Here is a 64778-nt window from a genome sequence, read left to right as displayed (position 1 = left end):
CACTTCCTGACTCCAGGTTCTGCACTCTATCCACTGTGACACCTAGATGCCTAGGAAAGAACTTTGTGAACTTTAAAGAGTTATAGAAATATTAACTGGGATGAGACTAAATGACTACAATTCAAGGAATATCACAGTCTGCCAGGATTTTAATTGGGGAGCCACTCAAGAGAAGTTCACTGTGGGTGTGAGTCAACTACGACACTTAGTTAACCAAGAATTGTAAAAGAGTGGAGCTGCCAAGGATGGCACAAGAGGGAAGTGGTACCACAAAAGAAGGTAGATTAGAAATGTGGTAAGGATGAGGGATAACTAATAGGCAGGTTGTGTGCTTCATTGAAATCCATGCAATGTCGAGAAATCTAAAGACTAGCCTCCAAAAAGGTGAGTGGAATGCATGTGGATGATGTAAGTGTAGATATGAACAAGAGCCATACAGAATGAGATAGATTGTGATTTATACTCAACATTAACGTTGAGTAGTACATCATAGAATTACCAAAATAAGGATGGAAGCATAAATATCTTCAGCTATTATTCTCAAATGTCTTCTCTTTCTGAAGGTTTTGTAAAGATTCCTGCTTACTATTCAATTTAAATTTTTTTATTATTATCTTTTGCTTTTATATTGCTTTTATTTCTAAATATGTCTTTCTTTTTGGCCCTTTCCAGAGAACCATCCCTTATGACAAATTTAGCACTCTCTTGGCATTCTGGGAGACAAGCAATAGATCTTCTGGCTCCAGGAGGTTTGGGGTGCTCCACCTCACCCACTAAGGGACCCCTGGTTCTGGAGTCAGTCCTGGGGAAGCCTGTCCTCTAAATTAAGGAGTAGGACTTTTTCTCAAAATCTCTAACGTATCACGCCCCATACCTAGGATCTTGGGGAAAAATCACTTAAAGCTTAAGTTTTGTTCATGTTTGTGATCCTCCTCTAAGGGAACTAAAAGGTCCTCAATGTACAATATAGATCAGGTATAGGACAGCTACTTATTTCTCCCACCACAAAAAAGAAATGCTTAGATCACAAAGAATGTATAAGTGCATATTGACAAAGATTTAAAATGTGAAACATTAACCCATCAGGCTTATTAATACTCTTCGAGGAAGTTGAAACTTAAAACATTAAAACACAAGACATTCAGTGGAACTATTGAACAAGCATTTCTCCCTTCACCTTGACTCTGTTCTGTATGAATAAAGCCCTCAAAGTCCATGTGTTCTGGCAAGCCAAAGCAGGGTTTGGCCTCAACCTCCTGCCCAGTGGGTCATTTCTCCCTTTCAGAATGCTAACTGAAGGATCCAGGAGCTCTTGAACTCATGAGGTTGCCACTATTTGGTCACCTAAGGAAAGAAACACAAAGAAGAAGAATGAGCCAGAATCCTGACCCAGGTTCACTTAGACTAGCATATGCTCTGAGTGCTATGTGAGGGCAGCAGCCATAGATGCCAGAGAAAAGAGGAGGTCTCCTCTACCTCTGACAGGAAGTCTTAGAAAGTCTGATTCTATATTCTCTAGAGAGGAGAAAGAAGAGAGCAAGAATGGACTTTTCTCTCCCTTTAAAGTTCCCCCTCACTCAGTGGCCAGTTGTCCTACAGAAACAATTTTTGCCTCCTTCCTGCATAACCAGAAGTGGCTGAGGAAACCCACCCCACCTCTGTATATGCTCTAAGGAGGTGTGCTCTAGCCAGAGTAGTAGATAGGGGTGATTTGATTGTTGTGACATGGGATACACTGGCATAGGACCACCCACCACGGTGTACCCACATCGAAGAAAGTGTAGGGCTCTATGAACAAAGTAGAATTGCAGTAGTTCAAAGGAAATGTGAGATTTGCAAATTTAGAGCCATCTCCACTCTAAATGTTCATAGGGTGTGTGTGTGGGGGGGGGATGGTGGAGCCAAGATGGCAGCTGGAAAGCAGGGACTCGCTTAAGCTCTCCCCCAAATCCCTCCAAACACCTATAAAAATGGCTCTGAACAAATTCTAGAGCTGCGGAACCCATGAAATAGCAGAGGGAAGCAGGTCTCCAGCTCAGGACAGCCTGGATGGTGGCTGGGAAGGGTCTATTGCATGGTGCTGGGAGCAGAACACAGCCCAGCATGGGCCACATCAGGTCAGACCAGGCACTGAGGAGATCCGGCAAGGCTGGCCTGAGAGCCATGAATCACTGAGCTATAGCAGTTTCCAGACTTCTCAACCCACAAATGCCAAAGACAATGGAGCAGGTTAGTGGGAAAACTGCTGGAATCAGGGAAAGAGAAGTCCAGGTCCAGCTCCAGCCCCAGCACAGTGGAGGTGAAGAGGCTGCCGCTGCAGCAGCAGGAAGCTCTTGCTGCTGCTGCCAGAGCTCCAGCTGTGGTTGCTTCTGGCCCCAGGCTCACCCAGTGGGAAGCATCAAACTGTGGATCAGAGTGGGAGTGTAGGGAGTGCTTTGCTGGTACAGAGGCAGGGTTCTCTTTCTTTGCTCTGCTTGGATCTGGGTCACAGTCCTGGTTAGCAGATCTTGGGGAAGAAGGAACACTGGTGTGGCAGAGCTTGCAGTGACAGTGGAGTACAAATAGCTCTGAAAACAGCAGCACAGCTCCTCAAGCTTGGGACAAAGTACTCTCTACAAGCAGTCATACCCTGACAAAAAGCTCAAGGGTCAAGTAGTGGTCTGGGAACAAGAACAGGCAGCAAGAAAGGACTCAGACTCACACTATAGAATCTTTTTTTTTTGGTGACAAAGAAGAGTAAAACATACAGCCAGAAGAAGTCAACAAAGTCAAAGAGCCTCCAAGAAAAATATGAATTGGTCTCAGGCCATGGAAGAGCTCAAAAAGGATTTGGAAAAGCAAGTAAGAGAAGTAGAGGGAAAATTGGGAAGAGAAATGAGAGTGATGCAAGAAAATCATGAAAAACAAGTCAACAACTTGCTAAAGGAGACCCCCAAAAATACTGCAAAATACACTGAAGAAAACAACACCTTAAAAAACAGACTAACTCAAATGGCAAAAGAGCTCCAAAAAGCCAATGAGGAGAAGAACGCCTTGAAAGGCAGAATTAGCTAAATGGAAAAGGAGGTCCAATGGACCACTGAAGAAAATACTACCTTAAAAATTAGATTGGAGCAAGTAGAAGCTAGTGACTTTAACAGAAATCAAGAAATTATAAAACAAAACCAAAGGAATGAAAAAATGGAAGACAATGTGAAATATCTCATTGGGAAAACCACTGACCTGGAGAATAGATCCAGGTGAGATAATTGATAAATTATTGGACTACCTGAAAGCCATGATCAAAAAAAGAGCCTAGACATCATCTTTCAAGAAATTATCAAGGAAAACTGCCCTGATATTCTAGAACCAGAGGGTAAAATAGAAATTGAAAGAAGCCACCAACTGCCTCCTGAAAAAGATCCCAAAAAGAAAACTCCTAGGAATATTGTTCCCAAATTCCAGAGTTCCCAGGTCAAGGAGAAAATATTGCAAGCAGCCAGAAAGAAACAATTTGAGTATTGTGGAAACACAATCAGGATAATACAAGATGTAGCAGCTTCTTACATTAAAGGATCGAAGGGCTTGGAATATAATATTCTAGAGGTCAAAGGAGTTAGGATTAAAACCAAGAATCACTTACCCAGCAAAACTGAGTATAATGCTCCAAGGCAAAATATGGATTTTCAATAAATAGAGGACTTTCAAGCTTTCTTGATGAAAAGACCAGAGCTGAATAGAAAATTTGACTTTCAAGTGAAGCATGAAAAGGTAAACAAGAAAGAGAAATCATAAGGGAATTACTAAAGTTGATCTGTTTTGTTTACATTACTACATGGAAAGCTGACGCTTGTAATTCATGAGACCTTTCTCAGTATTAGGGTAGTTAAAGGAATACACACACACACACATATACATGCATGCATATATATATATATATATATATATATATATATATAGACAGAGGGCACAGGGTGAGTTGAATATGAAAGGATATCTAAAAAATAAAATAAAGTTAAGGGGTGAGAGAGGAATATATTGAGAGAGGGAGAAAGGGAGAGAGAGAATGGGGGTAAATTATCTCACATAAAAGTGACCAGAAAAAGCAGTTCTGTTGGAAGGGAAGAGGGGGCAGGTAAGGGGGAATGAGTGAATCTTGCTCTCATCAACTTGACTTGAGGAGGGAATAACATACACACTCAATTGGGTATCTTACCCCACAGGAAAGTAGGGGGAAGGGTATAAGAAAGGGGGGAAGAAAGAAGGAAGGGCAGATTGGGGGAGGAGGTAATCAAAAGCAAACACTTTTGAAAGGAACAGTGTCAAGGGAGAAAATTGAATAAAGGGGGACAGGATAGGATGGAGGGAAATATAATTAGTCTTTCACAACATGATTATTGTGGAAGTGTTTTGCCTAATGATACATATGTGGCCTATGTTGAATTCCTTGCCTTCTTAGGGAGGTGGGTGGGGAGGGAAGGAGGGAGAGAATTTGGAACTCAAAGTTCTAAAAGCAGATGCTCAAAGAAAAAGTTGTTTTTGCATGCTACTAGGAAATAAGATATACAGGCAATGGGGTATAGAAATCTATCTTGCCCTACAAGAAAGTAAGGGGAAAGGGGGTGCGAGGGGGGAGGGGGGTGACAGAAGGGAGAACTGACTGGGGAAATGGGGCAATCAGAATATGTGCCATCTTGGAGTGGGGGGAGGATAGAAATGGGGAGAAAATTTGTAACTCAAAATCTTGTGGAAATCAATGTTGAAAACTAAAAATATTAAATAATAAAATACAAAGAATTTTAAAAAATGTTCCTAACCTACCAAAAAATTATTTTACTGAGCTGGACAAAATAATAACAAAATTCATCTGGAAAAACAAGAGATCTAGAATATCTAGGGTATTAATGAAAAGAAATGCTAGAGAAGGTGGCCTAGCCGTACCAGATATTAAACTGTACTACAGAGCAGCAGTCATCAAAACTGCCTGGTACTGGTTAAGAGACAGGGGTGTGGATCAGTGGAATAGGATAGATACACAAGTAGGAGAAATCAACAAGTTTAGCAATCTACTCTTTGATAAACCCAAAGAGGCCAGCTTCTGGGCTAATAATTCACTATTTCACAAAAACTGTTGGGAAAATTGGAAAATGGTAGGGCAGAAACTGGGCATAGACCAATATCTTACACCATATACCAAAATAAAGTCAAAATGGGTTCATGATTTAGGAGTAAAATCTGATACTATAAGTAATTTGGGAAAGCAAGGAATAGTTTACTTATCAGATTTATGGAAAAGTAAAGAATTCATGACCCAACAAGAGATAGAGAGCATTACAAAATGGATAATTTTGATTATGCCAAATTGAAATGTTTTTGTACAAAAAAAGCCAATGCAACAAAAATTAGGAGGGAAGCAGAAAATTGGGAGAAAATCTTTGCAACTTGTATCTCTGATAAAGGCCTCATTTCTAAAATATACAGGGAACTGAGCCAAATATATAGGAATACAAGCCATTCCCCAATTGAGAAATGGTCAAAGGATATGAACAGGCAGTTTTCAGAGGAAGAAATTAAAGCTATCTATAGGCATATGAAAAAATGCTCTGGATCACTACTGATTAGAGAAATGCAAATCAAAACAACTCTCAGATACCACATCTTTCCTGTAAGATTGGCTAAAATAACAAAGCAGGAGGATGACAAATGCTGGAGAGGATGTGGGAAAATTGGAACATTGTTACATTGCTGGTGGAGTTGTGAGCCGATCCAGCTATTTTGGAGAGTAATTTGGAACTATGCCCAAAGGGCTATAGAAATGTTCATACCCTTTGACCCAGCAATACCACTTCTAGGGTTGTATCCCAAAGAAATCACACAAGCGGGAAAAGGACCCATATGTACAAGAATATTTATAGTGGTTCTTTTTGTGGTAGCCAAGAATTGGAAATCAAAGGGATGCCCATCAATTGGGGAATGGCTGAACAAGCTGTGGTATATGAAGGTAATGGAATACTGTTGTGCCATAAGAAATGGGGATGATACGGACTTCGTAACAATCTGGAAAAACCTACACGACATAATGCTGAGTGAGTGGAGCAGAGCCAGGAGAACATTGTACACAACCACAGATATATGGATTCCGTGAGGACCAACCCTGACATACTTCGCTCTTCTCAGCAACGTAAGGTGCAAGGACAACTCCAGGGGACTCACGATGCAGAATGCTATCTTCATCCAGAGAAAGAAATGTGAAGTTTGAATGCAGATTGAGGCGCACTACATGCTCGCCTTTTTTCTTCTCTTTTGTTTTTGTTTTTGGGTTTTTTTTTTTGGTTCTGTCTCTTCTTTCTCATGATTCACTCCATTGGTCATAATTCTTCTCCACAACTTGACTAGTCTATAAATTAATTCAATGCGAAGTTATACATGGTAGTTATATGAGATTCCATGCCGTCTTGGGGAGGGAGGGGGGAGGGAGGGGAGAAAATCTGGATCTTAAAATTATGTAGAACCGTGTGTTGTAAACTAAAAATAAAAAAAAAAATAAATAAAAATGTTCCTAACCTTTGGTAGAGCTTGTATTGGTCTGATCAGCCACAATTGGACACACTGTGCCTTGACCATGACATAGTGATGTCATTTTAGTACTCTTGAGAACAAAGGACAACAGCCACCAAGATAAGGGTGTGTATGATTCACCCCACTACACCAGGAATTTTTAAAAGCAGTTCAGCTGACACATCAAGCGAGACTGATGTTAATGAAATGCTCCAATAGTCCCCTGCCTCTGTAGGTAGAGAGTTGAGTCTTTTCTTATCTTTGGGGGCTAGCTGGGTCATTCTAAATATACAATATTAGTTCATAGAGTTTGTTCTTCTTTCCATTTACGTTGTTTTAGTCATTGTCTATTGTTTTTCTGGTTCTGTAACCACCCCCCCCCCCCAGTATCAGTTCCTATGTCTTCTTAGGCTTCTCTGAGTTCTTCATAATTTATTACAGCACCATAATATTCCCTTATGTTCACGTAATCACAATTTTTTTCAACTATTACAAACTCATTGGGAATCTACTTCATTTCTTTGCTACTACAAAAGTGCTTCTATAAATATTTTAGTGTATATAGGAACTTTATTACTTTTTTCGACCCCTTTGGGATATCTACCTAACAGTGGGATATCTTGGTCAGAGAGGATGGTCATTCTATCACTTTCTTAGCAGAGTTCCAAATTCCTTTTCAGAATGGTTGAACCAATCCCCACCTCTACTGTCTATTCCTTTCTATATCCCCTCAAATATTGACTATTTCCACCTTTCGCTATCTTTGCCAATACACCAGGGGGCAGTAGGATGGGGAGATGAAACCTTAGAGTTGATTTGATTTGCAGTTCTCTTATTATTAATGACTTGGAGAAATCTCAGATATAGTTGCTAATACTTCGTCATTCTTTTGAGGGGAACTATTTATACACAATCCATGGCTTCCTTCCAAATTTTGCCTAAACAACATCAATGTGAAAATTTTCCTGGTTTCTCCCAGATACTATTGCCCTCCCCTTCTCACCAAAATTAACTTATCTTTATCACATATTTTGTGTTCTATTTATGTACATGTTGTTTCCCCTGATAGAATGTAAGCTTCTTGAAGGCAGGGGCATTTTCATTTTTGTCATTGTATATATAGTGCCTGACACATAACAGGTGCTTAATAAATGCTTGCTGATTGATTGATTAACGATCTCCTTTGATCCTTTTTCTCATTATCTAATATTTTAAAGGTTCTTGAGTGGTTCTATAGGAAAAGCCACATGAAAAGAATAGCTAAATCTTGGAATTTTAGAATTGAATGAGGCCTTTTTGAAAATTCTCTGATTCAACTCCATCACTTTGAAGATGCAAAGAAGGCATGAGATTCCCACATAATCTTTTTTTATCCAGTCAAACTAGCCTAGTTCATGTTTTCTGTCCATGGCTTTCCATCCCCTGACTTCTTTCCTGCCTTTCTTTGCACATTCCTGGAATGTACTCTTCTCACTTCTGTTCCTCATCCCTAACTTCCCCTTGAGGCTCACGTCAAGTACCGTCTCCTACAAGAGTCCTTTTTTGATTCTTCCTATTTTTAATGTTCCCCACATTATCCACAACATTATTTATTTAATTTTCTGTATATTTTATTTATCTATATGCAGATTGTGTGTGTCCTCCCTCCTTCTTTTATGTCCCTGCCTCCCTGGGGGCAAGGACTCTTTCATTTTTGTCTTCATATCTCACAAAGCACATAGTAGGTGCTTAATAATACTCATTGAAATGAATTTCATTTATTCTATTGAGATCCCGATGTGTTTTGTGTGTCTGAGGGCAGGTGGTCTGTTAGGAATCATTCACACTTCATTTTCTGCTTATGTGAGCAGCTTGGGTAGGGACTCTCACCTCCACTGATTCCCCCTTCTAATTACCTCTCTGGCTTATACCATGACTACAGACTATTCCTCCAGATTCAGCCAGCTATAGCACAGATGTGCCTTCAGGTCATGAGAAAGATCAGAAAAGAAAATGTCCACGGCTCAATAGAGCACATTCCCACTGAGGGGGAAGCAACTTAAATGACATTTGTTCAATTATTTATTCATTCATTCACTCATTATTCAATAAATTCCTCAAGCACTTATTATAATAATAATTCACACTTCTTTGGTAAATACTCTAAGGTTTACTTCTAATACATCTGCCATTTAGTTTCTTTGACTTCCTTCAAGATAGCTCCAATCCTTTTGCTCCTTCTGTACCTCCTTCTCCTACAGGAAGCCTTTTCAGATCTTTTCTTCAGCTAGTGCCTGCCCTCTCTGTCTCCCATTTACCCTGTATGTATCTTGTACGTGCCTAGTTCTTTATTTGTTGTCTTTCTCCATTAGACTGTAAGCTTCTTGAGGGCAGGCACTTTTTTGCCTTCTATCTCCAACACTGAGCACAGCAGCTGGCACATAGAAAGTGACTAACAAATGCTTGTTGACTAGGTATTGAAAATATCATTATCCCTATTTTTGAGGAAATAGGCTCAGAGAGGTTAGATAACTTGTTCAAGATCACATAACTAGTTGGTGCAAGGCACTGTGTGTGTCTGCCCTATCTACATTAGACATCTCATGGTTTTATCCATAACTCAGATTCAATGGCAACAGCTTTGCTATTCCCAGGGAGGGGTGCTTAGGTCCCTTTATCTCCTACAGAAATGTTACCACTGTTCTGCATCTGATTTTCACCAGCAAGGAAAAACTGTTTGCTGAAATGGATGAGATCTTTGACTAATCCATCTCAGCTACTGTCATAATAAGAAGCTATTTAGCCTGAACTACAACCTGGATTGGGTGAAAGCAGGTATCAGAGGGTTCAGAGGAAGAAGAAGTAGGATCCCATTTCCTGAAGTTCTACAAGGGAAGTCAGTCCAGGAGAGATACGAATCTTTCAAAAATGAAGTCCCAAAGACATCAAGGGATACAATTCTGATGAAGAGGAAATTGGAGCTGTCCAAAAAAGACCAATGTGGATGCATAGGGAACTCATCAATGTAGATTTTTAAAAGACATGTATGATCAGTCAGTGGGTCAGTCAATAAACATTTATTAAGCACCTGCTATCTGCCAAGCACTATTTAAGCCCTGGAGATATTAAAAAATAAAAGGTAAAAGGCAGTCCCTGCCGTCAAGGAGCTCACAATCTTATCAGGGAGACAACATACAAGTAACCATATCTGAACAAGCTAGACATAGGATGACTTTGAAAACTCGTGTGGAAGATGAAATCAAGGGCAGGCAATGGAGAGTCAACCCAAATGTTTTGGCATAGTCCTGTAACAACAGTGTCAGGAATGCTAAAGCTCAGAATGAATGGAGGCTGGCAAGGGGATCAAAAGAGAACAAGGACAAAGTGGGGTTATTATTATTTTTAGCTTTATTGGGGGGTGGTGGGAGTAACAAAGAAAGTCTTGAGCTAAACTAACTCCTTTTTTTGACACAATTACTAACTAGTAGATCATGAGATCTACTATAGTTTATGTAAATTTTAGCTAAGTACATGGTAAAGCATCTTGGGGTATTCTTGTGGAAAAGATTGTCATGTATAAAAAATTTGAGAGACATGGTTTCTGTATAGTCATTTTATTAACCATGATAGAAAAAAATTTAATAAAAGATGTCAATGGCACTCTTGAATGCCAAAGACACTTCATAGAACCCAATCAACACTTTTATGCCCTTGGAACAGTGGGTATTCCTGAGGGTGATGATTGACTCTGGTTGGTTAACAAGTAATGAGAGAACGAGTATTATAATGAGAGGTGGATCTATTCTAATAAGGGGCTGGGGGATATCACTGATTTTGTGATTCATGGACAACGAGAGACTATATCTAGCCAAACTGCCCCCAGCCTTGGGCAAGCTAGCCAGTCTGCGTGGAACACAGTGGTCTAGAATTCACCTTACATTAAATTCTTTGTAAGGTTCTCTACTTGAATGGGGTAACAATTTCAAGATTTCATCTCATCATCTACCCTGCCCTTCAGAGACTAAACTTTGACGTAATCTCCAAATGAGAAAGGGAAAAATTCCTTGATCTCTCCCCAGTATTAACAATTGGTGATTTAATAATCATTTCTCTCGAGATGGAGACATGTTGGGTACATTCATAATTGGTTGACTGTCCAGGCCTAAAGAGTATCAATTAATGTTTTAATGTCAACTTCGAAAGAGATCTCAAGTGGAGTTCTCCAGGGATCTTTGAAGGAGGTCTGCAGTGGAGTTCCCTAATGATCTGCATTTTTCCTGTGTGTTTATTTCACCTTTTAATCAGTGACTTGGATAAAACTATACATGGTAATACTTAGCAGGTCTGCAAAATACATAAAACTCAAGGGGATAGCTAGCACACTACATAACATAATTTTCAAAAATCTCAACAGGTAGGCCATTGAATTGAATCACATAAGAAGAAGTATAAGATGGATTAATGTAAAGTCATACCCCCTTGGATTCAGAAAATCAATTTCATAACTACAATAAGGGGGGAATGTGGCTAAGCAGCAGTTTAAAAAAGATCTGGGATCTTAGTGGGCTACCAGCTCAATGTGTGTCAGTATTATCAGAAGGCAGCCAGGAAAGGTAATGTGGCCAGAGGGTGCATCAGGAGGTAGCAGAGCATCTAGTGACACTATATTCTTTTCTGTTCAGACTATATTTCTAGAGTATTTCATTTGGTTCCAGCTATCTTTTTTTTTTTTTGGAAGGACATTGGTAAGATTGAGGAAACCTGTAGAAAACAACTAAGTGGACATGACCACTCTCTTTAAGCATTTGAAGGGTTGCCACTTGAAAGAGGGATTAGTTAAAAACAAAACAAAAAACCGATGGTTGGAAATGGCAAGAAAAGAAAAGCATTTTAATAATTAGAATTGTGCAAAAGTGGATTGGGATGGTCAGGGAGAGAGAAAGAGAGACAGAGACAGAGACACACTAGAAAGACAGAGACAGACAGAGAGTGAGAAAGATGGAGAGAGACAGGGAGAAAGAAAAAAAGAGAAGAGAGATGGAGAGAGACAGAGAGAGAAAATGAGAAAGATGGAGAGAGGGAAATGGAGAAATGGACAGAGACAGGAAAAGAGTAAGAGAGAAAACGCAAAAGAAAGAAGAAAGATGGAGAAGTGGAGAGAATGAGAGAGAGAAAGGAAGAGAACATTTGTTGCAGATTCATTATATTTTGGTCACTATGCTAAGTGCTGGAGTTACCCCTACTAGCAAACAAAACCATCACTGTCCCCTCCTGAGAATCTTAAATACTATTGCGGAAGAGAGCACACACAGGGGAGCTGGGAAAGGGGGAGGGGGTGCATGTCTTGTCGGGAACTGAATGACCACCTACCGAGTATCTCGAGGATGAGATTCTCTGTCAAAGGTGTACTTGGCTTTAGTGACGGCTGGGGTTTCTTCTGACTCCAAGTATCTGTTCTCTTCTCTGTGAGGTCACCATTGATCTTAAAAAAAAATTGATAAATAAAAGAGACCATGCTTCTGCTTAGTTAAATGTTACTATATTAAGCTCTCAAAATGCTGCCTGAGGACATGGAGAACCCTTCTAGCTCTGAGATTCTGTGATTCTGAGGAACAGGAATAAAGGACAGAGTGTTTCCTCCCTAGCTTCAGCTCAGCACTCCCAGGAAATTATCTACTCTCACAATTATCCACACTTTCACACACTTTCTCTCCCCCTAGTTTTCCTCCATCAGTCTCTCCTGCATTAAGACTACAGCATTCTCAGCATAGGCAATACACACACACAATACACACATGATGTACACATGCTTAGAGACATAGATACATGCACCAAACACGGAAGACGCATATGTAGGAGGGTAGTTGGTCTCTGACCAACTGATGCTGTCACAGAAAGCAAAGATAACAGTCAATGAAGCATTAAATGTTGCCTGTATCCACTTTAAAAATTAATTAAATTTGAACAGAAGCTTGGGATTGGAAGCCGGAAACTTGGTCAGTGTTGAAGGTGACTGATGCAGTTTGAGAGCTCCAGAGAGTCCAAACTCAGAATGGCTTTGTGGAATGTGACCCTGCCATTTATACCAGATGCCAATGTTGTAGGTGGGTGGGAAAGGGAAAGGCTTTCTTTCTCCCCCTTCCTCCTAGGTCACTGTTTCAACAATTTGGCTAGCAGATGCGGGGGGTGGGGGGGGGTGGGGGTGTAAAATCAACAACAACCAGCTCACAGAACACTGCCAAAGCCCAGGTTCTTTTGATCTGCTTTACTAAGGAAAGCAACTGTTAAGGGGTTCACAGGCTTACTTTAATTCAGCATGCCATTCAAATACCATTCACTTAGTTCAGAGAAAAAAGCCAGCGCCCTGAACTTCACAGCAAATACAAATTACAAACATCGACAGACAGGCCAAATACAATTCATAGTTACCAACATCTAAGTTCAGCCCTGGAGCTCATAACAAGGGCTGGCCCAGGGTCACGCAAGACACTGAAGAGGGTTTGGGGTGAGGGGTGCTTGACACCCCAAAGTATGGACACACCGGGTCCTGCCGAAAGAATTTGACTCAAGCTTTCTCAGCCAAGGGAAAAGATAAAGTTTATTAGGAGTTAGCCAATAGGCCTGCCCCAAGAGATCCCACCCCTTGTGACTCCTGTAAGGAAAGTGGGCCAGATCAATCTGAGCTAGATTGGATCTGACCCACTTCATGGAGGCAAAATGGAGGTTATATACACAAAGATTGTGGGAGGGATTGAGGGGTGGTCTAGGGTGATGGAAATGACAGACAATAAAGGGCTAGGGTAACAGAGGTAGGGTATAGATATTTTGATCAGGATTAAGGATGGGAAACAGGATTAAGGGTGGGAAACAGCTGGACAATAGAGGACTGGGCAAGGTAGGCATTTGGGCCTAATGGTTATAGCCTCAGGCCAAGGCCAGGTTGAGTGGGAGGATCAAAGTAGGCATTTGGGCCTAATGGTTATAGCCTCAGGCCAAGGCCAGATCAAGTGGGAAGATTCAAGGAGAGTTCAAGGGTTCAAGGGGTTCCCAGAGACTGTGCCCTCATCACCACCACTGCTTGTGGGTCAGAGCTCCAAAAAGGAGAAACCCAACCCCTGGTTTTATATCTTTTTCAGGGTCAAGGGTGAGTCACACATGCAACTCACCCATGTGACCTAAAATCATCACAAAGAGGCAACTTAAACCCACGTGGTCTAAAAGCTTCTGAGGTCCCAAACATGTCACTCAAACCCATGTAAACTAGTCCCTCCCCTGAGGCAAGGAGGTCACCAAGGGCTTCCAATCTAACCAAGGAAACAAAGGCCAAACTCTTCAAGGGCACTTGGTTGAACTGAGTGCTAAGAGCCTGTTTTGTTGGCCAACATAGTCATATTGGGCAGATGCTACGTAGATTCATAATTAGTTGACTGTCTAGCCCCAAAGAGCATCTACTAATGATTTACTGTCAGCTTTTAAAGATGTCTAAAGTGGAGTTCCCCAGGGATCTTTGAAGGAGTTCTCCAGTGGAGGTACCACTTTGAAATGGAGTCCAACCAATTGGAGACACTATCTAGCAGAATTCTCTAGTCATTCATGGACATAAAGGCAGATGCTCAAGCAGGTTATTTATTTATTTTTATTTTTAAGGAAGCCCCAGGAGGTGGGGGAAGGAAGGGAGAAAAAAGAACAAAGTAAAAAGTACACAGCAAAGAACAAAAGAAAACTTACAAGGAAGCAAAGAAAAGATGGATAGCTCTCATCACATAGGCTTCCTTGAAATGGAAATTTATTGCTTTATATTTTGGATCCTCTCTTACATTCTTCTGTGTATATGACAGGTTTTTTTTTCTTTTCTAATTTTGTATTTAAGTTTTAATATCTAAGTTTAAAATATGTTTCTTTTTCTTTTCTTATTGTGTATTTAAGTTTTAGAAAAATAAAAAAAATTTTTTTAAAAAGCCTGACCCCTGGCAGCAGAGTAGTGTCAACTATAGATTCAAGGGACCACTAGTGATTCCAGTCATGACTTGAGCTGGAGAGAGTGGCAGACTCAGGAAACCCTGTTGCACCCAGGGGGTGGACAAAGAAAGAAAGGATGCTCTTTCTCCCCCTTTGCAGCCCCATTCTCAATGAGTTCTTCCAGAAGCCATAGGATAGTAGAACTAGGCTCGAAGAGACACAAGGCATACAAAAACATACACACAGATCAACACAACTTGAGATACATATATATACACATACATACATATATATAAATATATATATATATATATATATATATATTGATCTATCTATAAGAAAGAGAGGAAAGACACATAAGCCCAACACACACCTAGACAAACACTCATTGGCATGCACATAGATATAATACACATAGACACAACAGAGACAGACACCGATAGGTTATGGGATGTTAAAGGGCTAGGAATTTTTCATTTTTGTCTTTGTAACCCCAGAGCCTAACGGTGCTTAATAACCGGCTGTGGACTGATTGACTGGCCAACCCACCTAAATACAATATCCACACAGACACAGACACAGACAAATCACACATCACACATCACACAAATCTTCGAGGCTCCTTTCCCAGCTTTGGCTTCAGGCAGTGAGCCTTTGGCAATACTGATTGAGTCCAGGCAAGGAGCTGGGAGTATTTTTCCCCTGAATAAATAAGCAATGACTTTATTGGCTCGTCAATAATTTAAGAGGGTACAACCATCAATTTCATTTTCACGGGGCATGCATGATGTCCAACAGATCACTGGCAAATCCCCAATCAGTTTTCTAGGGCTGGCCTGAGACAGAAACAACCCGGTTTGCCCCCAACCTCTTCCCTGCTGGATTCTCCCAGGCGCCTCGGGACGCTGCTCAGCCCAGTCGGCCAGCACCCCAGCTTGGTCAATTCCAGGAGCCCAGCCCCTTAGAAGCATTCCAGCAGTCCTGGACGCAGGGGCTGGACTTACAAGAGCTTCCCAGGATGAGAGCCCTCCCCCTCCTAGCTGAGCACCCCAGGCCATGCAGCCGCGTTCCTTCTCTCCTTTTCTCCCTCCTTGGATTGAAGAGTTTGGCTCCAGGCAGAGTGGGGAGGAGCCGAAGGAGGCGGCCAAGCTTGGCCCCAAGCTTCTTCCCCGTTTGCTCAGAAGTGCAGAGTCAGCGCTGGTCTCTGCTGTTCCCATTTCTTCAGCTAGCAGCCAGAGGGACAGCCCCCACCTCCTCCCCCTTCCTCCTCCCACTCCTCCTCCTCCGCCTTCTTTAATCCCAAGCTTCCACCCCACGCAGAAAAACCCAGCTGAACTACTGGCCTTGTCGGACGCCCCCACCAACTTCTGCCAAAGGCCAGAAACAGACGGACTTTTCATCCCAGACACATCTTGGCCCAGAGCTGGGGAGCTGGGAGACAGGTGGGGAGCTGCAGGTGAGAGTCGGGGGCAACACCTCTGCACCCAACACCTCTCCTAAGACCGAGAAGAACGCAAGGTTCCGTTGGGGGACTTCGTCTACCGGAGCAGCAGACCCATAGACCTTGAGACCTGCGACCCTAAGGTAAGGGACTGTGCCTGAGCTGGATGGAAGCTGTGGTCCCGGGGTGAGGGGAGAGCTTTCTCCAAGAGCCTTCCTGGGGAAAGTCAGCCCTCCAGCCTGGAGGAGCTTACCTTGGCCTGGGGCCCAGCTCTTCTGTTATCTCTGGGTCCCCAGCTGTGTATAGCCCCAGGGGAAAAAGTAAGATCCTCTTTGGGACCTGGGTCAGCCTCCGCTATAGTTCTGAGCTGTGGCCTGGCTCTTTTTAGCAAGAGATGAGGTACGGGAAGAGGAAGGGGACACACATTGAGTAATCAGACTCTACAAATATTATCCCCTTTGCTTCTGGAAACAACCCTAGAAAGTAGATTCTATTATCCCCATTTTAAAGGTGAGTAAACTGAGACCGACAGTGGTTAAGTGACTTGCCCCAGGGTCACACAGTTAGGAAATATCTGAGGGTAGATTTGAATTCAGGTATTTTTGACTCCAGGTTCAGCATTCTATCCATAGCACCATCTACCTAAGAGAGAAATGCCTTGACTACCCAGAGAGTTCAGACTCTAGAAATAAGTAGCCAGCTGGCGTTTCGGCCCAAATTACTACAATAAAAACCATAGCTAGCATTTACATAGCACTTTAAGGTTTGGGAATTGATTTATCTGTGTTAGCTCATGTGATCCCTGTGAGATAGGTGCCCCTTATTATCCCCATTCTACAAGTGAGAAAACAGAGGCAAACAAGTCTATTCAGGGTCGTACAGTTACTAAGCATCTGAGGCTGGATTCAGATCCTTCTGAATTCAAATCCAACATTTTGGCCAATGTACCACCCAGCTGCCCACTAACTAGGCTTTTCAGAGCTAGGAGAGACCGCCCCCTCCCCCCCCAGGCCATTTAGTCTGCTGGATACCAGAACTAGACATCTCTGGCAGAAATACACTGGCTACCTACCCTGGCATCAAAAGGGTCAAATCCTGGGCAGGGAGCAGGAACTTCCTAGCCCCCAGGCAGATCAGATCTTCCTTTCAGCCTGTTTGCTGATGGGGCCCAGGACCAAGAGATCCCCAGAACCTTCAAGGTTTCAGAATGTTATTGTTGTTTTCAGTAATGTCTAACTCTTTGCGACCCCATTTGGGGTTTTCTTGGCAAAGACACTGGAGTGTTTTGCCATTTGCTTCTCCAACTCATTTTACAGATGAGGAAACTGAGGCAAGCCAACCAAAGTGACTTCCCCAGGATCACACAGCTGGAAAGGGTCTGAGGATTTTGAACTCTGGTCTTCCTGACTCCAGGCCTGGCACGCTAACTACTGGGCCACCTAAATGCCCCAGGTGTATGGCCTCAGCTCAGTTCTGTTCTCCTTTCTCTGTGCTGCCTCCAGGGAGGCCAATGGCCATGGCCCCTGGATTGCTGGACTTTATTTGTGTTTCTACCCTCAAAGCCAAGTCTGTCTTCCCACCCAGGTCCAAAGCTGGAACTAAAACAGAAAGCCGTGCACCAAGTTCTTTGGGAATTCCATTCCCAGCTCCATGTTGGATCCTCCCATTTCTGGCCCTCACTGAGCTCTGGTCTGCCCTTTTCTGTTCTTAAGCTCTGAGATCTGCTGTGCCTTAAGGAGCTGCCTGAACTTTAGACCCAGACTTGTTGCAGTGCAGCTGAGCTTGATGGGGATCTTCCAGACCAGCTTTCTAGCCTCTTCTGCCCTCCCAAGACATACTAACACCATCCAGATTTTAGCACAAAATCTTTGGGTTCTCTGAAGATCTTTGCAATCTTAACTGAAAAAAATGGAGGTGAGGTCACCTTGGGCAGTCTTATCTCATCTCTAGGCCTACATTAGCCTCATCTATAAAATGGGCCTAAAATACTTTGTGCACAGCCTGCTTCACAGGGTTGTGGTGGGGAAAGTGTTTTGTCAATCTTATGTAAATGGAAGGTAGCAAATGCATCCCGGATTTGTGGTCTGGACCAAGTCGCTGTGCCCCTTAAATGATCGGTGTCACCTTGGATAAGTCTAATAAAGTCTCTGGGCCTCTCGTAGTAGTTATAATAACAACAATAATAGCTGGGGGGGGGGTTAGGGGACTGGGAGCTGGGGAAGGGTCTCCTAGCAAGCTTCTGCCGCAAAACCCCTCCCATTAGTACAGATTATGAAGCCCTCTCTCCTTGGCACAAGCCAATGGGCCCTGCTGTCTGCTCAAGCCCTATCATTTGTAAAATAGGAGAGTTGGGTCACAGGGATCTGTCTCCCCTGGGACTAAGGGTAAAGACCCTCTCTTAGGACAAGACAACTACTAAGGGTCCTAACTCCCCTTAGCCCTATGTGTCCTGATGAATAAGGAACGGTGTTATTTATCGAGAAAACTTGCCTCATGTCCAGGCTACCAAACTCTATCCACTTAATGTGGCCCAAAGCCCACTCCCCATTAGTTCAGGCTTATGGGTGCTCCTGCTGATCTGGTCTAAGGAAATGTCCACCCACCCCCAGACTGCCACATCTTCATTCTTGGGCCAGGTACAGGAGGCAATCCTAATTGGTACAACCTGTGTCTTCCACCCACCAGCTTAGGCTAACAATCAGTCACCCCTGTACCTCTCCCACCCCCACCACACACATACCTAGGGGAGGGAAATATTGCAGTGGGGGTGGGAAAAGGTTGGAGAGAAGTACTAAGCAGAACCAAGGACTGACTTTAGGATTGGAGGTAAACTCCTGGGGGAGGGAAGGGGAAGAGAACCGGAGGGATTGGAAGAAGATAGGAGAGGAAGAAAAGGGAGGGGAGGGGAGGAGAAGGGAGGGGAAGAAGAAAGGAGGAAGAGAAGGGAGGGAAGGAAAGATAGATAAGCTAGACCTAGATAAGCTAGGTCAGACCTTGGAAGGCCTGGAGATTTTGTATTTTACCCTAGAGACAATGGGGACCTAGTGGAGGTGTCTGAGCTTTGTTTAGATCTGTGCCTTGGGGAAGATCTTCCAGACAGAGGGCGGAAGATGCATCAGAGGGGGTAGAGATTGGCATCATTGGGTAGACCCATAACTACAAGACTATTGCAATAGTTCAGTAAAGAGCTAACAAGCGCTTGGACAAATAAGAGTAGAAAGAAGGGACATAATGTGGGGTGCCCTGAAAGTAGAACTGATAATACTTGGCACCTAATAGATTAATTGTATGGGGAGGGGTGAAGGAAAAGGAAGACTAGAGGTGGTGTTGGGAAGAATGGTTATCCCCTCGGTAAAAATAGGAAAGTTTGGAGGGGGGAAATCATTCAGTATTTTGAACATGTTAAATTTAAGATTGGTTGTACACATGGAAATGTCTAGCAGGCAATTAGGGATCTCAGGTCATCTGGTTCAACCAGATGGTTTTACAGATGGCACAGTGGAGAGCTAAAGAGGTAAACAGTGACTTGTCCAGGGTAATGTGGGTAGCGGCAGAGGCAGGTGTCAAACTCAGGCAAAACTGTTTCTTTCCATTGTAACGTGCTTCCTCTCCTCAGCTACTGAAAGGCCAAAGTGGAAGAAAATTACGCCGGACTAGCAGTTAAAAGATCGTTGGGAAAGAAGCAGAGTATAGTAGATAGAAAATACTAGACTACTGCTGGGTAGCTAGACGGTGCAGTGCATGTATAGACCCCTGGTCCTGGAGTCAGGAAGATCTGAGTTCAAATCCAGCTGCAGACACTTACTAGCTGTGTCAACCCGGACAAGTCACTTAACCCCATTTGCCTCAATTTCCTCATCTGTAAAATGCGCTGGAGAAGAAAATGGCAAACCACTCTTCTATCTCTGCCAAGAAAAGCCCAAAATGGGGTTGATGCGGGCACAGTCTCTGGTTATCTCCTCGGTAAAAATAGGAAAGTTTGGAGGGGGGAAATCATTCAGTATTTTGAAAACTGGCCTCAGAGTTATAGGTTCAAATTCTGTTTGACAAGTATTGGTTAAGTGACTCTGGGCAAGTCACTTGAGTAAATTTCTTAATGCCCAGGCAACTATTTAATAAATACTCTGCCGATGTGCCCATATAGTTACGAGGAGTTTCTATGATCAATTTAAATGACCAAGCATCAATTAAGTGCTTACTATGTGCCTGACACTTTATCTTCACAACAACTCTGGGAGGAAGGTGCTATTATGATCCTCGTTTTACAGATGAGGGAACTGAGGCAGACAGGTTAAGAGATTTTCCCAGAGTCACACAGCTAATAAGTGAGGCTGGATTTGAACTTCAGTTGTGAGTCCAAGTCCAGGGCTCTATTCACTAAACCACCATGCTGTCTCTATGTAGGACTCCCTATACCAATGAAATAATAGGTTGGGTGTACAAAAAAAATTAAACAAAAGAGAGAGAAAGAAATGGTAACTTATAAAAGCTGTTTCAGCAGAAAGATGGAGTAAAAACCCAGATTTCCTCTCCAGGCAAAGAAAAACTTGGCTAACAATTGGAGTTGTCTGACAGGATAATAAACTGAGGCAGAGATTCCCAAACTTTTTTTGGCTCACAGCAACCCCCTGAGTGTCTTAGTAAATTTTTCACAGTGCCCTGAGGCCAAAAGAAATACCCACTGATTCTGTTACCTAAGTGATAGTAGTTAGGTCCAAACAACTAGATTAAAATTTATGTCCTAATTACTTAGCTGCCATTTGAAAAAATGACACTTATTAGTTGAAAGAATTATTTCATTCTGTCACAATTACTAATGGAAGGTGTGGGCACTGTAAAGCTTCTTAAACCCCGGAATCAGAGGCCACTGCCACACGGGTTTTCTCGGTGTAGTTACCTCTTATCACTGAAGCTGTGAAAACCCAACTTTGCAAAGATAGGACATTAAAAACAAGAAAGTTTGAAAATTTATTGGCATAGCCAAAAAGTACAAGAAAATGAAAATATAATTACAACATGACATTGAGGATGTCATCCAAAGGAATGTATCTTGGTGTCCCATGGATGGTGACGACCACTTTCAGGTTGCAGGACCCCCTAATGCTAGTGCCTTCTCTGCAAGGTATCCTGTATATTTTGTTAGAGCGTAGCTATTTGCAGGGTGTCTCCCTCGTTAGAATATACATTCCTTGATAGTAGAACCATTTTTCATCTTTCTTTGAATCCCCAGGGCTTAGCTCTGTGCCTGTCACATAGTAAACACTTAATAAATCTTGGGACAGCTAGGTGGCACCATAGTGCACAGAGTGCCGGACTTGGAGTCAGGAAGACTCATCTTCCCGAGTTCAAATCTGGACTCAGACACTTAGTACCTGGGTGCCCCTGGGTAATTCACTTAGCCTCTGTTTGCCTCAATTTCCTCATCTGTAAAAATGAGCTGGAAAAGGAAATGGCAAACCGCTCCAGTATCTTTGCCAAGAACACCCCAAATGGGGTCATGAAGAGTCAACACAACTGAAAAATGGCTGAACAGCATAAGATGTTGACTTTCATTGTGCAGGATAAACTAGATGGCCTCTGTGGTCACGTCTAGCTTTGCGATTATGTGAGTGTGATGGAAAAGAGCAAACGAGATCAAAGAAACCAATTCCTCTCCTCAATGTCTGCACAGTAACAGATTCAGTTCTCCCTGGTTGGCCACTTTGTTATCTGCTTGATGGGAAATGGGAGGTTGCTTTGGCATGGAAGGAGACAAAACATCACAGGAAAAGAATGGGAATGTAGTAGGCAAATAATGGAGAATATTCCTCCCGGGGAGAAGGACTAAAACCTATATGTGGTCACAGTGGGGCTTTGATAATGCCCAGTGAATCCATCCTCTCAGTTATCCCTCCCACTTGGGAGATTTTTGCAAATTACGCTGGGTCGGTGCCTTTGGTTATCATGGCTAGGACTTGGACTCATCTCTGTAGAGCATCGCCCGACCAGCTGGCTCCCGGTGGTACTTAGTACAAGGGAGACCTTGAGGGTGTGTGAATGTACAAAGCATGTCTCTGCTGGACAAAAAGCTGCTGGTGGTTGTCAGAGGATATGATGTTGGAGTTAAGCTCCTTGAGGGCAGGGACTCTCTCTTTCTTTCTTTCTCTCTCTCTTTTGTCTTTCTTATCATTAGATTTTAAGCTCCTCCAGGGCAGGGACTGTTTCTTTTTTTTTTTTCTCTTTTTGCCTTTGTAGTAGTTCTGGTGCTTCTTTATGAAGTCCTTTTGATCAAAGATTAGTCAATTACTGATTAAGATCAGTGCTTGTTGACTTGATTAGCCCTCTGCTTTCCCACCCAATTCTTCCCCCTCTAGCAAGTCAACTCCATTCCTCCCTCTGTTTATTAGGCTCTTGCTATGGGCCCAGCTCTGTGCTAGGAACTGGGGATGTAGAAGGAAGCCGCCCCTGTCTACAGGGAGCCGATACTCTAGTGGGAGGATACCACGTGCACACAGCTAAGTAAACTTGTAGAATATTATACCAAGAAAACACAAAATCATTTAGAGGGAGGAGAGAGGGATGGCTGGGAGTGGCGGCAGGCCTTGAAACTGGGGGAGTATTAGGAAGGCCTAATGCACTGGGGGCGGGGGGGGGGGGGGGTGAAGGGAACGGAAGGGGCAGGAAGGCACGGAAGTTGAGCCTCTAGGAAGCAGTGACATCATGTCTTTGTTTCTGTGAAGGCACCAACTATTACCATGGAGGAATAAAAAAAGGTTTTCTCACCCATTCTGTCTTCTTGGAGGGCCCCTTGGGCGCCTTTGTATGATGCTAAGTTGGCCCTCCTTTGGCCTAGGACCCTGAAGAGCCCAGAGCTGAGCTGTTGGTATAATGTTTGAGGAGAAGATTCTCCCTGAACTACATAAGGTCAGGACTAGAAGGGACCTTAAGAGAGAGCCTAGGCCCAGGGCAATACCTCCACTTTACAGATGAGGAAACTTAGGCCCAGAGAGGACAAACAAAGGTTCCCCGATTATTTAGTGTCAGAGCTCAGGTCCTAACCGCAGTTCTCTTTGTTTCCTGGAGACAGAACAATGACTCTTGAGACCGTCTAGGCTCCAGGCTGTATTTACTTCCTAGAGATTAATTAGTTTACTGCGTACATGGTCTCTCCTATTAGAATGTAAGAGATGGAAGGCTGCCTGGCATAGTGAATCAATCTATAATACTATGTCTGTTTTTGGTCTTAAAAATGTCTCCCCCTCACCCCCCACGTAGTAAATGGTTGGTTAAATGAGGCACATGCTGCTTTCCTTTGTACTTTTTGTTGTTCGGTCATTTCAGTCTTGTCCCTTGTCCCTTTGTGACCCTGAAGAGGGTTTGGGGTGAGGGGTGCTTGACACCCCAAAGTACCAGGTCCTGCAGAAAGAATTCAACTCAAGCTTTCTCAGTTAAGGGAAAAGACAAAGTTTATTAAGAGTTAGCCAAACAGGCCTGCCCCAAGAGATCCCACCCCTTGTGACGCCTGTAAGGAAAGCAGGCCAGATCAATCTGAGCTAGATTGGATCTGACCATCTTCATGGAGGCAAGATGGAGATTATATACACAAAGATTGTGGGAGGGATTGAGGGGTGTTCTGGGGTGACCAGAGGAGGGGTTTTGGGAGGGACTTGAGGAGGAGTCCAAGGAGGAGCTTGAAGGGACTGGGATGAGGTCAGACTCCAGGGTGGGAAATAGCTGAAGGCTACATGGAAATGACAGACAATAGAGGGCTAGGGTAACAGAGCTAGGGTATAGATATTTTGATCAGGATTAAGGGTGGGAAACAGCTGGACAATAGAGGGCTGGGCAAGGTAGGCATTAGGGACTAATGGTTATAGCCTCATGCCAAGGCCAGATCAAGTGGGAAGATTCAAGGAGGGTTCAAGGGGTTCCCAGAGACTGTGCCCCCATCAACCCCATTTTGGGCTTTTCTTGGCAGAGATAGAAGAGTGGTTTGCCATTTTCTTCTCCAGCGCATTTTACAGATGAGGAAATTGAGGCAAATGGGGTTAAGTGACTTGTCCGGGTTGACACAGCTAGTAAGTGTCTGCAGCTGGATTTGAACTCAGATCTTCCTGACTCCAGCTCCAGGGGTCTATACATGCACTGCACCGTCTAGCTACCCAGCAGTAGTCTAGTATTTTTTTTTTTTTAGCATACTGCAAAGGCCCTCAATTCTCAACCTATTCCTTTCTTCTTTATTCCCTTCATCCCCCTGCCTCCATCCCCCAAACTCCAGTTTTTATAGAGCTTCACTGACTTCATGGAAAGAAGCCAGTGGAAAAAAAGACTCCCTATCTCTAAAGCAGTGCCCCAAAAGGATTATGCCAATTACCTGAGAAACAGTCTTAAGGAATCCCCGACTTGTGAGGGTGGGGGTTCATGCAGAGGTTGGGATTCTTATCCCTGCGGAACAGCATTATCTCACCACTCTTTATCTCCAAAGCCTTTTTAGTAATTGCAGAGATAGGGAAATGACCTTTGATTTCCTCCTTTATTAGGGTTTGTCAGGTGAGGAAGCCCCAGCTACCACCAGTCCCTTCCACCCTGTACAGACTTGCCTAGGGCATTGGTCCTTGGAGTGTGGTAGTACCCTGGGAGATTCCAAGACCGCATTTGTCAGGATCAAATGGGAAATATTTGTGCCTGGCACATAGGTTTGTTGTTATTCACTTGTGTCCGACTCTTCTGTGACCCCCCCCCCCCCAACAAATGGTGTTTTCTTGGCAGGGATACTGGAGTGGTTTTGATGAGGTTTGGGGTTAAGGGGTGCTTGAGACCCCAAAATACCGACACGCTGGGTCCTGCCGAATGAATTCAACTCAAGCCTTCTCAGCCAAGGAAAAAAACAAAGTTTATTAAAGATTCTCGCCATATTGGGTAGACCCTTAGGGAGCCTGAGCATTTGTGATGCTAATGCCAGCTGGCCAGATGAATCTGAGCAGAGCTAGATTGAATCTGAGCCCCTTCCTGGAGGCAAGATGGAGCTTATGTACTGAAAGATTGCGGGAGGGATCCAGGGGTGGTCAAGTAGTCTGGGATGACTAGAGGAGGGGTTTAGGGAGGAGTGGGGTGAGGTCAGACTCCAGGGTGGGAAATAGCTGAAGGCTACCTTGGACCCCAGAGGGCTTGGGGAACAGAGAGCTAGGGTATAGATATTTTGATCAGGATCAAGGGTGGGAAACAGCCAGAAGGCAATCCAGGGGTAGCCAGACCATGGAAAGCTAGGCTAGGCTATTTGGGCCTGAAAAGCCAGATCAAGTGGGAAGACTCAGGTTGGGGTTCAAGGGGGTTCCCACGGTCTAAACCCCATCAGTTTGCCATTTCCTTCTGCAGTGAATCCAGGCCAACAGGTTAAATGCCTTGTCTAGGGTCATACAGCCTAGTGAATGTGAGGCTGAATTTGAACTCAGATCTTCCTGACTCCAGACCCAGTGCTCAATCCACTGAGCCATCTAGCTGCCTTTGTCCCTGGCACATAGTAGGTGCTTAATAAATGCTTGTATCTTTTTCTTTCAGGGGGGTCATGAGGTCAAAAGTATTTTTATACTATTAAGATTTAACTTTTAATTACCAGTAGACATAATTCACACAAACAAATGCTCTTGGGGAAGGGAGTCTTCAATCCTTTTTAAGAGTGTAAAGAAGGGTATTGAAATAAAAAGTTTGAAAGCGGCTGGCCTGGAGTCCTGAGAGTTTAAGTGTATATCAGAAGTAGGGAGAACACCCAAGTGAAGCCGGGTGTTCCTGGCTGTGGGGCCTCTTTTCTGCTATGCCAGGATTCCTCTCTAATGAAAAGGTTACCGAGCAGTCAGAAGCAGCATCTTCCCTTAATTCTCACGGAAGGTGCTGTCATTCTAGCAAACAACCTGTGGGATTAGCTCTACCATTACTGTCATCCCTGTTTCGCCCACAAAGACACGGGGCCAAGGGAGCTAGTATCTGGTTCAGGATTTGAACCTGGATCTTCCTGGCTCATGGTCCAGTCCTCTCTCTGCTTCTAATAGCTGACGTTCCTAGAGCCGCATTGTAAGGTTTTCAAAACCCTCCTGCTCGTTGATTTGATCCTCACAATGACCCTGGGAGGTGGGTACTGTTAATAGCTCCATTTTACAGACAGGGAAACTGAGGCCAGAGGGGTTAGTAACCTGCGGAAATTTATGCAGCTAGCGTTTGAGGCAGGATTTGAACTCAGGGTTGTCTTGATTCCAAGTCTTGTGCCCCACAACATGGTGGTACCTCTATTGACAGCTTCCTTTCTTCTCCGTCTGCCCTGTGTGTCTGGGAAAAACAAATCCCAATTCCACATACATAATACCCTCTTGAACCTGCAGGGATTTCCCAGTTGGCTCCTCTCTGTGCAGTAAGTATTTTTTGCACTTCTGCTCCCAAAGGTCTCTCTCAAAGACCAACATTTTCTTGGTTTCTGGGTCCTAGACAATTCATTGTTTCCCTAGGATCCTGGTTTGGATACCAGCCCTTGGCATCCAGGTGGTTATGATGAGGGGCCCACTGGTAACGAAAGCAGGGATTGCTTAACTCCGGCCCCTCCTCCAGGTTTGCCGACTAACCCCAGGAAGAAATCTGCTCAAGGCAGACCCTGAGACCAAGGCCATAGGGAGAGATAAAGGCATGTCAGGTGTTTGGGGAGAAGATTACCATGGTAGGAACTAAGTAGTAAGAGGCACAAATCTCAGAGCTTCAGTCACTTATTCATTCAAGACATTGTTTTTGTCTGTTGTGAGCCTCCCATACTGCTAAGGGTTCATGGCATCCTGAGTGGGGTTCTGGACCCATATGCGGAATGACCTGGGTTCAAATTAGATCTCACTGACAAACAAGTCACTTCACTCAGTTTTCCCGTCTGTGAACTGAAGATGATGATGCCTCTTTGTGCCCACCTCATAGGATTGTTTGGAGGATCAAAGATAACGATGCCTCTTTGTGCCCACCTCATAGGATTGTTTGGGGGCTCAAAAGGCAATAACATTGGTACTAGGATTTCACCAACCTTACAAAATGCTCTACAAGAGTTATTTTGAAGAAGTAGCATGGAGTTCTGGAAAGACTTTAGAGGGAAAGGAAGGGAATGCTCATTTGTACAGCACCTGTTATGGGCCGGGCATTGTGCTAAGAGCTTGGTAAATATGGCCTCATTTGATCCTTGTAATAACCCTGTGAGATGATAGATGCTGCTTTTATTTCTATTTTAGAGTTAAGGAAACTGAGGCAGAGGTTAAGTGACTTGCCCAGGGTCACATTGCTAGTAAGTGTCTGAAGTTGGATTTGAACTCAGGTCTTCCTGACTCCAGGTGTGGTGCTCTGCCCCCTGCACCACCTAGTACTGGCCTCTAGAACCAGCAGGATTTCCTTTGCAGCGGATGGGTGGATGGATGAATGAATTTGCCTAGAGTCACCAAGTCTGATTCATCAGACATGGGACCCGTGCGCAGGTATTCCTCACTTCAAGGCTGACTCTCCAGCAACTCCACTAAGTTGCTTCTTTCAAATTGCCTTGGGATGGAGAGTATGTGAAGAAGAGCGGCATATGGCTTAATCAAACAAGCGGCATTTATTAAGCACCTACTGTCTGCTGGGTTCTAGAGATTTAAACTAAGACCAGGGGATAAGAGTGAAAAGCAGGTTGGAGTTGAATTGTGGGTGGCCTTAAGCGGGCAAGGTCAGGAATTTATCCTTCATCCCTAAAGCCAGTGTTGAGGCCAGGGGAAGAAGCAAAGCATGCCTAGACGCACACCATGCTGGTTGGCTGATGGGGCAGTTGCTTCCCAGCATCTAGGGGCCAGCTATCTGGGATGGAGAAGAGAGCATGTGGGCTATCTGCCCCTCAGAGGAAGGATGCTAGACACAAGAGGCGATGATGTAGTGGAGAAAGCCTTGCCCTAGGAGTTAGGGGTCTGGGATTGGAGTCCTAGCCTTGTTGCTAGCTTGCTATGTGACCTTGGATAAGTCACTTGCCCACCTTGTGCCTCAGTTTACCCCTCTGCTCAGTGATGAGGGAGGTAGAACAAGATGGTCTCTTCCAGCTGAGACATCCTGGGATTCTTTCAAAACTCAAGACATCTGACAGCCTTTTCCAACTGATGTCACTCAAGCAGCCAGAACAAAAACCTGCCCATTTTCTCAGCTCCTTCCTCCCCTTGGACTATGGTGATAATTCCCCTCTTGCCTCCCTGCTTCCTTCCTCTTTACCCCTTTCAGCCTGTGTCCTTGGTAAAAGAAAGTTGCTGAAGAATATTCCAGGGAGCTGCCCGAGAGTCTCCATCCCTCACTGCCTACGCGGTAAAGTCCAGACTCCTCAGGCAGAAGTCTACTTCCCCTTCCCCAGCCCTGGCCCATCCACCTTCCCAGCCTTGTCTCCTATAGCCCATTGCTATGGCCTTTTTCCCGGGGAAGCAGGCCAGGCAGATGCTACGTATAATGGGTGGGAGCTGCAGAGGGGCACACTGAGTTTTGGGGGAAAAACTCGCCTCCGCTTAGAACCAATCTAGGGTGAAATGAGCTGTCTGGGAGAGCTCAGTCTTAAGAATAGTCATAATAGCTAGCACTTCAAGGTATTTATTAGGCATCTGACTAAAAATATATACTTTAAATGTATAAATACAAAGGCACATATGTATAAATATTGTATAGCCGTGTATATAGATATTATGTATACACATATATGTGATCACCTCTATACATGTGATCACCAATATCACATGTGGTTACACACACACACACACACACACATACACACATGGATATACAGATGAATGGAAGTGCTGTCGTCATCACTATTGTTCAATCTTTCATTCCTGTCTGACTCTCCATGACCCCATTTGGGATTTTCTTGGCAGAGATACTGGAGCGGTTTGCCATTTCCTTCTCCAGCTCATTTTACAGATGAGGAAACAGGGTTAAGTGACTTGCCCAGGGTCATGCAGCTGGTAAGTGTCTGAGGTCAGATTTGAAATCAGGTCTTCCTGAGTCCAAGTCTGTCCTTCTACCCACTATCCCATCTCCTCTGGTTTGGCGTCTTCAAGTAGAGGTTGGATAATGGCTTGGTGGGTAGGTTACGGGTACAGGATAGACTCTTTTGGTCCCTTCCAGCCCTAGAGCTTCTGTGGCATCATTAGCGTCCCATCGTACAGATGGAAACTTGGGGGATGTGAAGGAATTTGCCCAGGATGACACTGCTGTGAAAGTAAGCATCAGAGGGAAGATGAGGCCCGGCTTTGCATCCTAGGTCACTACACCCCATGGCCTCTCAGTGTATTATGTCCACCCCCACCCCCAAAGTTACTTTTCTTCCAACAAAACTGGTCGACTCCTTATTCTGGTTTCTCACTCATTCCACCAGCCTTGGATTCCAATCTATCACTTAGGCCCTGTGTGACTGTGAGCAAGGCATTCTCCCCCCCCCTCCCCCCTCCCCCCCCCACCTTTCCCCCCCCACCTTCCCCCCCCCCACCTCAGTTTCCTCATCTGTAAAATGAGGTCTCTCCCAGCTCTGCCTCCTGGGATGCCTTCCCACGCTCTCCTGATGATCTCAGTTCTCTCGGTCCTTCAAAGTCAAGGTCAAGGAAGCCTTCCACATCTTCCAGGGAGCCTTCCTGAGCTGCTGGTGCTCAGTGATCTCTGCCTCTTCTGAGCTCCTCCTGTAGGGCCTTAGACTCTGTTGTTAGGTCAGTTAGTCAATCAGTGAGCATTTATTAAGCGCCTACTATGTGCCTGGCACTGTACTAAGTACTGTTTCCTCTATTGGACAGAAAGCCTCCTGAAGGCAGGGACTTAGTATCCCCTGTACCTGAACAGCCTGCATTTTATAATTCAATTCAGCAAATATCAGTTGAACACCCACTAAGAAAAGTGAGCTGTTAAGTGTTTGCTGACTGACTGATAGATTCATTCTCCTGTATTTTCTTTGCTGCCCTCTGGGATATCATGGTGAATGGATGATAGGGGGTGGAAAGAAAGAAGGGTCTTTGCCTTTAAATAGGAGGTGAGGAGGGGGATGTTGTGACCGACCTCTTCCCAGAACCCTAGGCCAATGGGATTGGCCAGTACCAGCCTCCACCTGGCATCCTGTACCTTTATTATATAATTCTGTGGTACATCCCGGGGGAGGCAGGCACAGCAGACTTATCAGGCAAGAATGTACTTATCGGGGGTTGGCAGCAGCCTTGCCCCTCCCGGGCTCTGGCGGCTTCCCCTGTGCCGGCTGACAATATTCCACTTTTCAGAGATTAGCACCAGCTTCTCCCAGGCCTGATAAGCCAGCCATGGACATGGGAGTGCTCAAGGGGGCCAGGGTGGGGAAAGGGAGAAGAGTTCATTCCAAAGGGCTTTGAGGCTTAAACTTTCCTAGAGTCTATGGGCTCTCTAAAGTTCCAGCCACCTTTGCTTTACTCAGATATTCCACTGAATCCTCAGTTTCGTCCAGGAGGGCATTCCTTCTATCCAGGCAGATCACCACCCATCCAAGCCAGCTCATTCTGGGTGACCCCTGGCCCTGGCTTCCCAGGAGCTCAATAAAGGAGTCCACATGTGCTGAGGGCCTTCTTTGATTGCTTCGTGGAGCACATCCATTGTGTATCCTCCACCCATCATCTTTTTCCTTTGTACATTTCTTTGTCTTTTAACCAAGGCTTTCTTGTTTTTAACGTAAAGCAAGGATATGATGGATGGATGAGGTCCATCCTCACTTTGTAGAAGGAAGAGAAAGGGAGAGGAAGGAGAGAAAGAGAAGGAAGAAAGGAAGAAAGCTTAGAATCAACCTTAGAAACTATTCCCTTGGTTGAATGTAAGATCCTTGAGGGCAGGGACTCTCATGTTTTGCCTTTGAATCCTTTTTGCCTGTTGTCTTGTGTGAAATAAGACTTTGATTAAGGCTTGATGAATAAGTTGCTAAAACATCTAATAAGCCCTTATTATTAGGACCTCACAGTGTTAGGATGGAAACAAGCATTTGTTAAGTACCTATATGTGTCAAAATTACTTTAATATTAATTCATTTGCTCCCCATAACAGTCCTGAGGGGTAGGTCCTCTTATTTATCCCCGTTTTATAGTTGAGGAAGTGTAGCTAGGTGGAGCAGTGGATAGAGCTCCTGAAGTCAGACTCACCTTTCTTGAGTTCAAATCTGACCTCAAATACTTGCTAGCTGTGTGACCCTAGGCAAGTCACTTAATTCTGTTTGCTTCTTCTGTAAAAATGAATTGGAGAAGGAAATGGCAAACCACTGAAGTATCTGTGCCAAGAAAATCTCTGATGGGGTCACAGAGTCAGACATCATTTAAAAACAACAGTTGAGGAAATTGAGGTAGACAAAGGACTTCCTCAGGGTCTTGGGGCCAGTAAGTATCTGAGGCTGGATTTGAATGCAGGTCTTCCTGACCCTAGGCTTCACTCTATTCATTGAGCTACTAGCTTCCTCTCTGTGATAGGATCTGAAAATACAAATATAGAAAAGCAAGGCAGTCTTAGCCTTGAGAATTTGCAGCCTTCACAACATAAAAAGGCTTAGAAATAGCTGGGATGTGACACAGAGGCCTGGTTCTGGGCTCCAGCCATTCCAAAGCTCATCTCTGGGTGTTCAAGGTCACATGCCTAATAAGTAACGAAGGCCAGCCTCCAGTCCAGCCCTAGTTCTAGTGTCCTGAGGTTCCCATGCAGTCAGCCCTCACCCCACCTCCCCCAGTGAGTGGCACCAACATTATCTCTGTCCTTTTCTGTTGTTCTGCAATAAAGAGACGATCTGATAGTGAATCACCAGGAAACAGTCCTTGGGTCTTGGTCCCTTTTAGGCCAAAAGCCCAGACTGTTTTTATGCCGAAAAGAAAGCAGCTTTATTTCAGTCCTCTGGTCTCTGTAAAGTAGGGATGTTATAACAACCTAGTCAGTCAATAGTAGTGCCTGGCACTGACGTTGCCCCTACTGTATGCCGGGCACCATGGTAAGTGCTTTCCAATTATCGTCTCATTTGGTCCACACAGCTCTCCTAGGAGGCAGTGCTATTATTATCCACACTTTACAGAGAAGGTAACTGAGGGAGACAGGTTAAATCACACAGCTATTAAGTGTCTAAGGGCAGATTTCTGACTCCCCAATGTCCATGTTGTCACCTGGCTGCTTCATAATAAAGATGAAATAGGAGAACTGACAGGAGATCATAGAATTTCAGAGGTGAAAGGGTTATCTGATTAAAGAGGAGAAAACAGGCTTAATTCATTGAATCATTAAGCATTTATTTAGAGCCTACTATGCGCCGGGCATCTTGTTGGGTAGTGAGAAAGCCTGTCCTCAAGGAGCTCACATTCCATCAGGAAGAGCAACATGCATCTATATAAGTGTGTAAAAAATAAAGATGAAGAAATTTGGGGAGGGGAGAGCCGAGGGGCTTCACAAAAGGCTTCCTATAGGAGGTGGCATTTGAACAAAGCTAATAAATGCCTGAGGGGCAGCTAGGTAGTAGGGTGGAAAGAGCACTGGGCCTGGAGTCAGGAAGATCTGTGTTCAAATGTGGCCTTAGACACTAGTTGTGTGACCCTAGGCAAGTCATTTAGGTTCCATCTGCCTCGGTTTCCTCAAATGTAAAATAGGATTCATAATAGCACCTACCTAAACAATTTGTAAAGTGCTCAGCACACAGTGCCTGGCACATAGTAGGAGCTATAGAAATGTTAGTTATTATCAAATAATAGCAGAATGCCTGGCACATAGTAGGTGCTATTTAAATGTTGGCTATTATTAGATGAGATAATAATTATAAAGTGCTTAGCTCACAGAGGCTGCACATAGTAGGCGCTATGTAAATGTTAATTATTAGATGAGATAGTAATTGTGAAATGCTCAGCAGAATGCCAGCACCTACTATTAAATGCGATAATAATTGTAAAATGCTTAGCACATAGTAGGTGCTATATAAATGTTAGCTGTTATTGCTGTTAATATTATTATCGTTAAGTGTCTGAATATACTCCAGATCAGAAGGAAGAAGCTGGGGGACGATGAAGGTACACAGTAAGGTGGAACAAACAAGAATCCACATCCTTGACTTCAGTTCCCACATTCTTTCATCTAGCTGGGTGCTGGCTTCTTGGCCAAGGAGAGGCACTGTAGCTAGTGGGGAGAACATGGCACTGGAAAGCTAAAGACCAGGTCTTCTGCTGTCTTTGTTTTTGGATCTGTGCCTAGAAGGTTATGTAACCCACCGACTGCTCCCTCTTCCAGGTCTCCCACTCCCACCTTTGAATGATGGAACCCCAGGAGAGCAGCGTCCAGTACAACAGATGGAACAACAGCCAGGATGAGGTCAGCATGAATGTGTCGGCTTCAGGAGGCATGGACTGTGAGCGGTAAGGAGCCCCAAGACTCTGCCAGGGTGGGCAGGGGGGGAAGGGGAGGCTCCCAACTTGGGACCAGTCTCCAAGGTAGCTCCCACCAGGCAAAAACAAGCAGTTGGACTGTATGCATGACTCCACATTGTCCAGCACTCCTGTGTGCCAGCAATTGTGTTGCCAGCTTCTTTCAAGACTTAGCTCAAGTCCCTCCTTTGTCAGGAGGCCCCCAGCTGCTAGCGCCCGTCTTCTGGATTTATTTTACATGAAGTTATTTACATCTTGTCCCTTCCATTCGAGTGAACTCCTTGAGGATGGAGACTTTTGTTTTTTGCCTTTCCTTGTATCCCTAGAGTGCCTAGCACATAGCAGGTACTTAATAAATGCTTATTGACTGATATGGTCCGTACCCTGTTCAGGATCCTGCGGTAGCGCCCAACCAACAGCGTTTCAGCTTGGCATTCATAATCCCAATCTCCCCTGCCCCCAGCCAGCTTTGGCTCATACCGCTGTCTTCATTTCAGCCAGCCTAGTCCCTGCCATCATCTTCCACACAAGCTTTATGACCATCACTCATGGTCTTTGCTTTCCTAAATGCCTTTCCTTTCCCTACCTTTGGCCCCCATCCAAACCCTGACCATCCTTCAAGGCTCAAATCAAGTTCCGTCTCCTTCATGAAGCCTCTCGTGCTGCCTTCTCCTGTCTGGTTTCCCTAGGACTCTGCCTTACATACTGATTATGTCTGTCCTGTCTTCCCAGTCCTAGGCTGGAAGCAAGCACACTCCTGGTGGGCAGGGAGCCGTATCTTGTAGTAGGTCTTCATTTCCCCAATGCCTAGCCCAGTAAGCGCTCATTAGAAACTAAAGGAAAATAACAATTTATTATGGACCTACTATGTGCTTGGCGCTAGACATATAAAGGCAACAATGAACCGTCTCTACCCTGGTGTGGGGTGCTTGGAGACCTAAGGACTTAAGCCTCATCTCAGCTCTTTTCGACGTTGAGCAAGTCACTTAAATTGCCTCAGTTTCCTCATCTGTAAAACGGACTAGAAGTTTACATTCTCCTGAATTGAGTCCACATTAGAAGTGGGCAGTTACTGAGAGCTATATAATTAGGGAAGCTTCTTTTCCTTTCTAAGCCTCAATTTCTCCATCTGCAAAGAGGGGATAATAATTTGGAAGGCTGGATTCACATTCTAGCTCTTTCACTTGGTTGACCTTTGGGCAAGTTCCAACCTCTCTGGGCCTTAGTTCCTTCATCTGTCAAGTGAGGACCTAGGATCCCATGATCTTTTTCTACCTGCTTCATAGGGTTGCACCTTCTAAACCTAAAGGATCATAGAGATAGGAACAGCAATCATAGATCCCAGAGAGTTGTGAGGAACCTTAGAGGTCATCTGGTTCATTCCCCTCATTTGACAGATGGGGAAAGTGAGGTCCAGAGAGGGGCTGCCATTCGCCAGCCCCTTCCCATTATCTCTGGGTCTAGCTCCTGCCCCCCAGTATCTCGTATCTTTGTTCCACTCTAGTAAGGTCCAGTCTGAGCAGCTACTATGAGCCACCGTGGGGATCAGTTTCCATCTGTGTCTCTCTGACTCAGTTGCCCTTTTGGGGGGCCGGGGGGGGGGCTTGTCTCCTCATACCAGGATCTGCACCAAACTATGCACTGGGAAGCTGGGCATCGCCATGAAGGTGGCAGGTGGAATCGTTCTGTTCTGGGTCGTCTTCATCATCGGCTACGTCACCGGCTACTACATCCACAAGTGCAAATAGTGCCTCTCTGAGCCTGCTGGACGGACACCTTTTTGAGGAGCCCTCCACCTACCCAGAGACCTCTTACTTCCTGGCTCAGACCATCATGGCAGGCTGGCCCCTGGGGGCGGGCACACACACACACACACACACACACACACACACACAGAGACACATACTGAGTCTCTTTTCAGTAAGAGAGACATATACCTAGAGTGACAGACACACATACAGGCACACATTGAAACAGATATTGGGAGAAGTAGAGATAGCTATACATGGAGGCACAGACAGACAACACAGAAAGACAGGTGATCTAACATGGAATCCCAGCAAAGCCAAAAATTTCCCATGGTCCCTGGGGGTCAGCAGAGAAATTTATAGCCTTACCCCCTAGCTCCTGTTGTTGAAGCTCCAGGGTCCTCCCCAAGCTCACAGGCCCACAGCTGTGTCGCTGGCCCTGTGTGTGTGTCTGTGTCTGTCTGTCTGTCTGTCTTGGGGGTGGGGGCTGGTCTCAGCCTTTCAGCTCTGGAGCCTTATAAGAGGTATCCCCTTAAAGTTATTTTTTTGCCCCCTCCCCTGGATTTGCCCTCAATTGCTGCACTCAGTCCCAGGGAATTCTAGCCCCTGGCCTGCCCTGAAGGAAGAAAACCCCAGTGAATCTGAATTGGGGGCCTGATATTTCTGATGGCCCCTAGTCACAGGTGCCAGCCACAAGGACTCTGGGAGCCAGGAGAAAGCAGCCTCCATCCTGAGCAGTCTTGCTCCTGAGCCCTGACCTTAACCCAGAGGCTGAGCCATGGAGGACTGGGGCGTTCTGGGGGTTGAGCCCCAGCCTCTACGCCCCACCCCCTTCTCGTGCCTTTCCAGAGAGGCAGAAAATAATATAATAGAAAAGAAGAAAAAAAAAGCCCGAGACTGGAAGGATTCTAATAAACAGCCACTTGTCTGACCTCAAGCACGGTTCCCTCTCTGAGTCTTAGTTTATTCCTCCTAAAAAGGACAAGGTAGTTTTTGGGGCAGAATCCTATGACCCTGGCACAGTTGGCTATGATGGGGGTCAATGTGGGGGCAAAGTTGGCTCACCTGGAATTTGGCTGCCAGGGCAATGGCACTGAGGCAGGAGGAAGTACCCTCAGCCAAGACAGCTGCTGGTGTCACCTGGCCTGGGCTTGGGAAGGGGGGGGAAGTACTCTCAGGGATCGGGCTGTTGGCAGCTCCTTCATTTCCCACTCTGGAGTGGGGCCCCTAGTCACCCATTCTGGCTGTATCAACCTGGGCTGTAACCCAGGCTCTGTTGTTAACTTAACCTTAGACAAATCTCATTCAACTCATCTGGGGGAAGGGGGTCCCAACCTTACAGGGTTCATGTACTTGGTGAACACCCCCTAACTCACTGTGATTACTCTCAGTTGTGGTGAGCCCATCTGTTTTCACTTGTTCAGTGTCTTACCCGTTAGGGGAAGTGTCCTGTACATCAGGTTATATTGCCACTTATCTGAAGAAGAGAGGGTATGGTGTAGTGTAGCCTAAAGAGATGACAAAGAGGACACATGTCTTGCCTTCCAAGTGTTTGAAGGGATGTCATGTGGAAGAGAGATCAGACTTTCTGCATGGCTCCAGAGGGTGGGATCAAGAGTCATGAGCAGAAACTTCACAGAAGCCACTTTAGGCTGGAGGTCAGGAAATACTTCCTAACAACTGGAGCTGTCCAAAGGTGGGCTCCCTTGGGAGGTAGTAAGTTCCCCCTCCTTGGAGACCTTCAAGCAGAGGCTGGATAACCACTTCCTGGGGATGTCATAGGGAGGACGGGTTAGATTGGATGGCCTCTGAGGTCCTTCCCAGTGCCAGGATTCTGTGATTCATGTCTGAACCCATCAGGTGCCACAATGACTTGGCACCTAAGTTGATCCCCATCAGAAGGATCTGTTCAGAAGACAGCTAATTCTGCCCCCTTTCAAAGTGCCTCCTAACTATTCTATAACCATGCCTTGTTATTTACATGTGGTTTTCTCCATTAGACTATAAGCTCCCTGAGGGTAAGGACAATGGCTTTTTGTTTTTATTTGGTTTTGTCATTCTGTGTCGCCAGTGCTTAGCACAGTAAGCACTTAGTAACTGATGGCTGACTGTCACCCTACTAGAAGACCTAGGGGCAGCTAGTTTGCACAGTGGATAGAGCACCAGCCCCTGGAGTCAGGAGGACTTTTGAGTTCCAATCCAGTCTCCAACACTTCTTAGCTGTGGAACCCTGGGCAAGTCACTTCACCCTGTTTGCCTCATCTGTAAAATGAGCTGGAGAAGGAAATGGTAAACCACTTCAGTGTCTTTGCCAAGAAAACCTCAAATGGGGTCATGAAGAGTCAGACACAACTGAAAAATACAAAACAACAGAAGACCGAGCCAGAGAAGGGGGTAGACCCTAGCTCACTCCTTTGCTGGGATTTCTAGAAGGCAGCATAGTACCATGGAAAGAGCTCTGGATTTTACTTTCAGGAGACCTGGATTTGAACGCCATCTCTGCCACTGTCTGACTAGATGATTCATTCATTCAAGACCTATTGCTGAGCTGAGACAAAAATGCCTGGTTATACGTAATGATAATTTTTAGCTTTTTTAAAATTTTGAATTCCAAATTTTCTCTTTCCTTCCCTGAGACACTAAGCAGTGTGTGGGATGATTGTAAAGGCCTTTCTATGATTCTGAGGGGCCCAGGCACTTTGGAGGGAGATAACCTTGGACAAGCTGTTCCCTGGCCCACGCCGACTTTTCCCATCCTTCCTTCCCTTCCTCCAGTCTCCCTCAGGGCTTGGAAAGGGGCAGGAGAGATTCCCCTAATGTGCACCTGCTTCCCTGTGGTGGGAAAGGAATTGGTCATGCAGTTGGAGGCCAGGGAGCTCCTGTGTTCTGGTGCTAGGCTAAGTCAAACTGGCCTTTGCTTGGGCCCACTGGGTGGAGTCAGGCACCTAGAGATGGGACAGTGGCATTTCTGATGCTGCTGAGGGGCCTCGGTGGGATCTTGGGGACCTTATACCCCACCCTAAAATAAGCAACCAGTTTGACTCCAGGTCCCAGGGGGAGTTTCTGCTCTTTGGCAGGGGAAGGGGCAAGATCCATCCACAAGCATTCATTACACAGGGTAGGATACAAAGACAATGGCCCAGCTGCCCTCCAGAAGCTTATGTTCTACTGTGGGAGGAGATAAAGGAGTGGAAAGAGCCTGAGTGGAAATTCCAGTTCTACCTCTTAGTACCTGGGTGATCTCAGATAGGTTGCTTGCCTTCTCTGCTCAGTTTCCTCATCTGTAAAACCTGAAGGGGTTTAAGGTGATTAAACATCTCTTCTAGCTTTAAAACCCGGGAACTCTTCCCCCTGGCTCGGTTCCCCAGGAATGTGCCTCCTGTCCACCCCCTAACCCCAACTGGGCTCAGAAGCAAAACAAGGGACTTAGAGCGGCCAGAGGATAGGGTGTGTCTGGGCCCGGAGCCCAGTACACAGAGGCCTTTGTGGTCAGACCAATTGGCCCTGGAGGGAGAGAAGAGCTCCAGGCCTGGCCTCAGTGTTCTCTCCTAGGCCTCCCACTCAATCAGGATGCTGGCCCCTGCCTCCTCCTCTCCTGGGCCTGGACCCCCCTGCTTCCAGCACACTCCATCCCCCAACAGACAGGGAGCTGAAGTCTTGCACTTAGGAGACTTGGAGGGGACAGAGCAGTCTGGCTGGGGCAGGGTGGGGGGGGGGTGCCCCAGCTGGGACTTGGAGAGAATCTGTTCCATGACGCAGGACCTGCACCATTCCAAAACCAGAGTCACTTATTTCAGCAGGAGGCCAGTGTTAAACTCCAAAGCAAACCCAGAGCCCCAGGGGGAGGAAGAGAGCCACAGGCTGAGCTGAGAATAAAGAAAGAGGCCCCAGCTGAGCCAAAATCCTGGGATCAGCCTCTGATCTCATAGTAGGAAGAGACATCAGAGGTAGTCAAGTTCAACCTGTAAATGACCAAGAATTTCAACGAGTTGTCTTCTCTTGAAGACCTTTAGGGACCGGGAGCTCAACCTCCAACTGTTAGGATGGGCAGCACAGTGGTTACAATGCCTCTGGCCTTGGAGTCAGGAAGACTCATCTTCCTGAGTTTAAATCTGGCCTCAGACACTTCCTAGCTCTGTGACTCTGGGCAAGTCACTCTACTTTGTTTGCCTCAGTTTCTTCATCTGTAAAATGAGCTGGAGAAGGAAGTGGCAAACCGCTGCAGTGTCTGCCAGGAAGACCCCAGATGGGGTCAATGCCACTGCACAATAGTTAAGGCTGTTATTTCCTAATATCCATCTACACCTTCCACCCCACTGATCCCAGTTCTGCTCTTTGGGCTAAGCAGACCGCATGACAGCCCCCCACCCCAGCACCCCAAGTCCTCTTCCTCAGATTAAACAGCCCCAGTTTCACCTGGTCTTTGTATGACATAACCTCATCTTGCCTGTCCAGGTCTGAATGGGCTCTCAATGAACAATATCCTTCCTAAAATGTGGGTAGAGAGTCAAGTGCAATGTGAAAATGGTTCTCATTTACAGAGCACTTTAAGATTTGCAAAGCCCCTTCCCTATATGATCTCATTTTCTGCTCACATCATTCTGTGAGGTAAGTGTTACGTCCATTTTACAGATGAGCAAACTGAGGCAAGAAAATTAAGTGATTGGTCACACAGCTTAGTGTCTGTGGCTATATTTGAACTCGCGATTTCCTGAGACCAATAGACCATACTGACCCAAAAGGCTTTTTGGCCAGGAAACAAGAGACAAGTCAGAGAGCAAAATTATGTCAATGCCTCAGTCATTAAGAAATACAGAATTGTATAGGGAGAAATCATCCACTCCTCTGTCCCCTATCTCCAAATAGAGAAGCCCAGACCAAAGCAACCACCCCACCATCACTCATTATAACATGGTGACAGTCTCCTGTGCTCCACACCCCCACCCCCACCCCCCACATTCTTTGATCTAAGTGAATTCATTCCTGCTAAAGTTGAGTGTGATAAAATCTGGGCAGTGTGGAGTAATGCAAAGAGGCCAGATCAGAACACCTAGGTAAGGTAGCTGTCCCAGTCTGGAACTTGCTTTCTTCATGTGTAAAAAAAGGAGGTTTAAAGAACATAGAGTTCTTTAAAATCATCTTTTGCCTTGTTTTTAAATCAATACCCTTTTCACATCATCATTTCCAAGTACATCCCTCTCCTGTCCCCTACAAAGAGGGAGCCCAAGCCATCTCTTGGGACAAAGAAAGGGGAGGAGAAACCCAAAGTCCCCCACTTCTTCAGAGATCAGCTCTTACAGCCACATGCAGCAGCTGATTGGATCAGGTTTCACAGCACCCGAAGGGCAGCGACAAGCAGAAATCCAGGAGAGACAAGAAAGAGACTAATTTTTATTTTACTCTGGTTGATGTCGGTGGAATTCCTGGGTTCAAATCCTGCCTCTGTGACTACCTACCTTTACCTGCCTGGGCTTCAGTTTCCTCACTTGTAAAGTAAGATGGCCCCTAGAGCTCTAGAGCTATGGTCCTATGAACACTGGAGAAGGAATCCCCTAATAGGAAGGCAGCATGAATGGCCAAGCCTGGATGACTTTAAGGTGCAAGGTCATCATCCCAGGTATTTCTTGGCTAGAGTTTGTCCCACTCCCACTATGGGATTGTGGTCTCCCTTGAGTGCCGTGGAGTAGGAGCTGGGAGCTTGGTCATACTTCACCAGAAGAATCCGCCTCTGAAGGAAGGGGGAACATCCTTCCACACAGTCAGCCAAGTTCATGCTCGAGATGCAAGAGGCTGAGTCCAGAGTGCAGGTATTATCACTCTTCCCTCCCTTCTTTTCCAAGTGCATACAAGAAAACTCTTCTGTTCCTCCAAATCAGTAGGGAACTAGGTGGTGCCGGGCACAGTGCACCAGGCTTGGAGTCAGAAGAACTGAGTTCAAATCCAGCCTTACTAGCTGTGTGACCTTGGACAAGTCGTTTAACCTCATCCGTAAAACAACAGCGCCCATCTCCCAGGGTTGTTAACTGTAAAGTGCTTGGCCCCTAGTAAGTGCTATGTAAATGTTTGGTATTATTCCTTCTTCTTTCCCCTGGGGAGGAAATGTACTAAATCTGGGTGCTGTGAGTTTGGGGGAAACCTCCCCAGACATCAAAGAAATGGAGCCTGCAGGGTTGTGTTTGGACCAAAATCATTCTGTATTCTCTTCTGATTCCATGTCAAAGGGAAGCCTGTACTATCTTTATTAAACCTCTGGTCCCACCCAGACAGGCAGCCTGAGGTGTTAGAGCGGTTAGAGTGTGGGGTATGGAGTAAGGGAGACCCCTCTTCCTGAGTTCAAATCTGGCCTCAGACACTCGCTAAGGTGTGCGACCCCAGGCAAGTCACTGAACCCTGTTGGGCTCAGTTTCCTCATCTGTAAAATGAGCTGGGGAAGAAATGGCAAACCACTCCAGTTTCTGTACCAAGAAAATACCGAATGGGGTTATGACTAGAACACTGGAACAGCAACAAAACCACCTAGATACTATATCTGGTCCCACCTACACGCCTGATGAGATTATGGAGAACTGCCCCATAGGATAAGATTTACTACCAGGAAACATCCCCGCCCCCCCCATCCTCACCTGAAACAGACCAAATCTTGGGCAATATTCTCATTCTCCCTCCCCTAAGCACCTGACATGCATACAGTGGCAAAGCTTCACACGATAGGTTCCTTTTGTCACCTGTCCCAAGGCCACGTAATGTCCTATATGTGTGTGTATCTTTCTCTTTTCGGTGGAGTTGCTGGCTAATTTAATTGGCAGCTGTCCATCAGCTGAAATCTAGCTTTGCCTCTTGGTTTATTGATCTCCAGTCAAAAGAATGTTGGCAAGAAGAATTACTCTCCAGGAGGATCTTAAGACTTCCAAGCTAAGAAATTCCCCAACACCCCCCTTCCCCCCAAGTGCAAAACAAGACAGGTTCCCTACCCACTCCCGATCTCCCAGGATTAGTCCACAAGCTTCGGGCTCTTCCTGGTACCCTCCATTTTGCTGAGCCAAGGGTGAGATCTCAGGGGCCCAGGGGCTTCTTAAACCCAGCTCCCCAGTGGATAGAATTCTCTGTGGCTCTGGAGGCTGTCTTTGGAAAATGTCTTTGACAGCCCGTCAACTTCCAGAGCTGGGAGACTCTGGCATTTTCTTAGGGGTTACCTAGCAATGGCTGTGGTCAGTAATCCTGGTGGCCCCAGGAGGCAGCCAGTTCAGAAATAGCCACATCACTATGTGGGAGGTAAGAGCTCTCAGACGGTGGCTAACAGCTGAGTCCACTGCCCAAGCTTGGGAGTCCCTGGCACTTTGGAGTGTCTGGAGAAGAGATAGACCAGCATGAGGGCTTTGAGGGTCTGAAGGGGAGGGATCAGTCTCACTCCAGCTCTTTAGATATCAATGACTTCTCTTGATCAGAAGGTAAAGCACTTGGTGGGATCCAAGTTTCTCTACCACCCAGACAGAACACCAGCCTGTTGCCTGTAGGTCCTCCATCCTTTGTTCAGAAGTGTTGACTTAAGTCTCAGGTAACAAGAACTCAGGTTAGGGACCATTGAACTCCAAGGTACAATGTCCCCCACAGAGTGGCATTGAGGAAAAGCTTTCTGATTACACAGTGATTAAGGCTAGATCCCTGAGAGGCATTCTTTCCAGCCACAGGGAGATGGAGGAGTCCACAGACTCAGGGTACATCTAGAAGAACTTTGAGCATCCTAGAAGGTCAAAGAATGGTTGGTATTTTTTAGTAGAGACTCCCTTAGCATGGAAATAAAAGGTGGGACACAAAGGTGGACTTGGCTATAAAGAGCTGGCCTCGGAGGCAAGAATCGCTGGGTCCCAGCATAGCCCTAGCCTCCGTACTGGCTGTGGGACCACGTGAAAGCCTCTTGGTGCTGCAAGGGAAATTCCTACCTAAGCAACCCCAAACCAGGAACTAAGGAAGGTCTTGAATTTCTCTGGCTCCTCAGGACATCCCCGCCCCTAATCCCAGGGTCTCGCCAAAAGCCCAGCTCCTTCCTAGCCGTAAAGGGCATTTGTGCCAGAGTCCCTCGGCCCTGCTTCCAGACGGGTTAAACCCCTTTGCAGGAGGAAAGGGTCAGCAAGTGCTTCATACCCTCGCATATAGGTTAGATGTGAAATAGAAGGATCACAGTGTCCTCTTGACCTTGGTCTCGCTCTGGGCCTCAGTTTCCCCTTCTGTCAAATGAGGGGGTTGCACTCCTCCCCTTCCGGCTCTGACATTCCCGGATTCCAAGACTGGGGAGTGGGAGGCCCCCGGTGTCCTGGCACGCCATCCGGATGGACTTGTCCTGTTCCGGACGGCCTGGGATCCCCGAGGGAGCGAAGAGGCTGCGGTTCACCTGGCTGATCCACTCCCAGATGCGCTTCTCGCTGTAGTAGCCGGGCTCTGCAGACCCCTCTCGAGGGCTGTTGCTTCTCGAGGGCCCCGCCAAGCCAGGCTGAGTGGCGGGGGGCGGCCGCAGCAGCAGCCGGGACAGCTTGGCTCGCTGAGCTGTCGCCCCTCGAGGCTGCCTGGGCTGAGGGCTGCGGGGCGGCGGGGCGCGACGGGGAGACCTTCGGGGGTCCGAACGCTGCAGCAGCCGGGCAGCGCCGAGCTCCCATACGCGCGCCGCCGTCGGGGCAGCCGCGGAAGCCGGGGAGCCGGCCAGGGGAGGAAAAAAAGGGCCCTGGCTCGGCGGTGGGAGGCGGAGACGAGCCAGGGGTGCCATCGGGGCGGCCAGGGGGCTGCGCTCTGGGGCTTGAACGCCCGGGTTGGGCACCTCCGCCGCAGGGCCACCAGACCGCCGCCGGGGCTGCAGGCCGCCTCCCAGGGCCATGGCTCTGGCCCCCGGCGCCCGGACCCCGGCTCTGGCCGCCTCCAGGGCCAACCGACTCTTCAGGGAGGGCTAATGCAGCGCAACTCCCTAGGCCGACCCACTCCATGAGGTGGGTGGGTGCGCCCCAGCCCCACCTGCCTGGAAAGGCTCGGGTAACAGGAAGAGAGGAGGGTTTCCAAGCCAGGAACCAGGGAGAGGAAGAGGGAGGGGGATAGGAACGGGGGTGGAGGGGAGGGAGGAGTGGGTGGACAGATTGGAAGGGCCTTCCTTCGCTGGCCCGGCCGCCCCTCCCGACGCTTAGGTGCAGCCCCAGCACCCACGCAAGTTCCTGTCCTTCCCTCGCTGGCCCAGCAGTTTGGCCGGTGGACGAGCGGGAAGATGTGTGCTCGCCTCCGCATGCTGCAGGACCCAGTTAGCCCCTTGGAAGTTCAGCATAAATGGCATAATCTGTGCCCTGGTCAGGAGGATTAGGTGACCCGCCTCAAGGCACAAGAAGCCGGGGATGGGGGCGCCTAGCAGCGGAGGTCACTGGGACCTGCAAATGTTTGGTACGTGCTGGGAAAGCAGCAAAGGGTACCCCTGGGAAACTAGCTGCACCTCCTTGAGCGCTGAAAGGGGCCTTAGAGGTCATCTAGCCCACGCGTGGGGAACCTGAGGCCACTTTTAGATCCTTGGGTGCGGTCTTTTGACCTGAGTCCAAGTTTTACACAACAAATCCGTTTATTATGGGGATTACTTATTTTTATTAATTAAAGCTCGAGTCTAGCCCAACCTTATTTCATGAGACTTCGGCAGTTTGTTTTTTGAGAGGGTTTTTTTTTTTGAGGTGGGGGAGAGCAAATATTTATCTCCCCCCAAAAAAAGACCCTTGTAACATACGCTTCATCGAGCAAATTCCCACACTGGCCACGTCCAAGAATGCATGCACCATTCGGCACCTAAGCCCACATCCATCCCGTATATAAGGCATGGAAGCAGCACCCCACTTTACATTTGCAAACTGAAGCTCTGGAAAGCTTGTTGCCTGCAACTGTTGCCCAGTTACCACCAGGTATAGAAGGGTACTTGGTAGTCCAAGCCCTCCTTTCCACTACAGCCCAAGGTTGTAGTTTCTAAGTGAACCAACCCAAGTATCTCATGTAATTACCTGCTAGGTGTCAGGCACTGTGCCAAGCACCAACAGCTTAGATTTGAGGTCTTCAAGATCCCTTCCACACGGGATGCTGTCTCCTAACCCTTTATTTATAAAAAGGTTAAATCTCAGTTATTTAATGATCATTACCAGAGTGAAGGATTAATTGGGAGTTTGTATTCAAATAAGCCACACCCATGAGGGTTGGCACTATGGTCAGTGTTGGACGTGGAGCCAGAAAGAGCTGGGCTCAAACCCTGAGAAACTCATTTTGACCCTTCCTACATCATTTCCTCATCTGTGAAATGAGTTGGATTAAAAGGCCTCCAAATTCCCTTTCAGCTCTCAATCTCTGATCCTGTGACTTAAGCCTTAGGTGATAAGGAGCCATTCTGGCTCCTATAGGAAACGATCTACCAGGGAGAACAGAGCCTTGGCAACACTGGAGACTGCTGCCAACCCAAGCTGGGTCCCTTTTGTTTCTAGGGAGAAATACAAACTTCTCAACCTGGGTCAGCTCTCCTTCACAAACTCTATGCTGTAACCAAACTAAGTAATTGTTCCTCACGCTTGACATTCCACCTCAACTCTGGACTCCCCTCCCTTTCTTATCCCGGTCTTGAAGAATCATTCCTCTTTTCTGAAGTTTGGCTCAAGGATCCCCCCTCGTCGGGGCTTCCATTGTCCTCATTCTTCCTCGTCATTCACTATTCTGTGTTCACATTCTGAAGCCCTGGGCAGAATGCAACTGCTTAGTCATGTTAATATCCCAGGCCAACAGCATGCCTGGCACAAAGCAGACACTTAATGAATGTCCTGGGTTTCTGTCCCAAAACCAAAGGAACATGCTAATAAAGAAAAGATCCTGTTTGTTAAGGGTTTTTATTGAATCCTTTTGATACAGGGAAGCCAAGTAGGGCCCTTCTTTCCACTCCCTCAGACCACCCGTACAGGCTCTCAGACATAGCAGTGACACGGCGGCTGATAAGCTGGTGATCCCCACACATGCAGTGCTGAGAAAGGAACCGGGGGCTCCCAAGTGGTTTTTTTCCTCCTGTCCATTTGACTGGTCCTACACCCAACAACACTTTCGAAAGAGGAGATGGTACTCATTAGCAGCCTTTGTTTCCTACAGAAAGCCCAACAGTGACATCAGAGGGTAAGCCATCCTTTACATCAGCAGAGTTTGAAGCAAAAACAGGATACAGACAGAAACTGTAATCGGGATTAGCACGGAAGAACTCAGCAATTATGAATCTTATTTTCTCAACCTTCTACCTGGGGCCCAAGTCTGGGACCAGGAGTCAGAATGTGATCACTTCTATTTACAGTATGAATAGCTAATGTATGACCAGGGAGGCTCCAGAGTAGGAGACTTACAGATGACATCAATAGTTAATATTACACCACGGGCAGGCAAACAAGGGTCCCTTGTTAGAATGTTATTTGGTCCTGCTGGTCACTAGGTTTGTCAACAAACCCTGGGATTTTGGACACTGCTTTCATTAATGGTCTATGGCACAAATGCGCATAACTTCCCACAATTTCAATGAATAACCAAAGGACCTTGGTTGATGGCTATTGATTTCTTATTGAAGGCAGCCAGTTTGCTAATTGACACTAGTATTAAGGCAGCAAGCTTGACTTCCTTTCACACAGCCTGTTCTGGAGCAAGTTGAGCCTTCAATTACTCCAGAACTGGTAGATTTCTGGGTACTCAGATACACACTCCCTACTAAGCTCCCCCTCCAACATGGTGGCATGAATGTGACCTTGGGCCACATTCGTGCCAGCCGACCACGAGCACGGAGGTCTGATACCAAACTGGAAAAGCTTCAAGTGTTGGGCTGACGACAGATCGTGTGTCTGTTATACGAGAACCAGCCTCGCTGTGTTTGGAGGCTCATCATCGCCAACACTGGCCACTAAGAGATTCCACTTTCTTTTCTGGCCACAATTAGCTCCTGAGGACTATCCATGGAAGTTGCAACCTGCATCAGCGGTAGGGGGAGGAGGGCATGCCCACCCCAATGAATCATGGCTCTTTTGGATGAAGTACATAAACACATCTAGGACTACAGTAGAAGAAGGCTCAAATTAGAGAGAAGAGCTGTTTAGCTTTTGGCATGCAGGCTTCATGGTACTTTTTAGAAGAGAATGTTTTCTTTTATCACTAACCTAAGGGAAATAACTGCTTAACCTCTGTCTTTAAAGAAAGGAGAACGCAGCACCACTGAGGGTGTGAAGAGACAAAGGGAGGTGGGGCACCAGAGTTGGTTTTGGTTACATTTCAACATCAAAACTTTCCTACGATTCCTTCCTTTAAGAAGGTCCCAAGGGCTCTTCAGGGCATGGCCGCTTGCACTGATTCCCTACTATTGACGACCACATACTGCTCAAACGACCTCTAACCTGACAATGTGCATATGCCAATGGTCGCGCTTTTTAAATATGGAGACACCAGCCCAATGTCCAACACCCACACAGGACACAAGTTAGGACAACACCCTCCCACATCATTTGGTGACTGACCAAGACTTCTGATAATTTCCTCCCCACAGGTCCCAGGCTGCGTTATTTCTTGTCACAGAAAGAACACCACCATATGTCAGTGCTTTGAGGCTAACTATACTGCTTAGCTACAGTTTTCATAATTTAACAGAGCAAAAGACATTCTTAACAGCAATATTAGTTAAAGGAATTAGGTCAAATGAACTTGGTTTTCCTTATTCCTTCCTTAGAAAACTTATGATTTATTCCAAGGCATTGTCATAGTGGAAATACTCAGTTTTAACTCAGTATTTTTAAGCTGTACTATAGTCATAGAATTTTTAACAAAGATGATCTCTAGTAAAAGATTAATTTTATACTCTTCAAAAACTTCCCAATTTTAAAACTAATGTTCCAGTCCAAGGGTGGGGAACCTGTGACCTGGAGGCCACATGTGGCCCTCTAGGTCTTCGTGTGTGGCCTTTTGACTAAATGCAAACTTCACAGAGCGAATCCCCTTAATAAAAAGATTTGTTCTGTAAATCTTGCACTCAGTCAAAAGGCTGCACCCAAGGACCTAGAAGACCACATGTGGCCTCAAAGTCACAGGTTCCCCACCCCAGTTCCTGGCCCTCCCCCCTCCCCCCCCCCCGTTAAAAGTCCAACACAGATCTTGTTCAGTTCATTCCAAAATCCATTTAAATTTCATGAAAAGGATGGATGAAACCAGCTCTTTGGTGCTGTAAAACCAGAACCACCATAACACTGAGTTTTACATGTATATAATTAGACTAGATGGCCTCTGAGATTCCGTGGTTTTTCACTTTTGGCATCAAGAGACAGCTTCACTGTCACAAGAGGAGGAATTGAACAGACATACCTTTGGAAACTGAACTAATATTACCTATCTTCTTTTAAAAAACTTGGGGGTGGAAAATGTAGTGTGAATAATTTAATTATACCATATACAAACTCCTGTAAAATATGCCAAAATGACAACAAAATATTTTACAAACAGCTTGCTGGAAACTGTGGTCATTTCCATCAACGGATGATCGTTATATGGGAAGCAGTTATGTCCAGATCAGTTTTAGAAGGATACAAAACTTTTAAGCTCCCTTCCATGTCCACAACCCGAACCTGCTCCACAATTAAGGGAGAGCTGCCATCTTTTTCAGCATTCTGATTAGATCTGAGATTGAATGGGCCAGAAACACCATCAGCTTCTGTATCGGAGAGGGACTGTTCCTCTTTATTTTCTAAAGTGAATTTGTTGAGTTCTGCCATTTTCTGCAAAAGAAGTATTATTTTAATTGAAAGAATGAGGTGACCTCTAGGGTCCCTTCCAGCTTCAAAATCCCCAGGGCTTAAGGCAGTTAATATTTCTCTATAAACAAATGTAGGAAGCAAACATGGCAAATGTAAAGAGTAAGAGTGCCAGAAGACAAAATTCCCATCACTTCTAAATATATTTTTACTTCTCAAAGACAGTTAATGTATTGATTTTCTAGGTTTCTTACCAAAATGAGGGTGTCCATGATATCTTTACAGATTTGCAGACTTGTAGCACTTGTCACTTCCAGAAATAAATCGGAGGTGGTTGTTTTAATCTAAAGAAGTTGCGAAAGATTTCAGAAAAAATGAAAGTTGTCAAAAATGGGTGTCAACACCTGCAATTTCTACTCTAAAAGAATATACAGAATGCAATTCTCTCTCTCCTAAAGGAAAATCCTCATGTGGAATGATGCAGTGCAGATTTTTCTGTTCTGCATCATCTGACAGCTTTTTAACACTGGACAAAGGTTTTCTCTGCCTCAGTTTACTACTAAACACAGTTGTGGAATTTTAAGAATGCTTTAATCATCAAGCATTCCATGATATAACAGCATAAGACATTTGTAACACATGTTTATGATGTCACACATACCTTTGTCTTTTCACTGTTTGTTATTGGTGGGAAAGAAATAACTACATTATCTGCATCTACTAGACAAGGGTAGTTTTCTTTTCCATCTAATAAGTGAAGGTATCTGCCAAAGAAGAAAAAAAACAGATTGAAAAACATGGCTAATTATTCAACCACCTGGACCCCAATCATTGACATGCATGAATCCAGAAAGGGCCTGGGCTGAAGTTTATAAGACCTAATTCTAACTCTATGACTCTAATCTACTGAAAAAAGGTCTGTTGAACAAATAAAGGGTATAAAGACAAGAAGGAAGCTTCTGATACACTGTAGAGGATAAATAGTTTAGGTACATGAATATGGATCTAAGGGAAGCATTGGGGTCTAGTGGATAGGGAGCAGGCCTCAAAGTCAGGAAATCTGACCTGACACATAATGGCTGTGGGATCCTGGGCAGGCAAATCTCTCATATTCTAAGCTACAGAGAAGCTGTTCACTTCCACTGGTGGAGGGAACCTCTTCACCTGGGGGTTCTCCATACCATGAAATACAAGGTCCACTTTCTAGCACTATTTACACATAAACAAGAAGCTAATTATAAATAATGCATCTTATTCATCCTGACCAAAACAAGGGATTTAAGGTTAAAAAGGACCAGGCTGCCCAGCACTGTGGTACCTAGATGGGCCTTCCAGGATCTACAAGTATTACAGAGTTCAGAGTTATTAGTTTTTTTCCATCCACATAATTTTATAGTTTTTCTGAGTCTTGTTAGTAACAGCATTTCCTAATTATTTGTGAGGTGTCAGCTGAAAGAAAACACTCTTCTCTTACTGTTTAAACCTCCAAAATGATTATTGCTCATTTTAAAAGAGGAAACCCCAAACCAGAAAGCATCTCCTGACATTTCCTGGGTGCCTAAAAAGAAATGCTCAATTTTCAGAAAGTTCCTAATATTTGAGTAGAGTATGGCAAAAACCCCTCTCGGAATAAGGACATTTACTTCACCTGCAAATTCTGAATTATCCATGTCATTGTGGGAGGGGGAGAGGGAGAAAATGTGCAACTCAAAATTTAAAAAGAATGCTCAAAAGAAACATAATGGATTGCCATGTTAAAAAATAACAAAACACGCTGCTCACCTCCTGGCAGAGGTGAAGGATGCAAAGGACTCAGAACAAAATGAGACATACATAAATTCACACATATTTGTATTTCCCTTTTGGACATGGCCAATGGGAAAATCTGTTTTGCGTGACTATACATTCTTGTAACAGGGATTTTGTTTTTCTTTTGTTTTTGATTGAGGTGGGGAGTAGAGGAGAAGGAAAGATTTTTACTGACCCAAGAAAATAAAACAAACTTAAAAAATGCAAATAAAGAGTACTCTCTGAGGCTCAGCTTCATCTCTTGTGTTGTTTCACTCCCTTCTCCCCTCTATCTTTCTCTTTTCTTTCCCTTCCTCCTTGTCCCCCACCCTATCCCTCCCTCTCCTTCTTCTTCTCCACCCCCCCCAACCCTGAAGGGTTCAGTGGGTGGGAGGCAAGGGAGTAGGGACTGACCTGTGCAAACCTGAAACATTTTGCCTTTTCTTTTGCTTTCTCTGCTCCTCAGCTTCCAGTTGTAACTGTCGGACAAGGTCCTTTGCTTTGATTTCCTTCCGTCCTAAGGGGACAATCTATCAAATGGGAAAGAAAATGACTGAGAGTTGATACTATCAACTCTGGAAAATCAGCTGATCTAACCTAGGATGCTACACCCCTCCCCCACCTTTCTCCCTCCCACCTAAAAGCCTCAGGCTTCTAGAGAGGCAGTATGGTGGAATGATGAGCACACTGGAAATGGAGTCAAGAAGACCTGAGTTCAGACCTCAACTCCCTTACCAACCCCATGTAACCCAGAGCAAGCCATTTAACCTCTGTGCCTCAGTTTCTTCACACGTAAAATGAGGGCATTGGATTCTATGGCCTAAGGTCCCCTTCTGGTTCTATTCTACAATACCACAATCATATGATACTGATTCATCAGTATGTCCCATGTAACAGATACTCCTGTACCTGAGGCTTTACTCCTACTGTTCCCCAACACTCTTAAGATACACACAACTTTCTGATATCAGATAATTTCTTGTTAACTTGTAGCTCAAAAAATCTTACTCATTCTTAGAACAAGTTTCCAAAGAAAATCAACTAGTACAAAACCCATTATTTTTAAACTGTTCTAAATGGGACTAAAACAGAGCATATGGCTTGCTAAGTCAGAATCATAGGAAACCCATGAGTTTAGGAAAAAAACCTTAGGAAAAAAACCCAAGCGCCACATATCAGAAAATCATTAACAACAAGGGGCAGTAAACGAATGGAAAGAAAACAGCAGAAGCCTGCAACCAGACCTCGGACACCACCTGCCTCCTCAGCTGGCAGGCACGCTGCGCCTCCAGTTTTCCAGTCCTCTTTCTGGAGACTCTCAATTTCCAAACACTGTGACTAATGTACAAGAAAGAGGTGGTTGGATATGGATACCTTTCAAACTAACCTTAACCTGGAGGTGAGCATGTTAATGAATTCCCGAAGGTTATCAGATCTGAGGAAGTAGGACCAAAGGAAAGAAGGCACAGCACAACCTGAGCTGGTCAAGTTAGGTGAAGTATGCCCAGGAGAAACAATTTCCCTGCCAAAACCTCGGGTATCCTCAGGTAACCCCGATGCTATTAGGGAAGAATTCAGGAGAACAAGGTTCCGAGAAAACCTCTTAACAGAGGTGTAGAGTATACCAAATTAGAGGGCTGTGAACTTAGGACAGAGAACAAACAAGTCCTTCCTTGTTTCAAAATGAGCAAAAATATGTAAGATTACAAGAGGGAAAACCTCACTATGATTACTTTGTTTGGGATGGAATCTGGGAATTTAAGCAACTGATTTCAAAGTCATCTGTAAACGTGGCCTGGTGGGATTTGGGGGCAGAGGAAAACAGAAAAGGGAGTGAGGTCTGTTTTTTAATTTTTTTTCTTTTTTTTTTTTAGGGAGTGAGTTTTAAGCATGGGTGAGCCCAAGCTGGTGGGTGGGTGTGTCCGTGCATCTGTCTCATCCCCTCCCTCCTCCAATCTGGTGGTAGGATTCACAGATGAAAATATTTAGGTTTATCCAGGAATATGTAAAGGACAGGAAATGTAGAGGGGAAAGAGAGATGCTTGGAATTGAGCCTCAGGCAACTCTAAAATTTTGAGTGATAGGTTGCAATCTGAATTGGAGGAGGGAATTTCCATACCAACAAAAATCACAGGCTCTTGACATTCAGGCTTACACTGTCGTCCAATATAGCCCACATTTTGTTGGAAACATCACATGCCAACAGGAGAAGCAACAATGCAATTTGGCACCTTTAGTTCTTGGGGAGATTGTGCTCCGTAGACCAGAGGACCTTTGATCAGCTTAAGGTCATGAGTGGCTATGGTTGCTGCTGTTCGTTTCTCACAGATGTCTTCATGGAGTTTGGTCTAAAACACAAGTTCAAGGGGATTATCAAGACATTAAAGTCCCTCTAAAAGTAAAATGAAGGGCAAAATGATCTCTAAACCTCAAGGGTCCACACTAATGACTCAGTGGCTGGACACTGGTAACCAAAGTTTCCAGTACCCTCCATTAGGACAGCCCTTCTCGACAACCAATGAATGGCTTGTCTTATTGAGAAAAAAATTAATTGAATTATGAAAATTAGTTAATTAACATTAACAGAATAAGGTCTTCCTTGTTCACATTCACCTGCATCATCATATCTAAACTAGAAGACCGTATCTGAGTTCTTAATGGGCCAACATTGAACTCTGACTTATGGTTGAACTGAACCAAATAGGCCTAAAGGAAGAGTTAGAAAGCAGTTCTTTTCCTAAATATTTATACTCTCAAAAGCCAAGTTTCTGACGACCTGTTTCATGATTATCGCCAATGGAAGCAAGAGAAAAAAATGCATGGTAAAAGTAGATTTACAACCTGTTTTGTAAAACGATTCTGGCCACCTAGAGGAAAGATCTGGTAAAAACATGTTAAGATTTTAGTTGAAAGACTGATAGATTCCTTTAAAAGCCACATATTTCTTATGCTCAAGATGTAGCTTTAAGTTTTGGGGGAGGAGAAGTCAAAAGGAACAAGAGAAATCAGGCTGGTTGAAGTCCTGCCAATTTAACAATACACACCCTAAGGATTTACAACTAAAGTGCAGCTTGGAGAAGAAAGTTAGAAAATCCACAAAAATGCCCTGAACTTCGGGGGATGTTTGACTTTGTTAAATTCACCTGCCAATTTAAGGAACAGATTTTGTGTGTGAAAGCTAAGACAACTTTACTAACAAAATGGACCTTCCCAGTTTTTGAGGGAACACTAACACTTCTCTACAACTGGACTCCAGTGGTTCCCATGATCTCACTTTCCTCAATGAGTTTCCACCTGCATTTAGCCCCCTGCTCTAACCCAGTTTGGAGTAACGGGGCCTAACTCCCAGGGTACAACCTGCATTGAGAGGAATCTCTTCAGAGCATTTCCTGGCCTCAAGTTCATGCCTTTGACCACAGCGCACACGATGTAGGGACGCACGTCCTTTACCAGTGGGTTTACTTTTACAGTCACAGAAGTGGGATTTTCAGAGACATGCAGAATCCTGATGAGAAGCTTATTCACTTCCTCTACTTCCTCCTCCTCGCCTTCTCCACTCTCCTTTTTCTGCTTCCGTTCCCTCTTTTTCTTTCTGCTTTCTTCTTTTTCAGAGCCGTCAGTCTTGCCCCTTCCTCTGCCCCGTCCCCCAACACGCAGATACTCCAGAATGGACTTAGGTTGGCAGCCATTGACCATTTTCTCCAGGCGTTTATCTTTCAATTTGTTTCCTTTGAAATTAATCTCCTTGAGCTTTGGACAGTCAGCAAGTTCCCCGGGAATTTCACTTAACTGGTTATTAGCAAGATCCAAAGTCTGAGGAAGTAAAACAAGTGAGATTAACAGATGATCAAAGCAGACCTAAACTTATGGGATCATAGTCTAGAGCTAGAAGGGAACCTGGGGTCATCTAATGCCACTTCTGCCCTCTGACTCTGACCCTACCCTGGTAAAGGCCTTATCAGCTCACAGCTGGGGGGCAGTGGTGGTCTGTCTCAGGTCTCTCCCCACTCCAGTGCATCCTCCAATCAGTCCTTCATAACCTGATCTTCCCGGCTAACATCATCTTTCCAGTCGTCTCGGAACTCACACTCTGACATGTTCTCTTTGATCCAGAAAACACCAGCTTCCTGGCTGTTCCTTTAACTAGGCTCTACTTCAGGCATTCTGTCTGTCCCCTGAGCCTGGAACGCTCACCCTCCTCATCTCCACTTCCTGTAAGTCCCAATTTAAATCCCATATTCTACGGAAGTCCTTCCCAATCCGCTATAATTCCAGGGCCTTCCCCCTGCCAAATACCCTCAGTTTATGCTGTCTACATCTTTGTACAGCTGCTTGCATGTTGTCTCCAACACACCTCGAGCTCTCTGAGGGCAGGTTTGACTTTTGCCTTTCTTTGTATTCCCAGCTCTTTGCACAGAGTGTAACACATAGTAGATACTTATGAAATGCTGACTAATCCAACCCCCTCATTTCACAGATGAACAAAGTGGGGCACAGGGTCCCTCAGTAAACACTAAGCACCTACTATGTGTCAGGCTGTGTGCTAATGGCTGGCAATACAAAAAGAGAGAAAAGCTCACAGGGGCACGATTTGAACTCTGCTGATTTATGTTGCCTTTATTCTAACTTCTCTTTGCACCAACTGGCTCCAGCCTTCATCTACAGAGTCCACTTTGTGCTGAGGCAAAGTCAGCAGAGATGTGTATCGAGAGGCCAATTCAACATGGATTAGCACAGATCTGGAGCTGGAAGAGACCTTGGTTCCCACAACCCAACCCTCTCCTCATTTTCTAGATTAAGAAAGTGAGGCACAGAGGTGAAAATAACCTACCCAGCCGGGTCAATGAGCAGCAAACGGCAGAGCTAGGATTAAAACACACCATCTGACCAGACCACACTAACTCTTTGGGCAGCTAGGTGTTAAAGTGGATAGAGTGCTGGGCCTGGAGTCAGGAGCACCGAGTTCAAACCTGGCCTCAGACGCTTAACTAGCTGTGTGACCCTGGGCAAGTCACGTAGTCCTTTTGGCCTCAGTTTCCTCACCTGTAAAGTGAGCTGTAGAAGGAAATGGCAAACACTCCAGTACCTCTGCCAAGAAAACTCCAAATGGGGTTGAGAGTCAGACACAAGTGAAATGACTCCAACAGCTAAACTCTTGCTTTCTTAAATAAAATTTTGCTTTTTCATCCATCAACAGACTTGCTGAGGGCAAGAACTATGAAAAGGCAGTTTAAAAAAGCACACTTACATGATCGCTAGGTTTGGGGAAAATGTTTAACTATGGAGAGCCAGCTTAGAGAGACAAACAAAAGGTGAGGATAAATGGGCACTAACGTGGATGGAAAACGCTAACGGTGGTAGAACTCAGAAATCATGGCATCCCAGACCTTCAGGAGAGGCACAGAGGGCCCTGACTTGTCTGAGCTTCACAATGACCTTGGCAGGGGGAGGGCCATGTCTTTGGATTCCATGGGGCAGCTCCTGATACAGGAAGAAAGGAAACAGGCATTTATTAGGCACTTAGTATGTACTGGGCTCTGTGCTAAGTGCCTTATAAATGACAACTCTATTGCTGTCCCCATTTTTACAGATGCAGAAATTGAGGCAATTCAGTGATTTACCCAGCCCGAGTCACACTTCTCTTTAAGTGTCTGAGGCCACATTTGAACCCAAGTCTGGCTGACTCCAGGTCCAGCCTCTATCCACTGAACCACCAGCCTTCTCTAGCTAGGGGTTCCCCACCACAGGCCTCAGTCTGCCCATTAGATACGGTGAGAGGCATCATGAAGTAACCAATTAGCATTTACTAAGAACCTCTGTGCCAAGTTCTGTGCCAGACACTAGGAATACAATGACAGAAAGCCATTGGGCAATGACTAACAGTGGCAATGACACAAATATATACGTGTATAGGTATTTAATCTTGGCAGGGAAAGACATGAAGGGCTGGCAGGCCTGGGAAGTCAGAGACTCCTTTGAGAGGCAGAAATGAAGAGGCAGAGTTCAGCCTGTGCAAACGCCTGCAGACGGGGTGGAGCCCCCTATGTGAGAAGCAAGCAAACCAGCCTGGCTAGATGGCAGACTAGTGCATGCAGGGGGCAATGTGTAATGAGGCAGGAAAGGTTGGGAGAGGCCAGGCTGCACAGTTTTAAATGCCAAACATATGAGTATTGATTTGATCCTCAAGATACTAGAGGGCCATTCAAACTTGAGGAGAAGCGAGACAGTCAGCCTTCTGCTTTAGGTAATGCCCTCTGGCAGGTCTGTGGACAGGATCGATTGGATGGGGGACACCAGTCAGTGAAGTATTGGGAGAGGTGATAAGGGCCTGGGGTTGGGAGAGGTGGATATGGGGTGAAGGAGAGGCGAGCTGTGGATGCCACCAAACCTACAAACACAGGTGACTGGAAGGATGGTGGTTCACTTTACTTACAAGTTCAGTGGAGCCGCAGGTCTTGAAAAACAGACAGTGAGCTGTTCTGGACGTACTGAGTGTGAAATAGCTAATAAGTTGGTGATGTAAGCATGGAATTCAGGGGAGGAAACAGGGCTGGATGAACAAATCTGCAAGTCTCAGAGATCACCCCAGAGCACACCCCAGCTAGGGGGCATGACAGAGGATGATCCAGTGAAGGAAGGAGACTGAGCAGCAGTGGCCAGCCAGGTAGAAAACCGGAGGGGGCACTGCCACAAAAGCCCAGAGAGCAGAAAATGCATCGGTCAGATCCTGCAGAGGTCAAGACAGTGAGGACTAAAGAAAGGCCATTCCATTTGATTGAGAAGCTAAGCAGTTGCTAGTAACTCTGCAGAGAGCAGTTTCAGGTGAATGATGAAGCTGGAAGCCACAATGCAGAGTATGGGGGGCGGGGTGGGGTGACAGCAATGTGTATGACTGAGAAAGGGAGGAGACGTGACAACAGGCTGTAGTGAAGGTTTTTAAAGGATGGGGAAGACTTGGGTGAGTTTGTGGGCAGCAGAGAATGCAGATTAAAGAGAGGGAGCATGTTAACAAGGGCAATCTGCAGGAGAAGACTGAAGGGATGGGGTAATGTGGGATCAGATGTACATATAAAGACATTAACAGGCCTTAGTGAGGCAAAGGGCCACTTCATCAGGGATTGAAGCCCAGGAAGAGACAACAAGGATGACATCAATAATAATAGAATAATAGCTAGCACTTACATAGCAGTTAGGTGGCTCACTGGATAGTGCTGGGCCTGGAGTCAAGGAGACCTGAGTTCAGATCCAGCCTCAAGACACTTACTAGCTGGATGACCCTGGGCAAGTCACTGAGCTTGTCTGCCTCATCCATAAAATGAGGTGCAGAGAAAATGGCAAATCACTCCAGTATCTTTGCCAAAAAAAAAACCAACACAAAAAAAGAACCCCAAATGGGATCCCTTAGAGTCAAGACACAATTCTTGTCTCATTTTATCCTCATCTAAACCCTGAGAGGCAGGTTCTATTATGGTCTCCATTTTACAAATAAGGAAAGGCAGAAGTGACTTGCTTGTAAGCTAGTAAGTATCTGAGGCCAGATTTGAACTCAGGTCTTCCTGACTCCCAGTCCAGCCCTCTGTCCACTGCACCACCAAGTGTCAAGAGATTGCTTGATAAAGACATGGGGAAAGAAGAGGGAGCTCATGGTGAATGGCCTTCATCTTATTGTGAAAATATGAGAAGAGGTCTGCAGAAAAGAAGATGGGACTCAGTGAGAGGTCTAAAGAGCACTGGAGATTTGGAGCAATCTATGGAAAGAGGGATAGAAAACTGATTAGGAAAGAATTAAAGGATTGCCCTGATGAAGCAAGGGCCCAACCGAAATTAGAGACAGATCTGAAGTGGACTCAGTCACCAGTGCAAGAGCCATCCAAGACTACTGAGTCTGCCGAGGAGCAGCAGAGAAGGCAGATGACGGAGTGATTCAGGGATGGTAAGGGATAGCCTACCTTTGGACAAATAATTCAAGAATAGAAGAGAGTTTTAGTGGCTGGCTAGGAAGGAGGAGAGTGAATAGAGGGCCAGCCACTCAGCAAGAGCTCGGCTCAAGTCCAGCTTCTAATATACACTAGCTTTAGGACCTCGGACAAGCTTTGACCCTCATGGCCCAAGACTTCAACTCTGAAGCTCTAAGTTAGACTAATGTGCCTATGTGTACAGCACTGTGCTGGGCACCAGGAATAAAGAGGCAGAAAGGCACTGCTATGAAGGGGGTGACTTAGATCACTGGCTCTTGGTTTTTTTTTAAAATTTTTATTTTTTTGCTCACAGCAAAACATTCTCTGCAAAAAGAATCACAGGATCTCAGATTTAGAGATGGCAGGGATGTTAAAGGTCATCTAGTCCAGGACACTGGAATCTGTAATTTTCCTATTTTGATAATTGTATTTCAATAGAATTAATTTCCTTTGTCACCCTGTGTATTTTATTTTACACATTTGAAAATATTAGTTTGATATGGGTTCCACAGGCCTTACCAGATGCTGCTGAGGGAAGTTTATGATGCAAAAATGGCTAAGAATCTAAAACTAGTCCAACTTCTCGATGCTGCAGAAAAAAGATGAGGCCTTGGAGGTGGTCAACTGCCCAAGGTCAGGCACTGGAGGCTGCGGATGAATGCAGGGCCTCTGACTCCAGGGACTGTGCTTTCTATAGTACTAGGAACCACAGCCAAAGGTTGGGCAACAAAAAAGAGGACTCCTGAGCAGCAGGCCTTGGGATTCCTCCCTTTCTATAACTCCATGCCCTTGCATCTGATGCCATTTTGCACCTCCTAGCATAAAGTCAAATAAAGCCTCAGGGTGGGACTCCTACCAAACTCACTGCACACTCCTGGAGAGCCCCCGAACTCAGATCCTCCGGAAGGTCCTTCCAACTCTAAATCTGATGACAAAGACAAGAATGCCCCCAAGGGCTTCACTCTCTAAAAGGCTGTAGAATGGAGACCGGACTCCGAGAAGGGCTGCTGCCAGTCTGCTCCTTTCTCTTTAAAAGGAAATGCCTGGACTCCACTCGATCTTTTCGAGTTTCCAACGTCAATTACAGGTATGCAGAGTGGGCGGGGGGGGGGCGGGGCTCCAGGGATCCCGACCCGCAAAATCTACGACTCCTGAGGTCCAAGCTGCCACTTCTAAGACGGCCCCTGCATCTAGAAATCCGATCCTTCCGGCTCTAAAGTCTATCAAGTCCTAGCTCTCAGCTCCAACTTAGAGACTTTGGGCACCTCCCCCTCCAGGACTCAAGTTTTCACCTTTATTATGACTCCCCGCCCCTCCCCCCGCCTGTTTCCCCGGCGGGCGGGCACCTTGAGCGCGGGCAGCCCCGCCACGGCCGGGCTGAGTTCCTGCAGCTCGTTGTCGGCGGCCCCGAGCTCGCTGAGCAGCTGCAGCGCGAAGAGCTCGGCCGGGAGCTCGCGCAGACGGTTGCGCGCCACGTTGAGAGTCTGCAGGCGCGGCGCGCAGCGCGCCAGCTCAGCCGGGAGCGCGCGCAGGCGGTTGGCGCTCAGGTTGAGGCTCTGCAGCTGCGGCAGCGCCGGGGGCTCGGCGGGGCCCAAGCCGCGGCCCGGCGGCAGCTCCTCCAGCGCGTTCCCGGACAAGTCGAGCACGCGCAGTGCGGGCAGCGGGCCCAGCTCCGGGCTGAGCGAGGGCCCGAGCGCGTTGCCCCGCAGCACGAGGCTGCGCAGGCGCGGTAGGCCGCGCGCCAGCCCCGGGCCCGGCTCGCGCAGGCTCGCGCAGCCGCACACCTCGAGGGAGTGCAGCAGCGGCAGCGAGAACACGCGCGGCGGCAGCCGCCCTCCCGCCGCCCGCACGCGCTCCTCCAGCGCCGGGCCCGTCAGCAGTAGCTCTCGACGCTGCTCGCGCTCCACCAGGTCCACCTCCGGCCACGGCTCCAGCGCTTCGGCCACCACCGCCGCCGCCGCCATGATACCCGTCCGCCTCGGCCGCGGGCCGCCTGCCACTAGCGCTTCCGGGGCGCCGCTCCTGCCCCGCCTCCTCCGGTCTGCGTCACTTCCGTGGGAAAAGCTGGCGAGAAACGCGAAAGGCCAGAGAGTCGTTTCGTGGTCAGTAAAGAAAAGCTAGAGCGCCCTCACGGGGAGGTACGGGCTCCGGAAGGTGGACCATCGACCCGTAAAGGAACAATAGAGTTGCAAAATGTAGAGTTGCCTCACCATAGAGAAAGCTATAGATGGCTAGAGAGTCCGCGCGTAGCTGGGGTTGGGGGCGGGGAGGCGGTGTGGAAAACCAGGGCTAGAGACCCACTATCCCGTTGTTGGTGCCAAGGAAGCTCCATTATGACCGATGGTGCACCACAAGGTTCTAACGCAGAGACAGCTTCAGGAGGCTGGAGGGAGAGGCTGCCCGAGGAAACTCAGGCACGGGGGAAGGGGGCGTGCTGCCTGAAGGAAATGAAGGATGGGGAGGAAGGAAGGAGACGGGCTGTCTGATGTGGGGCAGGGAGCCTTCCAGTGGCAGTAATAAAGATGAAAACTTTAAGATGAGTCCTGGAGTCTATAAATTGGAGCCGAGATAATAGAATAGAATAAGAACACCAGACACTCCCAAGAACCCTCTACCATAGAGAGCGCTCGGAGGCTAGATAGACACACCATCGCCCACCGGAAACCATGACCCCATTAAAAAAATGGAGCCATCACCATGGAGAGCTCCAAGAAGGGCCCACTAGAGAGTCACCTCTGCTCGTGGGAAAGGGGATGGTTTGGTATCAGTGCGTGGCTAGAGAGTCACACCGTGAATATGGAGGAAGCGCTTCCTATTGAGAACTCCAAGATAGGCTAGAGAATCATACCCTGAACCAAGAATAGTGGAGGGGCTGTGACCATAGAGAACTCCAAGAAAGGCTAGAGAATCATGCCGTCAACTACGAATAAGGATAAGGCTGGGGCGTTTACCATAGAGAACGACGGGGAAGGCTAGAGAGTCACACCGCGAACCAGGAAGGCTAGCGTTGTTTTTTGACCATAGAGACCTCCAAGAGAGGCTAGAGAGTCACACCACTACACTCAGTTCCGCCCCACGAAGGGCGGTATCGTTACCATGGAAAGCTCCTGGTGAAAATAAAAGAGGTGGGGTTGTGTTGCGGGAAGGGTTTTCCAACTGACACCCCGAGATTTGTGCCTATTGCCACCAAACTACAAAATAATGCTAATAACAATAATAGTACCCCATCTCTGTGGCTCTTTGGGTTTTTACAGAGCGCTTTCCTTGCAACAGTCCCTCGAGATAGGTATTACTGTACCATTTCACATACGGGGAGACTGAGACCCAAAGAGGGAAAGGGACTTTTCAGCAGTTACACAGCAAGTGAGTGGCAGAGCCAGGACTCACGCGCGAGTCCTTCTGTTGAAGGTGGATTTTTGGAAGACAGTAACCAGCTCCATCCTGTGCTGCATTTGCTGTTATTATATACCTGTTCTGAACGTCTCCTTTCCTTCCCCAATCGTTATACAGTTAGTTACAAAAGAAAACTCCCAGGACTTTGAATAGTTCCTGGAACTCACTTGCTTATTTTTATTCCATCTAATACATCAGGGAGCAGGAGCTTAACGAATGTTAATTAACTAGCGGACTGATAAAGAAGATACTGTTTTCTTTGGTCTGTTGTAAATGCTAACGGCCTTCGGCCTTCGTAATAGTTGCCACATCCTTTTTCTTTTACTAAAAATATACCTTTCCGAGCTTTCATTAGTCTGATCAGCCAGTCCGACAGACTGTAACTTGACTGTTGCATAGTGATGTCATTTTGGTCCTCAACAACCAACCAACGACCTTTTCCTGTCTATGTGCCCTACCTGATCTCACCCAAAACTGCTTTCTAAGCCTACCTACATGATTTACTTGGTCTTACTCAAATCTGGGTCACATAGCTGGGTTATTCATGTAATGGCTAGCAAGGACCCTAAAAACTCTTGCAATACTTTTCTCAGCACTGTATATATTTTTTTGTTGGACTTTCAGTTTTAAATAATATTCCTGGATGTCTCCCTTATTCTTATATTATCTTTGTGAAGAAGGGAATGTGTCACCTTTTCTGTTTTACATATGGGAAGATTTGAGGCAAACAGGAAGCAAGTGATTTACCCAAGGCCTCACAGTCAGAGAAACAGGTTTCCTAATCACCAGTCTTTCATGGGATCTCACAGATACTTCCCAAGACATTCCCATACACCTGAACTGGCTCTCCACCTTATATGGAAAGTAACTCTTGGGTTTGGCAGATGTCTTTCATGATCGGATGGATCATGTATCTGGAATCTAGTCTCCTAACCACCAGGGGTGTGCCTGTCACAACACCAGAAAGAAACACATATTTACAAGATGATTCCAGGCCCTCCATCAAGACAGCCCTATTTTGGGGAGGGGCACAGCAACTCTGCATAAGCTTCAGGACCTCCATATGCCTTCTAGGAAAATGGTATCTAAACTTTTTTGATTGAGTGGTTTTATCAAAAAAAATTTTTAACATGCACTCCTAATATATTTATATTAACTTATTAATTAATTGTGTAACAGAACATTGTGTAGATAGAGAGTTAGCCTTGGAGCCATGAAAATCTGAGTTTACATCCTACCTCTGGTGTATATTGGCTATGTGACCATTGTCAAGTCATAAGCTCTCAGTGCCCTGGCAACTCTTTAAGACTATAAGTTACAGAGAAGGTGTAGACCCAGATTGGTAGAAGAATTTTCCTCATTCAGGAGTTTACTGTACTGATTACATCACAGATCTAGTCTCTTCCTATAAATTACATGTATATAATACTGTACATATAATTATGTACATTATAAGACCTATGCCAAAGGGAGAATTTTTAAAGGGATGAGATAAAGATGAAATAATATTTTGAAAATAACATTGTATTGCGAGTACAAAATATTTTTGTTCTCACTAAAATATTAATTATGTTTTTACTGAGAGCAATGTGATTGAATATGCTTCATATTTTTTTGAAATTTGATTTGAAATTTTTGTGATATAGCAGTTTAAAAGTCTGGTTCTATGTTAAGTTTATTTTGATATTTGATTTAAAGGTTGTCATAGCTGGAAAAGATATATCAAGATATGTAAATACAAGTGGATGAAAATGCTTCATTGGCTGTGCTTACCAAATCATGATGCTCATTTTTTGATCCCATACACCAACTATGTTGTTGAAATTTAGCTAGTATATCCAGAAAATATGATAAATTATTTCTGTTCTCTTTCTGACCTCTGATAGTTTACAATCTAAGACAAATAATACCATGAACAGATGCTCAGTATAGACAATTGTACACTGCTGAATATTTTACTTATTTCTGTCAAATGTAAAATTATATAAATTATTAAAAAGCTTTGAGATGCAGCCTAAACATTCAAAACCACTGCAACACTATTTCTGTCTCATATCATTGTAGGACTACAACATAATTATCCTACGCCCTGAGAAAAATTATATATATATATATATATATATATATATATATATATATATATATATATATATATAAAGAGAGAGAGAGAGATATGTATGTATGTGTGTGTACATATACATACATACATACATACATACATATATGTAAGTTATTTGATAGAAGCATTTCTTTTCTGGTCGTTGGATCCTCCTGGGCCTAGAAAAATACTTGGCACATAGTAGGTGCTTTAAAAAAAATGTTTACTGGAACAGCAATGTTGTAAGATGATCATCTATGAATAACTTAGCTCTTCTCAGTAATACAATGATCCAAGACAATTCCAAAGGACTCATGATGGAAAATGCTCTCCACATCCCGAGAAAGAACTGATGGAGTCTGAATGCAGATCAAAGTATACTATTTTCTTTCTTTATCTCTTTTGTGGTTTTTTCCTTTTGGTCTGTTTCTCCTTTCACAACATGACTAATATGGAAAGATATTTTACAAGATTATACATATATAACATATTTACAATTCTTACCTTTTTTAGGGAAGGGAGAAGGAAGAGGGAAGAGGGAAGGGAGAGAGGGAGGGAGAAAATCTGGAACTCAATTTTTAAAAGAAATGAATATTAAAAATTTTTTACATGCAATCGGAAAAAATAAAATACTATAAAAATGAAAAAAAGGAAATTTGGCTAGTACATTTCCACTTTCTCTGCTGTCAGTTTTTTCTCCTTCAGGCAAATAGGCTCTTGCATTGTTTATATTTTTAAT

The 64778-nt window shown here is 45.5% G+C and overlaps 2 protein-coding genes across 2 annotated transcripts; one reads left to right on the top strand and one right to left on the bottom strand.

Moving 5' to 3' along the window:
- Positions 1-15737: 15737 nt before the first annotated feature.
- Positions 15738-36020, top strand: SMIM1 (small integral membrane protein 1 (Vel blood group)). The gene is made up of 3 exons (XM_036746389.1): positions 15738-16059; positions 33167-33291; positions 34922-36020. Exons 2-3 carry the CDS (start codon positions 33188-33190, stop codon positions 35046-35048), a joined length of 231 nt encoding a protein of 76 aa, XP_036602284.1. The 5' UTR covers positions 15738-16059; positions 33167-33187; the 3' UTR covers positions 35049-36020.
- Positions 36021-48473: 12453 nt separating this feature from the next.
- Positions 48474-60525, bottom strand: LRRC47 (leucine rich repeat containing 47). Its single transcript, XM_036745281.1, has 7 exons — positions 59895-60525; positions 53948-54403; positions 52822-52938; positions 51005-51120; positions 49464-49566; positions 49057-49146; positions 48474-48826 (listed from the first exon to the last, which is right to left on the bottom strand). Exons 1-7 carry the CDS (start codon positions 60510-60512, stop codon positions 48581-48583), a joined length of 1746 nt encoding a protein of 581 aa, XP_036601176.1. The 5' UTR covers positions 60513-60525; the 3' UTR covers positions 48474-48580.
- Between the last annotated feature and the right edge of the window lie 4253 nt (positions 60526-64778).

This window comes from Trichosurus vulpecula, chromosome 2 (assembly GCF_011100635.1).
Source record: "Trichosurus vulpecula isolate mTriVul1 chromosome 2, mTriVul1.pri, whole genome shotgun sequence".
Lineage (NCBI taxonomy): Eukaryota > Metazoa > Chordata > Mammalia > Diprotodontia > Phalangeridae > Trichosurus > Trichosurus vulpecula.
The sequence above is the reverse complement of the archived record's forward strand: the minus strand, read 5'-3'. Positions and strand labels throughout refer to the sequence as shown.

Excerpts from the sequence above, each read along its gene's own strand:
- SMIM1 (XM_036746389.1), top strand. The coding sequence starts at position 33,188 with ATGATGGAACCCCAGGAGAGCAGCGTCCAGTACAACAGATGGAACAAC. Across the intron at positions 33,292-34,921 it reads GGAGGCATGGACTGTGAGCG|GATCTGCACCAAACTATGCA; the intron begins GTAAGGAGCCCC and ends TCCTCATACCAG.
- LRRC47 (XM_036745281.1), bottom strand. The coding sequence starts at position 60,512 with ATGGCGGCGGCGGCGGTGGTGGCCGAAGCGCTGGAGCCGTGGCCGGAG. Across the intron at positions 54,404-59,894 it reads CGGGGCTGCCCGCGCTCAAG|ACTTTGGATCTTGCTAATAA; the intron begins GTGCCCGCCCGC and ends TTACTTCCTCAG. Across the intron at positions 49,567-51,004 it reads AATGTTTCAGGTTTGCACAG|ATACCTTCACTTATTAGATG; the intron begins GTCAGTCCCTAC and ends CTTCTTTGGCAG.